We start from the raw sequence: 72089 nt of genomic DNA on the forward strand, positions 1-72089 counted from the left end.
CATTCAGTAGGATGCATTTTTGTTTTATTGATGGTTTCCTTTGCTATGAAAAAATCTTTTTGGTTTGATATAACCCATATGTTTACCTTTTCTTTTGCTTCCCTTGCCCAAGGGGATATAGCAGTAAAAATATCATTAAGGGTAATGTCTGCAAATTTACTTCCAATATTTTCTTCTAGGAGTTTTATGGTTTTCAGATCTTACTTTTAAGTCTTTAATCCATTTTGAATTTGAAAATTTGAATGTCAACTATAATTTTATGTATGCTCAAGGGATGTGGAGTATAGCATAGGAAATACAGTCAACAGAATTATAACAGCTATGTATGATGTCAGAGGGATAGTAGACTGGGGGAGGTTATCACTTTGTGGGTGGTATAAATGTCTAACTATTACATTGTTTTGTTTACCTGAAACTAGTACAAAAAAAAAAAAAAAAAGTCGCTCCAGTTCCGTATAGTTTTCTCTCTGAATATCTAGAGTGGTCTGTGATTTTAAAACAAGACTAAATCATATATCACAAAAATTAATAGAGGTTAATCAAATTATCTAAAATTATTGCCATACCTAGCTGACAAATATTAATATAAATCGTTGAAAGTGATTCTCTGAAAGAAGGGAATTTAGGAGAAGGGACATTTAATATTTTTGTAGTGCATTTAAATATTTCATTTCCATTGTGTCCAAGTATTATGCTTGCAAACTTAAAGAAAGTCATTCAAGAACGATATAAGTGGAATGAGGGAAGAGCAGGAGATCTTGAAGAAGAGGGAGGGTGGGAAACAAGTAATAAATAGAATAAAAGGAAGAAAATAGGAAAAGTCTAAAGAAACTTTTGATGCTGGTTGTTAGGAGGTTAATAGTAGCTTCCAAAGAATAGATTTTGAACTCAAGTTGGAGGACTATTACAGTACAGCAAGATGCCAAGAAGTAAGAGAGAGAGAAACACATATACTGTTTATGTTTAAGCTACATGTTCATTTCTTTTTTGAAAAGGTAGAGAGAAGTAATACAATATATAATGGCTAACTGGATCAAAGGGAATTTAGTAGTTATTTTGTTTAGAATAGTTCATTATTTTATTGAAAATAGGATCAAAGACTGAGGGTTCGAAGAGTGATTGATGGCAGGAGAGAGAGCTAAGACATTTGATAATGTTTTCTTCTGGAGGGTATGGAGAAGGTTGGATTTGAAAGCACCAGTATTTTAAAAAATGATGCTATTAAACTGTTTCCCCTCCTGGGAAAAGTTTAGGTGTCTGTTATAAAAGGACACCTTTTCCTTTGGGCAAAATAACTAAAGCAAAACTGAGAGATAGGATTTCTAAACCAGGCATCTGAATCTATGGAGGATGGTTCTTGTGTCGTTTTATACATATAACCTTGGAAAAATCCTTTAGTGCTCTCTGTGTTACTTACCTCATCAGTAATATAAATATAGTAGGGATTTGGGGAAGCTTAGTGAGATAATGTCTCTAATGTGGATTTAGAAATAAATTAAAGAAATTAATTTCTGGCGTGTACAGTCACTGCCGAGTGTGATAAAGTGAACATTTGCAGCAGGTGCCATGTCAGAGGGTCTTTCAGGAAAACATGTTCACATCTTTAAATTTATGAATAAGCCAACATAAAACTCTGGTTATGGTTTTTAAGTAAACTCAAAATTTGCTGTTTAAACATTGTTAGCAAACTCAAAATCCCTCCATGGAAATAATGTGGGATTCATTTATTTTTATTAATACAAATCTCAAGTCCCATCCTGTAAACCAGTCTAAATAATGAAAACTTTTACAGTTTCCACACTTATTATTCTGAAATCTCATCTAACTTAGAAATAAGTAGTGAGAAAGGAATTTTTATGTGTAGTGTTTCAGAGTAGAGATTTTTATCTGGAGGGGGCCATTTCGCACAAGATAACTTGTTTTACCCCTCAAAAATCTTCATCCAACAATAAATATCTTCAAACTCTCTTCTGTAACCCTTTGGCCTTAAAAACATCTTTTAATTAGAATGGTACTTGGTCAATTAAATTTTATTTTATTTTTAATCAGAAAAATCTTCCTTCTGTGATATCAATATTCAAGTCTAATTTTTTTTGCACTTCTATGTCTCTGGTTTCCCATTCTCTCATTGACTCACCACTACCCATTCCCATGGCAAAGCAAATAAATATGTCCCTTATCAGAGAACATTTTTAGATAGAAAGGATAATCAGAAAATAAAGAAGTTAGCAAACAAAGCTCTGACAAGTAGTGGAGTAAGATATGGTAGGACCAGATAACAGCAGTATAGGAGAGACAGTGTGGTATTCAGTAAACAATATTTCATTTTCTTTCTGGGCTCAAAGGAAAACTATATACCTCTGGTACCTTGTGTCTGTGGGATCATGAAATAACTTCTGAGCAATGGAAACTGAGACAGCACTGTAACCAGTTCTAGGCTATGCTCATAAAATATATAGAATGTGTGAGCCCCTTTTTTCTGTTTCCATAACAAACTTAATGGTCTTTTGTTGAAAATAATGAGCCCAAAATGGAAGAAGCCCAGGTCTATGAGAAAATGAATGTATATTTTAACTATAGCCCTCTTCCGCCACTAAGTTGGATTTGATGTTATTGAGCATTGGATTTTCATTATGGTCAGCTACAAAGATTTCAGTTACTTGTTCCCATGAATAGCCGAGATACAAATAGGCTTTTGAAGACATAATTTAGCAAGGGGTGAAGCTTACCTGGTCTTTTGACTCTGAGATCCACATTTCAATCTACTTTTTTTTAAGAATTTTTCTTTGGTTATTCCTAAAAGGGAATAACTTAATTCCATTAAACATGGCATTTAATTAAGATATGGTTGAATTTTAGATCAACGACTTAACTTTAGGATCAATATATTGTGTAACAAGATATAGAAGACAATCCATAAACCATATCAAATCAGTAATACGTTACAATAGATTTCCCTTAACTCTTTAACCATATGAGTATTCTCTATGAAACTGTAATGGGATTCGAATAGCACAGCTTTAACCAGAATATTTCTCCATTCCTTCACATGTGTAATTCTTAAGTTAACACTAGGATAAGTATATTGTATTCTGATATTGCTATCATTTGAGAGTTTTAAAAAGTCTATATTTCTGTAGGAAGGTGGGAAGTTCTCTCCTAAGTATTGTTCTTAGTGTCAATATCCCAGGGAATGATTCAACAGGAAGCCAGAATTTGCAAGGCAGAAATAGGGTAGCAAGAGAGAAAAAAATCTGGTGTTTCTTTCTCTCTCTCTCTCTCTCTCTCTCTCTCTCTCTCTCATTCTCTCTCTCTCTCTCATTCTCTCTTTATCTCTCTCTCTCAGTCAAGCTTCTCAATATGAAATGGAAAAATGCTTGAAAAAACAGAAAAATTCTCAATGGTGGGAAATTTCAATGCCCTTTGTAAGATGGTTGTCAAGTAAAAATGAGGCAGAATTGTATCTGTGTAGGCTGAGTAAGCTATTGAATTTGAATATGAAATTTCTTGTGTGCTACATACCTAGTCTGTTTTTGTCCCTAGTCTGCTTTTCCTTTTTTTTTTTTTTTTTTTCTCTTGCGATTGAGGAGATTCCAAATGGATGCCATAGGAAAGAAACTCTTCAGGAGAGAATCATTATTTTGAAAACGTGACTATAAAACCATTTATGCTTATTACCCAACAGATAGGTACTTAAACACTAAGAGTAGACATTTGTGGGGTTAAAATGCTACAATATATCACCCCATTCCTCAGATGAGTTTTAAATATTTTAGTTTATCTTAACTATATTATTGAGAATACATTTTTTTCCTTGCATTTGTACTTGACAAAGTTATTAAAGGTGGAAAAATGACCCTTCCGTCCATAATGTTTGTGGCATTAGGAATGAGCCAGATTTCACAAGCCAAAATTAATTCACAGAGACCAGACTCAGGTCAATCAGATCTCACCACCTGATGATTTTACTATCTTGGAAGATTACTGTCTGTTTTGCATTAATAAATTATGATAATTTGTTTCATCTGTGCAGTGATCAGTAGTGAAATTTAATTTCTTGGTCAATTTCATAAGTATTTTTTGTTTGTGTGTGTGTTTGGTTTGTTTTTTTTTTTCCCCCAGAGAATAGAAAAAAATATCAGAATATTAATGTAAATGGTTTCAAGTATCCTATGGTCAAGACTAAAGATTTTCAAGTATGGCTTTTGTGGGAGATTGTGGGAAAAAAAAACCAAAAAACTCAGCCAGAAAGATGTTTGCAAACAGGCAAACAAAGAAACAAAAATAGTTTCTGTAACAGCTAATAAAAAGGGATTTTGAAAACATAGAAACACAGTCTGAAAAGGTAGGTCTTCCCAGGGATTTTCAGACAAGAAATTGTCCAAATGAAACAAGAGAACTAAGGTGGAAAGGTTTATGAGCTTTCCACCCTATAGAATTATTGTGTAGAAATCCAGAAAGAACAGTAAATTCCAAGATTACTGTCAGGAAAATAAGTGAAGGAAGTGAAAAATGTAATGAAGGAATTTCCTGCAATTTTTAATACCTTAGAAGAAAAGAAAAAGGGATCTCTATATAGACAAGACTCTAATACATTGACAGTATATTCATAAGCAAAACTTAAGTTTACAGAAATAATATATAATCTGGCTGAGGACTGACAGAGAAGAGAAATGACTTTCTGTGTTTCTCTTAGTCTCAAGGAGGAAAAGAGAATGTCTGCTCCTATTCTGGCGACATCAGATGTGGGCTGGTGTGAAATCAGTCCAGTTAGAGTTCTGACTTACAATGGGACAAAGAATAGGTAAACAGACAGAGAGATGAATGGATAGGCTACAATACCCTGACTATCTATAAACTTAAAAAATCAAGGGACACCTGGTTTGCATACCACCAAAGTCTCCATGCCCATGTCATCAAGGTTCACACCATTTATTCGTCAGTGGGTGACAGTTCCAAATTGTTATAGCCTCAGTGTCTGTACATCAAATCATAATCCATTGGGTTTTTGTCAGAAATCAGTTTGTTTTCAGTTTTCTTAAGATTTGAGTTCATTTTATTCACTTAAACAAAATTCCCATTGGGTCAGTTCACAGTGACTTGGAAAGGTGGTTATCTGTGTTATCTTCAATTTGGGTATCGCTGTATATCTGTAAACTTTGTGGAACTTTTGAAAAAACCTGGGTTCCCACCAAGACTCAAGATCGAACTCAAGATGCATTCTGGAACGCTACATGTGAATTTCAGAACAATTGAAACTGAGATGTAATGAGGTCTAAAAATAAGTAATATTTTAGTATCACATACAGTCTCTGGAAAAGTTCATATTTGATAGGGAGAATACTATTCTGTATACAATAATATGAATGACTAAATTTCCCACAATTTAAACTGTCGTTTTATAATATGAAAAGTTAGGCAGCATAGTCCTAATAGTCGCCATGTGTCTTTGGATGAAGTTTTGAGCAAACATTTTGTATTTATCATTATAGTATGATTTATACTGTTATGAATAAAAGTAGGGTCTCTCAAAAGGAAAAATCATTCCCATTATCTTTTTTTTTTTTTTTTTTTTTTTTTTGAGAAAACGTTACTTTTCTATCAGGAGCAATAACTTGGAAGGCCTGCAGAGGGCAGTAGAGAAAATTAGTTTCTTTGAATCTTAACATTATTTGACCTGGACTTTATATTGGAAGGTTTCTCAACGTTGATACTATGGGCATTTGGGGTCAAATAAATCTACACTTAGGGGGCTTTCCTGTGCATTTTAGTATGTTTGGCAGCATCCCTGACCCCTATCCATAGAAGTCATTAGTACCCTCCCACCCCTACTTCCACTAGTTATTTGTGACAACCTAAAGTGTCTCTGAACATTACTAAATACCCTCTGGGGGGCAAAAATCACCTCCAGTTGAGAACCACACTGTAGAAGTTTAGCTAGGTTGAAGATCACTCTTGGAGGCTGATAGGAGTCTTAGCCACAAGACAGTTAAAGGGTTGGGGAAAAATTGACCCTAATGGATGTCACAGTCTGAAGATGAATAAATTATTCTGTACCACTGCTAATTCAATTAAAAATTACTCTTTGTGATGATTTCCTTTTTACTATGGTTTTACACTTTTTGTTAAAATGTCCCAGATTTACATTACATGTAATCACAGAAAAGGAAGGAGCACAAATTTAACTTTGAGTGGGAGATTTTAGGTAAAGATTCTCTAAGTCAAGGTGGTGATGGCAGTGGCAATTGTAATGGGATTTTTTAAAAAAGTGAGTCTCAGAGATACAGAGCCCAGTTTCTCTAAAAAAAATACTACCTCTCATCTCAATATTAGAAAACCAGTGTTTGAATTTATGTGTTTTGTTAACATGAAATATATTACCTATCAGTATTTGATAGGACATGTCTAATAATAATTTAGCATTTTGAAGATGAGAAATTAAAGTGTCTAGATCCCCAAAAATAGAGTACCTGGCACTGTTCTTATTTGTGTCATGAATGAAAGTAGACATTCAATTTCTCCTGATTTTTAAATAATTCTAAAGAGTTATACATAGAAAAAAAGCTCCACTGTTTTTCTCTTTGCAAGCTATTAATAGTGAAACTATAAGTGGGCAGATGAGTGGAAGGTATGTGTCAATGTAGTACTTTACCATACAGAGAACATACAATGAGAAAAACTCCAGTCTATTTTTATCAAGGAAAGCTCATGTAAATTGCATAGAAGTCTGTTTAAAAGTGACTTTAAAACACAAAATTTAAGGTACATAGAAACAAAATCTTAGATATTGAGCTGGACAAGTATAAAAGATGCAATTATATGTAGTTTATGTGATGTCAATATAAAGTAAAAAAAAAAACTTTCAGAGAATATTTTTAAAAGTGTTTTAGAAGGAAATTGTCATTAATTAAGATTGTAAACTCATTCTATTTGGGATCATACTTTACCTTACAAGTTTTTTTGTTTTGTTTTGTTTTTGTTTGTTTTTTTGTTTGTTGTTTTTATCTTCCACAAAACTCAAAGTTACTGGATGATTGATTAACTATAAAATACTCCCTAAGAACATTCCAATGGACTGCCAAGAGGGGAAAAAAAAGACCTAAAATATATTCTTAACAGGTATATCAGCATCCTGCAAGATTATTTGTATTTTTACTCAACAAATCAAAGAGAGGTGAACTTTGGAAACAGAGGAAGAAAACTGAAATATTTAAAAGATTTTGAAGGACATTATTTCCTGTATGAGCACTGTTAGTGAACTCTGAGGTTAAGAAAGTTCAGTGAAGTCTTAGACTGTGTGATACTAGGAACCTATATAATTTTATTGATATTTATAAAATCATAAAAATGTGTGGAAAATGTATTTCATCATATTATCTTCTCATTTTTCTCATCTCCTAATTATTTCCTCATTTTCCTAATCATAATGAGTAAAATCTTTAGTAGCTGAAGTCTAATCAGTTATTTTTAAGTTGAAAAGGAAGGAGATTAAGTGTGACAATGAAGCAGTTATATATTCATGGCTCATTCACCTTTGAAAAAAGTCACATAGTCCTTTTCTTTTCTGGATTATGTCATACACTTGCTGCAGGTAACTTTGAGTTATATCTTTAAGGTCATACAGTTTTATACTAATGTATCATCTGGGTTTTTTCCTGCTGAAATTAATCCATATGGAAAATGATATCTATTTTTATTTTTAATTTATAAGAAGCAGAAACAATCACAATATCAAATAAGATAAAGACCATTTGCAATAAATATATACTAGAATGATATAAAATATCTCCACATGTTGTATTGACTTACACACATTGAATTCGAAATAAAATCATGTAATGTCTTATGTGTTGATTTTAGCCAAAGTTGTTTGTGCATGTACATGTATACTACCAATTTAAATATGTCATATATCAAATATATATACATGTATATACTGTATATCAAAGCTAAATGGATTGTTTTTGAAAAAACGTTCTTGTTAAACCAATCAGCTTCTCTAAATCAATACTGATTTGGTTACATGAAGTTGCTTGAGAAGGGCTAAAAATAATTCCTCAAGTTTAAACATGTGAAAAGTAAATGACAATTGGACATTCTATATCTGCTTAATGTGTATTTCCTTTGTTCTCCTGAGACTTTCTTATGAGAGTAAGGCAGTTTTATTTTACAACTTTCAAAAACTGAAATAAGTAACTTGCTGTGGAGAAATTTTTGCCTACATGATTTTCTCTATTTTTAAGTGACTTGAACAATATGCCTTGCTGCCCAAAAGAATGTTTATATTTAAAGTTTTATGTATATATTATTCATATGTAAAATGTTTATGTGGATAGGTCTTGGTCCATTTTCTCTGCAATGTGGTGTATTCTATCTATATGTAAACTTGAACTTTCTGTGTTTGTTTTTTTTCCAGAAAGTTATCAAATTATATTTTAAAACATTTCTGTACCATTGTGTGGTTATCTCCTCTATCGTCTACAAATTTATATATGTATAAATGTGTATACACACACACACACACACACACACACACACACACGGGGTGCCAAAAAATGTATACACATTTTAAGAAAGGAAAAAAACTGTATTAAAATTGCAATACTCAATATATACCAATAACAAAAGATGAATACAAGTCACGTTTGACTTCTGCAATTACAAGAGGTGCTCAAAGTGGTTAGCATCAGAATAATTTTAATACAGTTTTTTCTTTTCTTAAAATGTGTATACATTTTTTGCAACCTCTGTGTGTGTGTGTGTGTGTGTGTGTGTGTGTGTATAAAATTAGGTAGTTTCTACAGCTAACACTCTTCCCCTCAATTTTTCTTTTTTTGGTCACATTGATTATTATAGCTTTACGTATACATAATTTCAGTATACATACAAATATATGCATATACAATAATCTATTTTCATACATACTGTGTGTCCTTCATGTTATTTCTTTACCGCTTACAACAACAATTTCCACTTAGAGTAAGGTCCTTTCCTTCTGGGGAGGTGAATATTTCCTGCTAATTTTTTGCTTCTGACAGTCTGATCCCAGATCTTACTACATAAACCCTCCAAATAATTATAGCTTTTCATACCAGTGTGGTTGAATTGACTGTTTGTAAATATTTGTAAATGTTTACACATAGTTTAGAAAAAGCCAAATCTCTCAATTTCACATTTTCATATGAGATGCATTTCATTTAATTTTGATACTGATTTTCTCCTATATGATTTCCAAGAGGAATAGTAAAATGATTTAGACTGATTTCCCACCATATGTCCGCTAAATTATTCGGGAAGAATTTCTGATAGAGCAAATGTAGGGAATAGTATATAGGAAAGATTAGAATCTGGAATATTTAGTTTCTTCAAGTTTTTCCCTGCTTAGTCATATCTATTACACTGGATTTGCATATTTCAAAGATATGTGCACACCTGTTTAAAGATAGTTTTCTTAAATTGAAGGCATACTTTGTAAATCTGTGAATAATGGAGATTAAAAATTAAAGAAAAGAAGTCAGGAGAAGGTAGAATTAAGGAAAAGTAGAGGAACTACAAAGATAAAATAGGTCATGAATATGATGGGATGGATTAATAGTAATAGTTGATTTATATTTGTCCTCTTTAAGCTCACAGTTTGGTAGGTATCATAACCTTTTTTATGGATAAGAGTAAAATGAATTAGAAAGGTCAAGTAAAATTCCCAAGTTCATTAAGTTACAAAGTGACAGAGTTTAATTTAAACGTAGTTGACTCCGGAGTTCAAGTTCCTACTTATCTGTGAGAATGTAACATGAAAAACTGGGACTCTTGCTTGGGAAAAGGTGGTCAGAAGTAGACTGCTAACACTGCTGCTGTACGGTCTTCAAAGGAACGTGGAGGTACTGGACTTAGTAATGTATCTTGAACAATTTTCCAAATTATTTTAAGTATGGTTGTTCTACTGATTCCCTTTTTGTTCCTCACACTTCCATATTTGTCCTTAAAACAACGCTTTATTAACACCATAAATCTGACTTTCTATTTTTGATAACCTTAGATTCAACTGAAAATATGTGCACAGCAGTACTCTTAAATGTAGCATCTGAAAATGTAGGTACTTAGCTGTGATAACGTATATATTCCTTATAATAAACCCATTCTATCCCATTTTCTAAGATAAGTTATTTATTTATTTTTTTTCCAGTCTGGGAGTCACACCTATGTGTAATTTAAAATCCCAGATAAATGAAGCAAATCTTCATTGGATGCGACTATTTAAAGTAATTTCCATTAACAGTTTTTAGTTATATTTGATTTTTTTCTTTTCATTCTTCTTAGTTTCAAACATTTTTCTTTATGTATGACTTTTACTTACTTTTAGTTTCTAATGTCTGTATATTTATGGATATACTCTTATGACAGGCCAACGTCATTTATAGTTATAAGCATTAACATATGGAAAAATGAGCATTCTCATCATTATATTGTAAATTTAAGATCATTTCTCTCTCTTATATTAATTTTTGCTCCAAAACACACGTTAGAGCTGATGGTCTAGCTAGGTCTTATTTTCAGGGAAATACGGTAGATGATGTGTTACAGAATTGTATACTTGAAACCTATGTAGTTTTACTATGCATTGCCACCCCGATAAATTTAATAAAAAGATAAACAGCAAAAAAATAATAAAGTAAACCCTGATCCCCACAGCTGATTCCTCCAGCTCAGGTCTGAGGCAGTGTTTCAGCATGGAGTAAAGAATGCTGTAGCTATGGTACATACAAATAGAAGACTTGTCAACTAACTTGTCATTCATCCAGTCATTTTCCATGAATGCTGAATTCACTTTTGAAATAGGGAGTGCTATATAAGGTGGACAGATATATAGCCCTAGAAGATGATTCTCTATAAGTTCATGATATGCTTGGAAATTTTATTTTTCCAACGTTTCGGGTTTAGTCCCACAGTAAATGACCATTTACTACTCTCCTGATTAAGTTTATGCTCAAGCCAAAAAACGCAAGACGCAAGAGAGATATGAGTTTAATGTAACGACAAGAAACAAGGTATAGGAGTTGTAAAAAATGACTATCTGTCTCTAACTCGTAGAATTGGAGTTGTCCCAAGGCTAGAAGACAACAAAGAACTAATTTACAGCAAAGCCAATTTAGGACAGCTGGAACAAAGAAGTCCCTGCCTACTGTGATAGCCCATGGTCTAAATGCTCTAATTCTGGTTAAAATAATAAGGAGGAGGAGGAGGAGGAGGAGGAGGAGGAGGAGGAGGAGGAGGAGGAGGAGGAGGAGGAGGAGGAGGAAGAGAAATAAAAATAAAAAATCTTGAACCACATTGTAGAGAAACAATCACTTGCCATAGACTTTGCATCTCTGAAATTCCCTATACATTGTTCAGCATATTGGAATATGCAGTGAACACCAATTGAAAATGATATCTTAAAGCCACTGCTAAATGATGCAAAAAGAACCAGACAACCCAACTGTGCCAACTGTGTCTGACTCTGTTAAACTTCTGGATTCACAACTATTTGAGCATCAAGCTCAGAATCAGTGAAAAACTTGTGTGAGATTCTGCTTCCGACACTACTTTCAGTTAGTACTACTGTGCAGATGGTACATTTAAAGTATATTTTTATAACCAATACTTACTTAAAATTCTGCGTATGAGAAGCCAATTTTCTAATCAGCTCTTTTTAAAAGTGAAACGTGGTTAGAGTATTTAAAATAATTGTAAGTAATTATTCCCACATTTATCAAAATAAATACATCAATTGTAAGAGACAATTCATTAACATAACCCCATATTTCATTCTTTTTAATCAGTGTAGCACATATTTCAAGTTAAGGATATCAGTAACAAATGACAGAAATAATTTCATTAATTTATTACACCTCAAGTATTTACCTTTTTTTATGAAAATGTGACTTTGAAAGAATTTATAGCATAGAGGTTAAATTCTAACAGAGCTTGTGTTAAGTTTGTCGTGAAAAATAGTAATCACAGCATGAGTACTAAGGCAGAATTAGGATTTTCAAGAACCAATTGAAAGCATCATCTCAGTTTTGTATAGAATTTTCATAAAATAAAATCAGTTTAATACAATCTCTGAAATTATGAAAGGTACACTGCATGCCAAGGTTGTTATGAGTGTATTTTATTATTTTATGGAACGTGACCCATGCTTGTACAAAAGCACTTAGCATAGTAAGTGGTCAACATTAAGAGTGTGTGTATCCTGAATGTTTTCACTTTTATAAACTCTGACCTTGCACTTTGATATAACAATTTCCAGTTTTAGATTTCTCTACATGACATTTACAGATGAAATTGAATCATTAATCACTCTAAGCACTTTCTTACATGATCTTTGTAACAAACTTACTTTGAATTTATACAGCATAGCTTTTTAAATGCAAATGAAGCTTCCCAGTTTCCTAAAATGTCTTTCCTCTCAACGGAAGGGATTAGATGTTGGCATTCTCAGCTGCAAGCTCCCGACAAGCCTATTAGAACTCTGTCCTTGCCTCAGTTACAGCCTCTACAAGTAAGAGATTGTAAATTCTAACTACTCATTTTCCCATTTCACTGTCCATAGGAGCTAGTGAAAGATGGAACTTTTCAATTCTACCCTTTTTTGTCAGTTAAAATAATAGCCAAATTTGTTCCCACCACACACACAATATAATTGAAATATAGGCAATGATACCAAGAAACACTGAGTATTTTTATATAAGAATCAAATCAGTTTCTGGTTTTGCCCTCCCACCAAATAAAAGGCTTTATGGTTTTTTGTTACTTGCATGGGAACCGTTCAGAGAGCACGGCCAAGTAAAAGGGTACTCTTCTGTTTCCCACTAGTCCTCTGTCATGGTCTATCCATTGGCTGCAGTGTTGCCATGACATCTTCTTTGATCATACTTTAAGGACACATAAACTGAAAGGAAGAAGATGAAAAAGATATAAACATTTTTCTCAAAGATGTTTATCCTAGTATGTACACAAAAGGCAAAACGTGTAAAACATGGCATTTTAATGAAAATATATGTGGTGACGACAAATATGCAGTTATGAAAAGTACAAATATATGAAGATGATTTTGCTAATCACTTTCCTCATTTTTAGCTTTCATATCATATTTAAAGTTTTGCATTGTTATGAAGGATATGATTCCAACATTTTGGAGGAAAACAAGTAAGAAGGAGGGTTCCTGGGACAAAGGAGAGGGTTTTATATCCTTTAGGAACCAGAAATAGCAAGTAAGCAGAAAGTTACCCAAAAGTCAGATTTTAGCAAAGGAAACACTCAGTGTTGTTTACTATATTCTCTTGTGTCTACAAAGACTCCTGCAATTAACATTTAACAAAACTAATTTATTCAGAGAACTGAAGCTCCTAAGGACACATTTGGTCATCAACAGATTACATTTACTCTAATAGGTTTAGGGAAAGATAAATAAAGCTTGGGAAAAGCAGCATGAGCACCGGATAAACCCACTGGTAGTAGATCTTGGGATTTCTCACAGTGGTAGTAGTTCATAATGCTCGGTTAAGTGTCTGAAGATTAAAAGGATGACATGCATTTTCAGAATTTGTGAGCAAAAAAAAAATCAAGTGACTTAATTAGATTACATTAATGTGTATTATATTTGCATAAATTGTTGTAAACTGTAATGGAGTAAAAATAGCTAAATATTTTTCAGGACAAATTATTTAATACATATCCTGTTTAGATCTAAAAAGCATACTTCTTCACATTCTTCAAAAATTTAAGATCTAGAATCATGTGTAATAACTTTAGACAAACTTGATAGGTATTTGTTCTAACTTTATACCTGATTAGAAATTTTTCTACATGTCTTACATTAAGTTGTATAATCTTGTACTTCAAACGTCTAGTAAAAGATAGCCAAATTATTTTATAAACTGTTACTTCTTTTTATTAATTTGAAGTCAGCCTTGCTGACTCAATATTAATTATTTTCTCTGCCTTTATGTATCCACTCAATTTCTTACCAAAAGTTGCATAGCTTTAAGTAATTGATACAAACTTATAAGCTAGCCCCCAAATCTTCTCAAATTAAATACATTATTTTTCCCACAGCACACTGATTTTAGTTATTTCATAATTCTATTCAGTTCCCTTTATATTTCTCTAGTTTATAAAACTGAGTTTCCTTGAAAATAAGACCTAGCCATACAATCAACTCTAATGCATCTTTTGGAGCAAAAATAATATAAGACCCGGTCTTTTTTCCTATAAGACTGGGTATAATATAGTATAATATAATATAATATAATATAATATAATATAATATAATATAATATAATATAATACTGGCCTTTATATTAATTTTTGCTCCAAAAGATGCATTAGAGCTGATTGTCCAGCTAGGTCTTATTTTCAGGGAAACACAGAATTGACTCTTAAGTGTTGTCCTAAAAATGGACATAGCAAAATGCAGTGATCTAGTACTTTTCCTCTAAAAATAATAGTTGAGTATTTCTCTAAGTGCTGTTCCACAGGGTTATGTTTCACAGGTAACTTTTGGATGTGTTTGCGGGAAAACAGTTCTATTAAATAAATATGGTAAATACAGTATTTTTAGACATTTCTACTAAACGGAACTTCTAAAAAAATATTAATTACCTATACTGTATCTAAGCAGTCAAAATCATAGAAACAGAAGATAGAATGGTGGTTACCAGGAAGTGGGAGGAGAGAGAGGAGGGTATTTATTTAATGGGTATGGAGTTTCAAATTGCAAGATGAAAAAGTGCTGGAGATTTGTTTCACAAGTGTGAATATACTTAACACTACTGAACAGTACACATAATAACAACAAAGATGGTAAATTTTATATTATGTGTTTTTTACCACACACACTCAAAAAAAAACCTGTTACATATTTCCCTATATGGCTTGAATTACTGCCCAAACCAATTTGATAATACCTATTTTTTTGTTTTCATGTGGGTTTTTTTTGTTTGTTTCTTTTTGAGGTACTTATATTTGTACCTTAGAGCATTCGAGCGTGCAACGTATTTTGATAAAATACTTCTGCATCTTTATTGTTGAAAATTAAGATGGTAAGAATTTAAATTTACCCTTGTGAGAGTCAAATTTCTGTTTCTCTAACCTATCATTCTCTATTATGGAAAGAAGACTTTTAACTGAATTCTTCACTTAAGAACCCACTTATGTTTGTGCTATCAGGAAGGTATGAGAACTTTCCTACTATATCTTCTTGATTTTTCAAAAAAGGTATTAAAATCTGTAATCAGGTCTCTTTTATGCATAAACACCTATACTTTCTTTTTTCCATGTTTAATATTGGTATAAAATATTAAATTTCATATTTGTCTTTTTCTCTTTAAAACAGGAGAGTTATTCTTTTTTTAAGTCTATCAGAATCCATTACGATAGTGTTTATTTTCCTTTACAGAGTTTTCCCTCTGTAGTTCTTGCTTAGAATATTTGCAACTTCTGCAATTTTGATTTGGTTATTTCTAGTTGTTAGTAAAAGGGTACAATGCTCTATTTATAGGGAAGATTGTATTTGTATTCATTCTAATGAAAAATGCTCCATCCCTCATTATATTAGCTTTCTATCTGAATAGGGAAAATTGTAAACTAATCTAGGCTGATTTTTGCTTTTGGCTTCTGCTAGTCATTAAGTGTTGTATTTATTCTTACCAACCTCAACAAACAGAGAACAATCACAATAAGTAAATAAGACTGCATTTACAATCTTGTGCTTTATTCAATTTATAAGACATGGAAACATAGATATTTGAAAAGTGGAGAAAACTCATTTTGCAAAGGTCCATTTAAAATTGAACTCAACTTTCATAGACTGGTGAATGTGAAAAAAGTCTGTTATAAAACAGCAAATCAGTCTTCCTTTTTTTCTGATAAAAATTTTAAACACAATATTATAAAAACTTTAATTTATTATGTTTTCTGTATATATTAATTATATATTCAGAGTCATGCAATGTGGAAGTCACAAATTTATAACATAATTGTTCATCATTTCGACATGTAAGGGACAACTTTTTCAGCTGTCGTGCTCTGCTTGGAGCAATGCTAGTTTCCCTCTCATGTTCAGCTGTCATGACAGCAATTAACTAGATGAAACTCCACCCACCTCCGTCCACCAAAGCTTATCATTCTCCAATTTTCCTCAGTTACCTTTATTAAACAAGACCAGGTTTCTTTTCCATGTTTGCTCTTTGTGCTTGAAGCATTGCTGATCCTCACTTTTGTATGTTGTAAGCAGCAACTGCAAAAGATACCTGTAAAATTAATCAATCTGTCAATAAATACCCACTGAATGATTGGTCTGTTGCTTGAACTCTGCTAAAAATATGATTAAAAACATCCTCCTATATCAACATCACTAGGAATAATATTATGTAAAAGATACAGCTAAGCATTTTTTGTGACCAATGAGTGTGACCCAAAACATAACAGAGAAAATGATTATTTGAATTTCTTGAAATCCCTGTGGAAAAGAAAAAAAACACATCTAATTTGTCCTTCACCTAATAACTAAATTCAAATGAATAACTGTAACAGGACAGAGTTGAGGTGATTAATTGTTTAATTGAATAAGGTAAAATCAGAATTTAAATGAGAAGTAAGTGCAGGTAGATTCTATTTTACACACACACTCACACACATGCACACACACACACAAATCATGACTGAGCATATACTGTGGCAATGTTTATATTATGGTTATCTACTGCTATGAAACAAATCAACTAACCAACCCTCTTAGGCTTAAATATATATTTAAATATTTATATATTTAATTATATATATATATATATATATATATATATATATATATATACCCACAAACCTGCCATTTGAGCAGTGATCATCTGGATAGCTCTTTCATTCTCCGCCCAGAATTTGCTAGAACAACTCAACTGGGGCTAGAGAAGGCACTTTCTAGATGGTTCACACACAAAGGTAGCAAGTTGTTGGGTGGCTATTTCTCTCCACAGGGACTTCTCCATGGGGTCACTTGCTCCTCCTCACAGCTCAGTTTCATGAGAAAGCATCCAAGAGGACAGAACATGGAAAATGGCAATTCTTTAAGGTCTGAACTCATAAACTGGCCTAGGGTCACCAATGCTTTGTTCTATTCAAAGTCTGAGTGCAAAGGAAGGGAAGATAGACTTCACTCTCAATGAGATGGGTATGAAAACAAGAATGAGGCCAAGTTGTAAAACTCCCACTTTAATTTTCTCATCAAAAAATATCTTTGACAACCACATTAAGTTCTAGTATAGTAGTGATCATTCTTTATCAACAAATATAAAACATGTTGTTGAGACATGTGCCAATCCAATAGGGATCGGTCCCCAACAATTAAGTGGGAGACACTCAATTCTGCTTGCTTGACCAGCTACTTTGCCAGTGGATGAATACTGACCCAAAATAAATTAATCAGATTCTGTCTTCTGGAAATTTGGGATTGGGTCTGAGAGACAGTCAATCATCTTTGAAAGTGGATTGATTTCAGATTATGTAAACAGGAATTTTGCAGAGACTATTTCAGGCTGTGTGCACACAGAAAAATTGAAATCGACTGAAAGAGAAAGAAAGCAATGAATCAAATAGGATATAATAAAGAAAGAAAAAGAAAATGAGAAACAGAAGTTTTCCAGATACTTGATTGCTGACCATTTCCAAATTTTATTCCCTATATCATTTATAAATAAATTCATATTTATTTAATTTATCCCCTGGGCCAGGTCCTGAAGATACCATGGCAAACAAAAAAGACAATGTCCCCACCTCCAAGAAATCTGCATGATAATGCAGTAGATAAGCAATAAGATACATTTATAAACGAACATGTACTTTCAGATAGACACAAGACTTTGGATTCAAGGTAAAATTTTTGGATAGTGTTTTCAGGAATGACCATTAACTTCATGGTTAGCAACATATTCTACATGGATGTACTGCTCACTAAATAGTCATAATTTTTTATTATAACTTCTTAATAAAATTGGCCATAACTCTACACGATGAAGATCAGAAGTAATCACACTGATTAAATTATAATTTTCAAGCTTTTAATCCCAAACATACCCTACTATGTATACCATAGGAGTGTACTTTTCTTTCCCCCTTTTTGTTAATTAAAAAGATACTGTCAAGGCAAAAAAAAAAATGACTTTTTAAAAACTAGGGTGTGCAGATCACAGGCCATCTGTGTTTACTAATTGGTTTCACCCAAAGATAAAGCGAGCCTTCTCACAACTTCATGCCTGAAAGTAGTTTCACAGTGTGAAGAAAGGTGCCTGGTATTAGGCTCCTACTCTCACAAAAATTGGGAGAAAAGGGTGTCGGCTTCTTTGTGATTGCATTTCAAAAGGATGGCTTCTAGGTCCCTGAGATAAACATCCCTGCCTTGTAAAACTGGCAAGAAGCTTTTTAAAAGGTTTACATCTCAAAGGGGAGAGAAAAAATTACTAGTTTTCTAAAGTAAAAATGCTCAAAGCAAAGGAAGGCCAGAGGACTTTGTGTTTAGGTCATGTGGATTCTGTAAGAGTGGAAGCTGGGAGTGAAGTCAGAGACCTAGAGGCTGGAAGAAGCTTGTCTAAATTTTGATCAAGCTCAGGGAAATGTTAAGGCCACTTTGGTCAGTTCTTTACCATAAAATGAGAATAGTTAGGGCTTCATGAATAGGATAGATGGATGGATGGATAGATGCTAGGTAGATAAATAGTATTATAGTATTTATTAGTATTATAGTCACATTTATTATAGTATATATTATGATTATAGGTATTATAGCTGTACATATATATTTTATATACAGTACAAATAGTATTTTATAGTATTATCTATGTAATCTAATGGATTATATATGTATATACATACGAGTATATACTCACAGTTGATAAGATTAGAATAGGACTATTATCCCAAAGATCCCACATAAGTATGACAGAGGAACAAACTATATGTAGCGATGTATATTCATAACACTAATACATGTAATATATATTCACAATACTAATCATTTGCTAGTTGTAAGTATTTTAAAAAGTTTGATTATTTTAAAACTCACCATAATCTTACAAACTAAATTATTAGACTAATTTGAAATAAACTGTGGAATAGAGTGGTTAATGTAATAGCCATGAACAGGTAGCAAAGAAATGATAGAAATAGATTTTCATAACAAAATTATTTTACTCTGAAGTGGATGACCATAAAGAGGTATCAGAAAATGAATTTTGCTCATATTAAATATAGGATCAGAAGAATACATTTAGATATTTGAAAAAAAATCTAAAAATCACATTTATTTGAAAAATATATAATTTATTTCTAAAATTTTAAGTAGAGCTTTATTACATTACATGTATAATTTACAATGTGGGTTTCAGTTGCTGACTAAATCCTAGATTCAAGTGTCATTGTGATGAAGAGCCCATGCTCGCGTATGGGAAAATCATCTGTGTTGACAGAAAAAGAAATTACAAAAAACAAAACAAAAACAAACAACCTTCATTTATAGAATGGCTTACATAAGATAGAATAAGGCCTACTACATAGTAAATACCATAATATTTGAAAGTATTGCTATGTAGTTATGAGTTATAATTTTGTTTGCTTCTATTTTATTAAATGAAAGGAATGGTTCTTCTATCCTATTAGAGAATCACTCATGGCCGTGATAAAACTGAATACGCTCCATCTGAAAAGAAGAAAAGACACATTAGATATAATTTAACAAAAATCAGCTGGCTTTGAATAAGTATAGATTATTTCATGCAATAAAAAATGTTTTATTCAGAATCATTCATAAATGGCTAACTTATTTAATCCAAAGGTTACCATTTACTGCATCACTTGAAAACATTATTAAAACATCACGGATTTAATTGTCATTGAAGTGTTTTTCATCTTCATAATTCATGGTGTTGAGAATATGCAGTATTTTGTTATTATAATTAATAATAACTAGTATTGATTTAACATATTCAATGTAGTAGTCACACTGCTAAATACTTCATATATATCATTTTATTTAATCCTTACAAGAACTATCAATGATGTCTATATGCAATGCTGGTCCTCTGCATACGGTTAAATAACTGCCCCGGAGTAATAAAAGCAGTGAGTTGTAAGGTGGAATTTAAAAGAAAGCTTAATTTTAAAACACATATTATGTTTGGGAAAACTCTAATAAGTTGTATAGCCTCAAAGAAGAAAAAAGGAGAAAAAAAAACACAAAGCAAAACATATTTGTGGAATGGTGATTATTTAATACAAATTAAGATTGCTAGAACTGCCTATTAAAACACTTAGAACTAAAATGGATAAGACAGATTAAAGTACTAATTTATTAGCTGAGTTTACAGAATATCTTCTGATTCTTCATTGCTTTTTCATGGTTAGCCCTTTCAATACTGCCTTATTTTAATATAAGACCGGTAATAATATAATATAATATAATATAATATAATATAATATAATATAATACAATACGATATAAAAAATAAAATACTGGGTATAATATAATATAATATAATACCAGGTCTTGTATTAATTTTTGCTCCAAAAGACACATTAGAGCTGATGGTCCAGCTAGATCTTATTTTTGGGGAAACACGGTACTATGTTATTTTATGTTTCTTTCTAGTCTTGGTAAGATCAAAAAGAAGTCTTACTAAAGTGAATTACATAAAATATTATTCACTGTTTCTCATTTTATGAGCATGCTGCCCAGCTCTTTTTTGTTCTCAGTGTTCACCAGGTATCTTAGAGTACACTGGGTCCCATCAGTATCCCAGGTCAGGCTATATGGAAACCAGTTCCTCAGGCATCCCAGCAAAACCTGGAATATTGGGCACATGCTCCACTCTTTCTTTCTTGTGGAAGAGTCCTCTGATCTGATCAGCCAGTACTGGCTGGATGTTCCACAGGTCCTCTGGAGTAGCAGCATGTTGCCCAGCTCTTTTATGTTCTTAGTAGTCCCCAGGCATTTTGGATATGCCAGTTTTATCAGTCCTTAGAGACTTGTGATACAGAAGCCAGTACTTCAGGTAGGCAATCACCCCAAAAGTCAGAATATTGGACATATGGGATCAGACAATTATGTTTGCAAACTCATCCTAGAAATAGTGCTGCATACCTCATTGCTGAATATCACTACAGCCACCTTCAAGCATTCCCCTTGGGAAGCTATGCACCGACACCAGCACCTAGTCCACCCTTCAAAGCAATTTTGGAACTCTTTTTCTGGAATGGCCATCAGAGCTGTCATCCTATTACCCTTCATGTCCTGAAAGTCATTAAAATGTCTTCCTTTCAATATTTCCTTGATCTTTGGGTAAAAAATAAATAAATTATAGGGAGCCAGATCAGGTGAGTAGCAAGGGTATTCCAATAAAGTTATTTATTTACTGGCTAAAAACTCCTTCACAGACAGTGCCGTATGAGCTGGTGCATGGTTGTGATGCAAGAGCCATTGAATTGTTGGCAAAAAGTTCAGGTTGTCTAACTTTTTCATGCAGCATTTTCAGCCCTTCCAAATAATAAACTTGGTTAACTGTTTGTCCAGTTGGTCCAAATTCATAATGAATAATCCCTCTGATATCAAAAAAGGTTAGCAACATTGTTGCAACAAAGTTCATGAACTTAATTGTCGAGCCTTGTATAGTGCAGTGCTGCCCCCCCAATCCCCAAGAAGCCAGGAGTGAGGAGTTTCCTCTCGCACTGTGCTAGAGGGAGGGACTGTTGTGAGATTATGTCCCAGATTATCCTGCCAGCTTCAGTGTAGCTTGTTTCAAACTCACTGGGCATGCAAGAACCTTTCAACTGGAATCTAGATTTCTGGCAAAGAAAATTGGTCTGTATATTATTGAGTCAGTATCTCCATGACAGGAAGGAGGATCTGCAGCTTCCTTTTCTACCATCTTCCTGTCATAAGCCTCTCATCCTTCAAATTTTTGATTAACTACTCAAAATATTTTGACAGTTTTTTGTTTGTTTGTTTGTTTGTTATGCACATTTAATGTAATTGACCTGTGTAACAGAGTTGGTTTGTATTTTGGGTGAATTTACATTATAATGAATATATTTATATATAAACTCATTTGCTCAATATTTCCTCTTAATTGATCTGTAGTCCTTTGTGAATATGACATGTACTATTATTGCGTTTTTAAGTTTCTTTCATCATTTGATCTTTTTTATGCTAGTGCTTAACTTTCAAATTATTTTGTGGTGGTATAATACATTTAATATTTGTATAGCGTTAATCCCTTGTCTTTTTAATTTTCCATTACATTTTCTTGTTTATCTACATTTTTACAACTGACCTGAGATAACCAAATACTCAACTTACATTCTCTTTACATTTTGCACAGAATCTCAATACTACTAATTCACAAACACAAATGCTTCTCAGATTAGTATAGCTTTATCTTATCTGAGTTTGACATTATCTATGGGAATCAGCCAAAAAATCCTCCTATTTCTTTCCCAGTTGGAATATCTCTACTGAAACAGAATGTTTCCATCCATGGAAGATATATCTTTTTTTGGATTTCTTAATAGTATATTTAGGAGAATATTTCTTGGATTGTCTAGTATGCGACAGATTTTTTAGTGGTTGCTTTCTAGTAATGTATTTTCGTGTATGTGTGTGTGTGTGTGTGTGTGTGTGTGTGTGTGTGAAGTGTTGAAGATTTTTTAAACAAAACTTTCAGTAAGTCTGAAAAATGATTGGACTTTGACCATGGAGCAGTTGAAATAAATACAAGTAAGATATGATTTCTGTCAGTGGAATTATTCTATACAGGGTCCTGACAGTACAAGGAAACAAAGTATTATTGGCAGGTAGTATTAAATATACAAATTTCATATAAGTGGAATCTTACATAGTAATATTGGTATTTTGTAATAAATCATTACCTCTGACAAGTTCGTAATGTTATTAACTTTTAGAGCACATCACAAAATATGAAGCCAGGAGAGTTGAGTACAAGAAAAAGATGCCTAGAAATTCTAGCGATATGGCATCTGCTGAAATTTCTACCTAAATGTAGTGGCATGATGGCACAGTTAAGTGTAAGTGATATTAAAGGTAGTTTTGCAGTGACATAAAAGAGACAACACTTATAAAGAATAGAATTTAGAAAACAAAATGGAAAATAAAAACATCCCTACCTTATGCTAATAGTTATAAACAAAAGCATTTTTATTTGTTTTCACTTTTAAAATACCTTTTCGTGTTGTAATAATATGTTAAAAGATCATTTAAGTTGTAAATTTTGTAACTTACTTATTCTTGCCTTAAAAATATACCCTGGAAATTATCCTACCACACAATAAGTATTTACAAACAAGATAAATTAGCTACAATTTATATGGACATCTCAAAGTGCACTGGTTATAAGAATATTATTCTGATAAAGGAATATTAAAATATCATATTTAAGGTAGACAAACAGTGGCATAGCTTTATTTTGAGTGTAATTTGAAATTGTGAGCCAAAAATATGTCCTCAGTGGTGCCTATAATTTAATTGAGGTACAATCTAAATACTATTAAATGCATATTGTTATATTTATGAAATATTTTTAAACTGATATATAAAGTTCTCATAGGCAAATAATACAGAAAGGTGAATTAGTATTGCATATGGTTTCTAAGTATATGTAATCTTTAAGTCAGAATATATTGGTTTAACATATAGCCCCTAATACTGTCTACCTATATGACTCAGTTCCCACATCTGTAAAATCAGAGAAATGGTATTCTACTGTGTTTCCCCAAAAATAAGACCTAGTTGGGCAATCAGCTCTAATGCTAATTAATATAAGACCCAGTCTTATTTTACTATAATATAAGACCAGGTCATATAATATAGTATAATATAATACTGGGTCTTATATTAATTTTTGCTCCAAAAGACTCATTAGAGCTGATTGTCTGGCTAGGTCTGATTTTCGGGGAAACAGGGTAACATATACAGTTATGTTGAGTATTAAACTTTATAAATAAAATATTATTAATATTAACTACACTTAATGTTTAAATTGGACTGTCTGTTTATAACCAGGCTTTTAATGGCTTAATTCCTTCCACTTTTCATTTCAGTTTTCTTTAAGAGGCATGGGAACCATCTAAATGGAGTCCAGAATTCAGAATAGATGGGCACAATTAAGGGCCCATCTATACTGGAGCATGCCAAAAACCACATTTAGTTTACACTGTCAAATGCAAAGTCTGAAGATCATTTGATATGCACTTGGTTGAATTTGATTAATTAAAATATGGTCTACTTTTCGTTATAAAAATATATGTATATAAATGCATATACAAATGATGTTTTCAGAACAAATATGATGCTAGATAGAATATTAGTTTGGTTAGTCAACTTATTTGATATGGAAACTTGTACATATTGCACATGGTCAAAATGAAGTGAAAACACCTTGCTATCAATAAATAATTCAAACTCTAAACTTACGTATGTGGAATAAAAATCAGGTGTTTCCTTTTTCTCAGAAAACTTTCAGAGATTCTATGGATTCCCCATGTTTTTAGTCTGAAAGTAACTAAGCGATCTAAACCAATGCTCTTTTCATAGAGTTAGATTAAAACAAACACAAAAACTGATTGACAAAAGCAAATTAATTAAGGGCCTCATATGTCTCTGGCGCTGGTATAAAAATGTTGAAATTGCATTTCTAAATGGTTTCGAGATGAAGAACTCTGTAAAATTCATTAACTGGATCCTTCACTACATGTATTAGTTGATTTCTTGATTTTTTTCATTTCAATATGAAAATTAATTAAATAGATGAAAACTAATTTTATTAACTTATATTCATATAAGCTCCCATGTCTAATGCCATGTTCTACTGTCTTCTATCTTAATCATCAGTACGATTTGAAACTTGGAAGGCCTTGGCTTTTGGCAATATGAACCTGAGAAAATATGAATAAACTAAATAAAAGTATGAATGAACTAAATAAAAATATGAATAAACTAAACATAGGGAAATGGTTTTGATGTTCATAATGATATGCATAGCCAGATATAACTAAGCATATTACATACTATATATAATTGATTGCATTTTATTAATTCTAAGGTGGACATTTTTTCACACTTTAAAACTTTAAATCTTACAACTGATATGATTAGAAGATATCAGGAACTTTTTTTTAATTAAAGTTTATTGGGGTGACAATTAGTAAAGTTACATAGATTTCAGGTGTACAATTCTGCAATACATTATCTATAGCTCACATTGTGTGTTCACCACCCAGAGTCAGTTCTCTTTCCATCACCATATATTAGACCCGTTTACCCTCTTCTAGAACACTGTCCCCCCCTCCTCCTTTGCCCTCTGGTAACCACTAAACTATTGTCTATGTCTATTTGTTGTTGTTCCTTCATTTGTTTGTCTTGTTTTATTGTTTTCAGTTTTATATACCACATATCAGTGAAATCATATTGTTCTGTGCTTTTTCAGTCTGACTTATTTCGCTTAGCATTATACTCTCAAGATCCATCTGTGTTGTCACAAATGGTACTATTTCATCTTTTCTTACAGCCAAATAGTATTCCATTGTGTATATATACCACTTCTTTATCCATTCATTCATCGAAAGACATTTTGGTTATTTCCATGTCTTGGCCACTGTAAATAAAGCTGCAGTGAACATTGGAGCACACATGTACTTATGGATACATGTTTTCACATTTTTTGGGTAGATACCCAGAAGAGGGATTGCTGGGTCATATGGTAATTCCATTCTTAATTTTTTGAGGAACCTCTACACTGCCTTCCATAGTGGCTGCACCAATCTGCATTCCCACCAACTATGTATGAGGGTTCCTTTTTCTCCACAGACTCTCCAACACTTGTTACTATTTGTCTCATTGATGATAGCCATTCTAAGTGGGGTGAGGTGATATCTCATTGTGGTTTTTATTTGCATTTATCTGATGATTAGTGATGTTGAGCATTTTTTCATATGTCTATTTGCCATTTGTATGTCCTCTTTGGAGAAATGTCTCTTCAGTTCCTCTGCCCATTTTTCAATTGGGTTGTTTGTTTTTGTTGTTGTTGTTGAGTTGTACTAGTTCCTTCTATATTTTGGATATTAGCCCTAATTGGAGGCGCTGTTTGCCAAAATCTTCTTCCATTCAGTTGGTTGCCTCATTATTTTGTCGATGGTTTGTTTTGCTGTGCAGAAGCTTTTAAGTTTGATATAGTTCTATTCATTTATTGTAGCTTTCACTTCCCTTGCCTTTGGAGACAAATTGTAAAATGCTCTTTGAATCCAAGGTCCTTAAGTTTAGTACCTATGTTTTCTTCTATGCAGTTTATTGTTTCAGGTCTTATGCTTAGTTCCTTGATCCATTTTGAATTAATTTTGGTACATGGTGACGGATAGCAGTCCAGTTCCATTCTTTTGCACATGTCTTTCCAATTCTCCCAGCACCATTTATTGAAAAGGCTGTCTTTTCTCCATTGAATGTTTTTTGCTTCTTTGTAAAAAATTATCTGCCCATATTTATGTGGGAATATCGGGACTGTTTTAATTGACATATGTATGTTTTTTAAAGATTTTATTGGGGAAGGGGAACAGGACTTTATTGGAGAACAGTGTGTACTTCCAGGACTTTTTTCCAAGTCAAGTTGTTGTCCTTTCAATCTTAGTTGTGGAGGGTGCCATTCAGCTTCAAGTTGTTGTCATTTAGATCTTAGTTGTGGAGGGTGCCGTTCAGCTTCCAGTTGTTGTCCTTTTTTAGTCTTAGTCGTGGAGGGCACAGCTTAGCTCCAGGTCCAGTTGCTGTTGCTAGTTGCAGGGGGCACAGCCCACCATCCCTTGCAGGAGTCAAACCGGCAACCTTGTGGTTGAGAGGACACGCTGCAACCAACTGAGCCATCTGGGAGCTCAGTGGCAGCTCAGCTCAATGTGCCGTGTTCAATCTTAGTTGTAAGGGGCGGAGCCCACCATCCCTTGTGGGACTCAAGGAGTTGAACCAGCAACCGTGTGATTGAGAGCCCACTGGCCCATGTGGGAATCGATCTGGCAGCCTTCGTAGTTAGGAGCATGGAGCTCCAACTGTCTGAGCCACCGGGCCGGCCCCAACATATTTTTAATTGTAAGCTTTTTAGCATGATATAAAGTAATAATACATTTCATGTTTTATCTCATCTTTCATTTTTCAAGTTCTGGCAGGATTCTCCTTTTATAGATAATAAAACCTTGTTTATATTTCAGATGTGCGTTTATTTTATACTGGCAGTAATGAATAGGAAGATGGGTACTTTGTGAGAGCAAAGCTTGGTAGACTCATCCTGTCTCAGAAGAGAGGTCAAGGAAAGTGACTGGTTGTTGCCAGGACCATACTGTGCATGCAAGGTTCATGTTGATGACAATCATGGAATATTTGATAGAAAATGGAAGAGGGAAATGTGGCTATCAGTGACTCTAATTTTTGTCATTTTTTTCAATAAAATTCCATTCATTTTCAAATTTGTCCTAATATGAAAGATCAGACTGAGAAAGGATCTCAGTTAATAAGATAACTAATTAAAAAGTAATAATTTTGATGACGAGGTGATGATGATGATTATCTGTTGATCTACCGATCTATGGTATGATTAGTAGAAAGATGCTTATATGCCTCTGTTCATGAAGTTATCTTGGTCTATATAGAAAATAAATCTTCTCTCCCTATCTAGATAGCATTGGGAAAGGGAGCTTTCTATCATCTCCTTCCCTACCCTTGTCTCTGTAGCAGAGTGGATGCTTTAGTGTCGAACATCAACAGGGCCATGATTTATTAGAGGTGTAAAGGACTCAGTTAATTAGATATCATTGATCATTTAAAACACAACATTCTGTTTCTCTCTCCTTCTTCTTGCTCTTCTTGCTTCATGGTTTAATAGGAATCAGGACTTTTCTTTTCCAAGGTAGAGTCATATTCTCTCTGTTCATTCTTCTCTCACACAGGAATAGGCAGATTGTTGCCCAAGTCATGAGCTAGGCAATCAAGGCAAAATACAAACTAAACATGACAGAGCATGTATATCCCTCTCTACTGATAAGCCGGAGTGTGAGTCAAGCCCACACCCTCATACTAGGGCCATGTGAACAGACCTGGAATTTGTTCTGAAGACCCAGTTATCTTATTTATTTACTTATTTTTTTCTATACACAGCAGAGGGTGTAGATCTCAAGCCTAAAATTGCATGGTATCATTAAAGTACAGTTTAGCGTTTGTCCTAAATCATATTCTCCAATATATGTATTTATTCATGAACGTTGTCTTTATATCTTCAGAAGTGAAAGAAAAGGGGTGCGAATACCACCAAAAATATCAGCAAGTATCATTATGAATTGCTTATTTCGTTTCTGTACCATAATAAGTCCTTTAGATGCTTTGTCTTGGTTAATCCACTCAACATCTCTATAAATTATCCTCTATGTTTACCCTCATTGATTAGATGAGATTAACGGAGCCCCTACATGGTTAAATAATTCACTTTGCTCTGACAGGTGGCAAATGGCACAGTCAGATGTCAAACCACAGTCATTCTGATGCTAGAACTTAAGTTCTCACACAATGTTGAACACAGGCCAGTGTTTTTAGCTTCTATGACTCCAAGAAAGCAGCTGCTAAGTGAAGATCATAGAAATTCCTCACTGTGATTCAAAAGACACAACTGCTGTTCCCGTGGTTGTTTCCTTGCTTGCATGTGGAGCCACAGACACCAGCACAGATCTGAGAACATTTGCTTTTGATTGTGACCATCATCTCCATGGGTGGACTGTGGATATGGACCATGAGGCAGCAGATAACAAACATGACTGGGGGGACAGGTGTATTTCCAGTTTGGTCAGGAGGCATCACAGGCTCAAAGAAGCCCAGACTCAAAGAGATGGATAGCAGATTGCTTCTGTACAGCCCAGCTAGCGGGGCTTCTTCTATCTTAACTTTAGGGCCTGGCAGCCCACACTCGTTTCCCTGGATACAGGAGCTTCCCTGCTTAGAGAGATTGAATCATTGAGTATGCCTGGATTTGTTCAGACAAACTCCAAAGGACAAATGCTCCCTGAATATCAGGAGAGGTCCTATTTTTAAGAAAATAAGCACAACTGGGTTGATTTTTAAAACATTATATATAGCCACATTAGGTCTAGTTTCATTTATTTTATAACAATCTTAAATTCAATCTTAGGAAAATTGTAGCAGAAGTGAGTGCGGTAGCACCTCTTTTAGCTAAAAAATGAGTATTTAAAACCGATCTTGTCTAATAAATAATTTTATGATGTTTACTATATATAAGGAATCACCCGAAAATATGAACACATCATATTTGTGTATCTTACTAAAGAATGGATGCAAATATGGAAATCAAGGAGTGTTGCAATTGTTATTTTCAGGGAATCAAACTGGACATCATGTCTTTGCATTGTTTCCATCACTTAGAGCACCTAGAACAATGTCTTGCATATAAATATTTCAGTATTCTTTGAGATGAAGTTGCTTTCTATTACTCCTCAATGAACAAGGCAATGTAAAGAATGAACCAGGCCTCATTTTTACCATTTTAACTTAAGCAGTGTACAAAATGTTGGAAGCAAAAGCTTCATCTGGTACGCTGCTGTGACTTCTTAGGGAATCTGATCTGGTGGTGGGGATGAGGGTATTAGAAACTTCTAGAAAAATAAAATATTTAGGTGGTTGACAACACTGCTTCTAATATTCCTTTGTTAGGAGCAGTTCAACAGACTACACCGTGGTGAAAAGAGTATCTGGGAACCCATATCCACTTTTTAAGGAAATAAAGCTGAAAACTTTATCCACACAAATATATGTATGGCCACTTTATTCATAATTACCAGCACTTGGAAGAAACCAAAATGTTCTTCAAAAGGTGAATGGATAATTAAACTATACTGCATCTATACATGGAATATTATTTAGCGCTAAAAAGAAATACTGTATTTCCCTGAAAATAAGAACTTGCCGGACAATCAACTCTCATTCATCTTGTGGAACAAAAACTAATATAAGACCCAGTCTTATTTTACTATAAGACCAGGTATAATATAATATGATATGATATAATGTAATACCGGGTTTTATTTTACTATAATATAAGATCGGGTATAATGTAATATAATATAATATAATATAATGTAATGTAATGTAATGTAATGTAATGTAATGTAATGTAATGTAATGTAATATAATATAATACTGGCTCTTATATTAATTTTTCCTCCAAAAGACTCATTAGCGCTGATTGTCTGGCTAGGTCTTATTTTCAGGGAAACACAGCAAACTATCAAGCCTCGAAAAGATATGGAAGAAGCTTAAATGCACATTATGAAGTACAAAAGTCCAATCTGAAAAGGCTACTTTTTTTCTGATTCCAACTATGATATTCTGGAAAAGGCAAAAGTATGGTGACGATAAAAAGATCAGTAGTTGCTCGTTTGTGGAGAGGAAGGGATGAATATATAGAGTTCAGGGGTTTAGGGCATTGTAACCTTACTGTATGATTCTGTCATGGTGGATGCATGTCATGGTACATTTGTTAAAACCCATCAAAGGTAAAGCACCAGGAGTGAACCTTAAGGTGAACTGGGACTTTGGTGATAATGATGTGTCCGTGTTAGTTCATCGGTTGTAAAATTTGTACCCCTCTGGTGTGGGACGCTGATGGTGGGGAAATCTATGAATATGTGTGATCAAGGGACACATGGAAACTCAGTTTTACTGTGAACGTAAAATTGATCTAATTTTTTTTAAGTGGACTGATATGTTTTAACTGGCTAAATACAAAATTTAATGGTTTATGTTTAGAAATGTGTAACATATATTATTCATATTTAAGTTACAATGCATGCATCTTACCATCCACATAGTAGATAATTTTAAAGGAAAATATCATTGATGGAAACATGAATTACAATACTCAAAAATGTTTACTATAAAGTCCTCAACAATCTAATGTTACATTAAAGAAAAATCAACAATATTTGTATGCCAAAAAGCAAAATTAATGATAACTGAAAACAACAACCAAGGTCAAACAACCAATGGTGGAGATGTTATTAAAAAAAACAAAACAAAAAAAAAGAAACAACTTTCCTAAAATTACTGGAATTTTTTATTATTTTTTATGTATGAATAGTGAAAGCTTTGCAACGTTACGAATCATTGAGTAGCCCACCCATACTTTAATATGTTTTATAATATGATCACTTTAGTTTATGAATCTTAAATTTCAGTGACCCTAGTAGATACCAGTTTATCATCTATGGAAGTGAATATTATTGTTTGGAACCTGTATCACGCCTGAGAGAAACTGACACGATTAAGGTTACTTGTTGCTGGGAATGTTAGCAACTTCTCCTCTTTGACTATTGTGGCAAGTTTGTAGTTCATAGACAGATATGCAGCTCAGAATAACTCAGAGCATTTTCAAAATAAATGTGTGTGCCCAGTATCTCCACATATAATATGTATGCAATACTTCTAGCATGTGGAATCAGCATATGTGTTTTGGAAAAAACAAAAGCACACCTGCTATCTGATTCTGAAACACATGCCTTTTTAATACACATGACAAGAAATAGCTACTCTACACACATTTATAAATTGAAACACTGATTTCTGTATAAAGAAGTAAATACATTTTATATTATCATAAAATATTAGAAAATTTAGAAATATAAGAAATATTCTAGTATGGTATCTCTTTTGTTATTAAAACTCCACATTTCTATCACCCAAATACAAATAGACCATCATTTTTTAATCTCAAAATATATGACAGATAAACAAAGTGTTATTTCTGTAGCCTTGAAAGTGAACCACTTGTCTATCAATTGGGATATAAAGAGAGATTTGATAATTTAAGAGATAAAGCCAAGGCATGTGAAATTAAACAAATTTAAATACAATTATACTGACGTTTTACAGATGATTTTGTGCCTGACTTACACTGATATTGTTGGAATAAGTACTGACCCTTCACCTTCTCAAGTACTTAACAGTAAACAATGTGACTCTATGTTATTTTACGTTGAACCAATTTCTGGGTACCTCTCAGGGTGAGGATCTTTATTACATAGGCTCATTGTTGGAGAAACTGATGTTGGAAGGTTTTGCTGCTTGAACATAAGAATGTAAATGATACAGGGCCTAATGCCAAAGCTTAGAATTTTATTCCCAAAGATACTTATACTGAATCTGGGAGAGACTCTAAAAATGCAACAGTAGCCTTTAAATCACCTTTTATCCCTCCCACTAAAATCAGGAAGTAGTCAATTAACTGAACCTTACAATTGAATGTTAAAGCCTTGGCTCACAGAAATATCCAAATATCTGTGCTGCATATAATTGAATAATCATAAGTATTAGTCCTAAATCTTAAAAACAGATCATTTCTAAATAAAGTGTATCTGCTAAATTGTTTCCATCAATTTCCTTATAAATACAACTCATGGGGATCATTCATGTCCTTATGGTATTCACTAGTCTTTGTATATATTGTGTTTTTATTTGGAAAGTGAGTATACAAATCTGATTTTAATATAGTATGGAATGAAATATGAGCCAAAATTCTGTGGTTTTTGTATTGCCATATTTCAATAGTATTTAATCCTGGGTAAAATTCGATAAAAATCGTTTTGTCAAATTGTGATTTCTTTTAAACTAGTCCCAAACCAAAAACATTACACACACACACACACACACACACACACACACACACTATTTGACAATTTTTGACTTACAAAAATGCAGTTTATATGTGTATGTATTTATAAACAAGTTAACTTTTTAAATGTAAACCTTTTAGGAATAAAATCACAAATTGTACAAGCAACTTTATTTACTGTCCATTTTCAAATGTAGTAACCAATGTATCTATTGTATCCTTTAGTACATAAAAAAATGACTGAAAATCTTAAAAATATTATTATGTAACATGAATATCAAATTATACGATAAGCTCTACTGTAGATATCAGTCATATGTTTAAAAAATGATGATTAAAATCTCATGCTCATTTTATAATTTGCAGTTGTGAGAAGGCAGCTTCTGTTTGAATTTCTATTACACTTAGAAAATATAAAATTCAAGATAAAATGTATAGTTATGCTCAAGTTTTCTTCCAAATGACAACAGCTGCTTTTAACGTGTGCTCTTGTCAGAAAGAAAACCCTGAGTTATATTGTTTGGAACTCTTAAGTCTAAATTGGGACTATGTTGAAAGGGAAAATTAAAATTCAATTATTTATGAGTAAACCTGCATACATAGCCTTGATGCACAAAAGCAAGCTCTGAAAATGTTCAGAGTGAGTTCCTTAAATTTCCATGCAAAGCTCTGAGCAGATGTTTCCATGAAATCTTTTCTCTGTGGTAAATTTTATTTCCTTCATTATCTGACAATTTTAGACAACTTTCTCATAAAACTTATAAAGACGTTAGGACTTGAAGGTATTCATTTAACAACAACATATCCTGTAGAGTCTTTGAAGTCCATAAACATAAAATTTATAATTTTTATGGACATATTTAACAAATTGCAACAATAGATTATGTTTTTGTTTTGTTTTTTTGACGAAATAAACTGTCAAGGAGAAATCATAATTATAGTCCTACAGTAGGGAAAATTAGTTAATTGCAATTCTTCTTAAACCATGCCTTTAACCATTGTCATTTGTGAATACTTGTGTATCTACTAGCGTATGAATCCTGATGTAATTTTTAAATTTAATATGTGGGTTTATGAGAAACAATAGTGTCCATTATGATGATTATGATGACAAATAGTTTAAAAATAAATTTTGCAGTAAAATAATTCACATGAAATTGTAAAAGAAGATAGCAAATGTATAATGTAAATTCAATGTTTTCACCTGTGATCTAACATTTTAAAATTAGAAATTTAAAATTCATCTAATTCAAACTTGTCACATTTTGATGCAATAACAAATGCAGCTTGGAGTGAGTAATTGGCATGCTTATGTTCCCTCAGGTACTTATTACTGTTTACATGTCACTGGAGTAGCATTCAATGCAGACATAGATTTAATGCGTTCATAAGAATGAAAACGTATTGAAATTCTTGTATCTCAAAGTCATTGAAGACATTGAATACTTTTACAGCATTCTACTCTTTCTTTCTAGTGCCTGTGACAACTGAATAGAACTTAAAAAGAACACAGTCGGTTGGCCAGTGGACCCTGGTTTATTGCTAATGGTCCAGCAGTGAATGAAATATCTATTGGTCATTAAGAAGAATGTGGGCTCTGGAATTCCACTACTTGTCTTCAAATCTCACCCCTCTACCCTCTAGCATGAGATAGTACATGTGTGGTTAAAATCTTGGATGCCAGCTCCAGACTGCCTAGACGTAAATACCAGCTTCACGATGTTTTTTTTTAGCTATGTAGCCTTGAGCAAGTTACAAAATTTTATGTGTCTTAGTTTCCTCCTTTAACAAAACGGAAATATAGTAGGACTCACTTCATGTGGACTGTTGTTCAGATAAACTGTGTTAATGTACCTAAAGCCTTTGGAATAATATCTGACCTCCCCCCACTCCCCAACTGTTGACAGCTATATATTGGTGACAATAATATCCGTAAGATGTGTAAGGCATTTAGTATAGTGTCTGACAAGCATTAAGTGCTCATAAAATATTAGCTCTGGTTACTTTATTTGGTAAAGAAATAACTACCTATCATGCATCAGTAAGTTTGTGTATCCTTGGGCTACAATAACAAACCAAATGTTCCTGCTTTTCTGCTAACATGCATCAGGGAAGATAGAAATTACTCAGAAAGTATAATTTAAAAGCAAGAAAGAGGTAAATTAAAGTATGATAGGGGCTACAGTGGAAAAACGTGCAAAATAGGGCAAGGGGGTTGAGAGAGTCAGGGATAGTACAGGTTGCAATTTTTACCAAAAGAGGCCTAGTGACGTGGTAACATTTGTGCAAAGATTTAAATGTGAACCATACAGATATTTGGGGAGAAAGCATTTAAGACAGAGCAAACAATGTGTGTCAAAGCTTTGTGGCAGAAAGGGCCTGCTACGCTCAGTGCCTGGAACAAAGGCCGTCGTGGTTGAAGTACAGTGAGCAAGATCGGAACTATCAAAAAACTGGATCAAAAGCTCTCACTGAGGGAAATCAGGTAGGGCTTATAGGGGCCCTTTGGGTTTGGCTGTTGTGAAGTGGGAATCACTGCATAGTTTTGAATAGAGTAGTGATATGATCTGAATTACATTTTAAACGGACACATAGGATTGCTATATTAAGAGATTCTCAGGAGTCAAGGGTAGACAGAGAGAGATTTATTAGGAGGCTGTTTCAGTATTGGAGATATTGGTTGCTCCAGACATGGAGGTGTTAGAATAGGGAAGCTGGAAAAAATTTAGTAATATTCTGGATATATTTTGAAGGTAGAAACCACAGGATTCTCTAATAGATTTGATGTAGGAAAATAAGGGATGTCAAGAATAATTCTGTTTTTTTGTGTGTTTTTTTGTCTAGCAGCTGTATTGGTGCAGTTGTGATTGATTAAGAAGGAAAAGGATGACAGAAGAGCAGGTTTATAGGGGGAGACCAAAAATTCAATTTTAGACTTGAAAAGATTGAAATGTCTCTTAGACATCCAAATAGCATTGTCACAAAAGCAGTATAATATACCTATGAGTCTGGAGTTCCCGAGAGAGCTCTGAGCTGGAAATTTTAACAGATAATAAAATCAGGAGAGTAGACAAGATTGGAAAATCTTGTAGCTATTGAAACGAGGGAGTTCAAAGTCTGAGGCCCTAGACACTTTAAATTGAAGGGATTAGGGAGAAAAAAAGAACCATCAGGAAAGAGCGAGAATGAAGCGTCAGTAAAGTAGGAGGGAAACTGAGTTTTGTGGGGTCATGAAAGCTGAGGTAACTATGTGCTTGGAGGAGTATAAAAGGATCTGCGTCCAATCCTGCTCATAAAGGTGAGCAATGATTAAATTGAGCACTGAAATTTAAAAACATGTTTAACAATATGGTAGATATAAAGTGACTTTAACAAAAACATTAAATGGAGTGTTTTTAACAAGACTGCAAAGTGAATAAAGACGGCACTTTTGAGGTGGTCTGCTATAAAGAGGAGTAAAGTAGTGGAGTAGTAGCTGATGGGGGAAAATGTGTAAAAGATGGGAAAAATAATGGGATATTATTATTCTGAAAGGAATGATCAAGTTGAGAGTGTAGATGAATTACTGACAGATGTCATTAAGTAGGTGGAAGGAGATAGGATCTCATGTATAAATGGAAAGTGTCTTTAGATAAGAGAAGGTGGGAAGATAGAGCTTATGGATAAAGGTATCCGTAGGTGGATGAATGCAGTGTTGATGATTTCTAGGTTTCTTCAAATTACCTCCATTTTCTCATTGAGGCAATAATGTCATTACCTGACAATGCAGATCAGCTATGGAGTTATTGGAGGTTTCAGGAAAAAGGAAAACATGTAAAATACTCATCTGAAGGAGAAAGCAAATGAATAAGTCGTATAGAGTACACCCATCTGGTAGCAGCAAAGCCCTGTTTGTTTCTCAATCACATCCCAGGGAAAGAGTGTGGTCCAGAGGAGACAGCACATTACATCTAACCATTGCTGTGATTTTACAATACCGTGGGCAGTAGGGAAGGTGAGTCAAGGTTTACAGGCAGGGCAATTATACTGCTTGACAATGAAATATAGAGTGGGCAGGAGGGGACTCTGGACTGGAAGAGGTTTGGAGGACGAAAACCTGGTAGTGTCAGTGGTCTAGGGGAAGTGGGAGGATTGCTGAATTCAGAGCACCTGAAGGTTGGAGCTGAAACAATAAAATGGTATTGGTCAGATAAAGGAACACATGATATTGACATTTATGGGGTGTATGTAAAATACATGAAATAACAAGGTCTTGGTAATAACTATGAGCATGAGAGGATGAAGTATGGCGGGACACAAGATCATAGGAGAAAGACTTTCAAGGAACTGAAAGAACAGGAATTGGAAGAATAATTTATATTTTTCTTGAAAACACAAGGACTTAAAAAAAGTAGTATCGAAGAGAGCCAGAAACTGAAATCTTCTTAGTAGTATTGCTCTTCACTATTTCAAAAACTTTCTTTGAATCTTGAATCTGGAAGAAGTGACCATAATTTCTGATTTATGCTTATATTCCCAAACAATAGTAATCAGATTTAAATACAACAGAACTGTTAAGACAAAGTATACTATATACACTCTATTGATATTTCGTTAGTTATTAGAAATACTAGGGAAATTCTTACTAGAAAGAAAAATCTACTAAAGTCTGTGCTTGCTGAAAAATAAATCTAAGAAACATATTTTCATCTAAAATTGAATTTATGATTATTAACCATATCTTTTTCTTTGAAGTAATACAGTTTCGTAAAAGAAACATTATTCTGTTCTATTGAAATGGACAATTAAAGCATAAAAATAACTCAAATAAGCTTTGATAACTTCAGATAAAATTCATTACAAGCTACACTAAAGAATTACATCAAATAGTAAAGCTGCATATGAAAGTACTGTAGTTTCATTTTGTATAACATTTGTATAAAGAATGGCTTCATTTTGTATAACATTTGTAATAGATTTATACCGATTTGAGTATAGGACTCACCAAATTCTTCTTGGATGTTTCAGCATCAGATAATCCTGAAACTCTGAAGCATACATTTCAAAAACCTTCTTCATTTAACACATGTACATGTTATTTTAGAGATGAAAATATTTGTGAAGTGACAGTCATGACTGAAATATTTGGGATATGTGGTATTTCCCCCCTCACCTTTGGTAAATCTTTTAAACTCTGTCATGCTACTATTGCAGTATTTTGACCAAAAGAAACTTAAAAACCACTGTCCTTATATGGTGTATATAAAATGTAACATATGAATTCTATTTTATTGTTTTATTTGCATCATAAACTACAGAAAATCTCAGTGCCACAATTAACTCATTACAGACACATGGATTTTAATGAAATGTCATTCCTTGCTGTCCAATTACTGCCTTCTTTCCTGAGACCCAACATGGGTTGAACCTATATTTGCTGAACATTGGAGGAAAAAAGACTCTTCTCAGTGATTGTTTCTGATAGGATTTTTTCCTCCTAAATTTATCATAATCCTTATAATGGCTTACTGGTCCATTCAAAGATCTGGCCCCCACTACCTGTCTCATATCATGACCTATATATGCTTCTTTCTTTTCTTTCTCTGCCCCAGGCACACTCATCTCTTGAACACACCACAACCTTTCAAATATTTGTTCATATGTCACTCCTTGAGTGAGACAATTGGCCACAATTTTTGTGACATTACAAAATGTCTGCCCAGCATTTTTTAATCTCTTCTGCTGCTTTATTTTTCTACTTAGTGCCTATCAATAGCAACTTACTACAAACATAATTTATCTTTTTTCTTTCTTTTTTAAATTTTTCTGTCTCCTCCACTAGAAGGTAGGTTCCATGAGATAAAACTATTTTTCCTTTATGACCATCAATTACCCAGATTTTACAACAGTGTCTATTACGTAACATGTTGAATTGCTGAATAAAAATTTATAATCAGTCTGAAGCTTATTTCAGAATCATATTCTTTTGAAAGATCTTAGAAGTCATTTAATCCTATCTTTAAACTTTTAAAAATGAGGTACCCTCGGTCCAGGGTATTGAAGGAATTCCCCATGGTCAACCAGAAAGTTAATTACACAGCAATATTCGACAGCAGCTATATTCCCTTCAGGTACAACTGACTTCATGCCCTCTTCTGCTTCATTGTTAAACTCTTTTTTTTTATTTATTAAAGTTTATTGGGGTGACAATTGTTAGTAAAGTTACATAGATTTCAGGTGTACAATTCTGTATTACATCATCTATAAATCCCACTGTGTGTTCACCACCCAGAGTCAGTTCTCCTTCCATCACCATATATTTGATCCCCTTTACCCTCGTCAACCACCCTCCTCCCCCCTTACCCTTTGGTAACCACTAAACTATTGTCTGTGTCTATGAGTTTTTGTTTCCCATTTGCTTGTCATGTTCTTTTGTTGTTTTTGGTTTATATACCACATATCAGTGAAATCATATGGTTCTCTGCTTTTTCTGACTTATTTCCATTATAATCTCACGATACATCTATGTGGTCACAAATGGCCCTATTTCATCTTTTCTTACTGTTGAATAGTATTCCATTGTGTATATATACCACAACTTCTTTACCCATTCATCTATTGAAGGATATTTTGGTTGTTTCCATGTCTTGGCCACCATAAATAAAGGTGCAATGAACATTGGAGCTCACATGTCTTTATGGATAAATGTTTTCAGATTTTTTTGGGTAGATTCCCAGGAGAGGGATTGTTGGGTCATATGGTAATTCTATTTGTAAGTTTTTGAGGAACCTCCACACTGCCTTCCATAGCAGCTGCACCAATCTGCAGTCCCACCAACAGTGTAAGAGGGTTCCTTTTTCTCCACAGCCTCTCCAAAACAGCATGGTGCTGGCAGAAAAACAGACACATAGACCAATGGAATAGAATTGAGAACTCATAAATAAGCCCACATAAGTATGGACAGATAATTTTTGATAAAGAAGCAAAAAACATACAAACGAGAAAAGACAGCCTCTTCAATAAATGGTGCTGGAAGAATTGGAAAGCCACGTGCAAAAGAATGAAACTGGACTTCTATCTGTCACCATGTACAAAAATTAATGCAAAATGGATCAAAGACTTAAGCATAAGACCTGAAACAATAAACTGAGTAGAAGAAAACATAGGTACTACACTTATGGACCTTGGGTTCAAAGAGCGTTTTATGAATTTGACTCCAAAGGCAAGGGAAGTAAAAGCTAAAATAAATGAATGGGACTATATCAAACTTAAAAGCTTCTGAACAGCAAAAGAAACCATTGACAAAATGAAAAGGCAACCAAATGAATGGGAGAAGATTTTTGCAAACAGTGAGCTAATATCCAAAGTATACAAGGAACTCGTGCAATTCAACAGCAAAAAAACAAACAACCCAATTGAAAAATGGGCAGAGGACCTGAAGAAACATTTCTCCAAAGAGGACATACAAATGGCAAATAGACATATGAAAAAACACTCAACATCACTAATCATCAGAGAAATGCAAATAAAAACTACAATTGGTATCACCTCACCCCAGTTAGAATGGCTATCATTGTTAAACTTTGATAGACTTTCACCAATTGCAGAATCCATTCTCCTAAATACAGCTGTTGTTTTGGGAAAGGATATAAGTCGATCAAGATAAATTTGAGTATGGCTGTTGGGCAAGCATAGACAAAATTATTCTGTCTCACTGGATATTTATGAAGCAGCTTATAGATTAGGTTGCTACTGGTCGCCCTCCTCCAACTCTGAGAGGAATTGCTCTGACATCTCAGATGGCAAAGCAGAGAGACAAAGATACTGAGTCCTTTGAGATAGCAATGAGCCAGTAGAATCACCAAACCTTGACTTTTGCCCTCTACTTGAACTTCCACATATATGAGCTAATATTTTTTTACAGAGAAAATAAATTATTTTCTCTACTATTGCCACTTTTCTATTCTCCCTTCCCCAATTCAGATTCTAGAAATGTCAGAAACCATGCAGGATGAAAAATGTAACTACTAATCAGGAAAAGAAGAAAAACCTACTGCCATCCAACCCCTGACTGCTGGTGGTTCACCTACAGTAGACGGGACCGGAGAAGGGGAAGGGACTCACTCCTGTTCACCGTGTGTGTGTGTGTGTGTGTGTGTGTGTGTGTGTGTGTTCATTGATTTAATTGACCTGGATATATTAGTTATCAAAGTGGGTTTCTTGTATCTTACTCTTAGATTATCTAAGAATAATGAGAGAACTCACAGGAACTCTCTAGATTAGCAGCCAGGCATTGAAATCAGAGTCCCAAGAATGCGAACGTGCTAAGAAATCCAGGAATCAAAGACTGAGGTATATGAAAGCAATACTACTACCAAATATACTATTTGAAGTAACAGTAAATACACTTGCTATGTGAATGTTCAATGTATAAGTATTTACATAAGTTTTCTTAGGATAAAAGGAAAAAAATGTTCAGTGGCAAAAATACACTTGAAAATATTCTCTTTGATTCTTCCCACATCCTAGAAGCCCACCCGTCATCAGCAGCAAGCTTTACAAAACACGCTGTCATCTGAAAGTCTCTGAGCATTCAATGAGTATAGAAACCTCCTATCGTTAATACAATATTTTCTAAATGTTCTGATCAAAATACATTTTCCCCCCAGGGAATACTTACTATCTTTAAGGTCATCAGTAGACCTTAGAAGAGGATTTGTAAAAATTATAGGCAATTTCTCCACTCACTGTTGGCACGTACTAATTTTTTTGGGGATTACTCGATATTTGATTACAGATTCCGTTCTCTGAACTCAGGTCATGTTTATGAACTCATCGTATGTGGAAATCTGTACCTCATTACTTTTGACTTATCAGTGTCCTCATTCAGTGCTTTGCTCTGGTCTCTCCTTTTTTTTTTTTTTTTTTTTCCTTTGGAGTCACCAGTATTTGGTAACAACAACAACAAAAATCTTCGATTTCTGTCTCAGATCTCATGTCATCCTCCCTGTTAGTCTAACTCTAGGGATGCAATTTTGGCAGTCTATTGTCTATTTCTTTTTACCCCTTATCCCTCAATATGTTACTTTGAGGCAGAATAAAGAGTTGCCATTCTTCCGTACCTTGGCAGAATACATTGCTGTATGCCTCTAAAGCTCTTTCTCAAGGAGCTAGTTATAATGTAAAGCCTATTATCTATCCTGGCGATATGTAAATTCAGACACAGAAAATTGACAACAACCCCAAAATAATCTCTCTTCCTCTCTCTCTCTCTCTCTCTCTCTCTCTCTCTCTCTCTCTCTCTCCTCTCTGCCTCTCTCCCTCTCCCTCTCCCTACACACACACACACACACACACACACACATTATGTCTTTGGGATCATATAGATATAAATTTCTATAATCATATATAAACCTCAATATCATCAAGAAATAAATTTGTAAGTAATATTATAGTTTTAACTTGTTGCCAAGTAGTTTGGTCCCCTTTGACCCATTTTTAATTTTCTTATAAATTCTCCTATCTCTTGTTTTTTCTTCATTTGTTTTAATAATATTCCTTAGTCTTTATTGTTAATATTTAATAATTTTGTTTTATAAGGGTTGCAAAAAATGTAGTGACTTTCCATTTACTCTTTACTCAGTTTCCCCTTAAATTTGCATCTTATATAACCATGGTACACTTATCAAACTTAGAAGTTAACATCAGTACAATACTGTGACCTAAACTACAGCTTTAATTCAGATTTTACCAGTGTTTCCATTAATTTCTTTTTTTTTCCTGTTCTAGAATTTACTGTATGATACCATGTTGCATTTTTTCTTAACTATTTTCTAGTTGTGAGTTCTCAATGTTTATTTTTTCATAAGCTCAACACTTTTGAAGTATATTTGTCAGGTATTTTATAGAATTCCCCTCAGTTTGGATTTGTCTGCTCTTTTCTCATGATTAACTGGATTTATGGATTTGGGGAAAAAAATACTACAGAAGTAAACTACCCTTCTCATTGCATCATGCCCTTTCCTTGTTTTAACCCTAGCTTACCTCTGCTTTACTCCCACAACCCTGATTTCTTGTTACAACAATATCAACATATTCCAACTTAAAGTGGTTTATGTTTTATGATGAAGGTTTGTTCATAGACCTGGAATTAGTATATTCTACCATGTAATAACATCATGATGCGTAATTAACAAGCATGATTTGAGACAATGTAGAATACAACAATATCATGATATCTAATGGTATTTTCTAAGGATTCATATAATCACCGGTATAATAATGTATCTAAGACCTAGTTTCTCCTTTTCCCATTACAGAATATGGTGCAAATTTTATAGAAAAACTTCAAAAAAATTGTGTTTAATTATGCACCCAAATGATTGACATAAAATGGTAAATTTCTTTGACAACCTTGACAACTCTTAGTTAATATAAAAGTTTTCTAATAGAAAAATGAACTCAATGCCACATATTTTAATAATTACTTCACAGAAATTTAGACCTAAATAAGAAAATCTATTATCAAGAGGATGTAATGGAAAAGTGCTAATATTCCAGCTTTGAAAGATCCTCTAAAAGACTTTTTGTTGTTGTTTTGTTTTGTTTTGTTTTTAATATTATGCTGTATTGAATTTGATTGAAAGTTAAGAGCTACTTCTCATTAAGTCAAATTAGATATAATGGGGAAGTACTTATCCATCTTTACTCACTATTTATTTATTTATTTATTTATTATCATTCTCACACACACATAGACACACTTTTTTTGACTTGTAAGAAAGACATTTTGAAAATATATTACGTTATGGTAATATGTCATACATGTTCATCACTTTAGTTAAAGATGAAATACTTAATCATGTCACCTTTCGTAATGTGGGAGATGGTTTATTTTAATACATAAGTACGGAACAAAAATAATGTAATTTTTATAAAATCTGGATACAATTCTCTAACTCGTATATAAAAAGAATTATGAGTTTTAAGACAAACCAATATTACTCTTTTGAAAAGGTAATTTATATATATATATATTTTTTTTTTCTAAAATAAAATGTCCATATTTATTCTGCAATTCACATATTTAATATAAATATTAGATTTAGATTTTGGTAATCTTGTAGATGTCATTTTAGGCTTTTTAAATAGTTTTCTTAATGAAGCTTCATGTGGAATGGACTCATTTATTTCTCAAATTGAGAAATGTTAAATATTTTTGTTTTTATAGATAACTTGAAACTTCAAATTGCTTGATTGTGATGATGGCAAATATAATTCTTCTAAATACAAGTTAATTTGTGCCTATTCATTAACTTTTTCACTTAGAGATTGTGCTTACCATTACAAAATACCCCATCATGTGCTATTGTTGTTGTGGCAGTTGCAATGCAAGAAAAAGAAGAAAACAGTGGCAGCAAAAGGGGAAAAGGATGAATGTGGAAGAGAGCGAAAGAGAAGGGCTGTATTATAGAAAAGTGGGGAAAATATATGATTTGGTTAAAATGTGAAACTCAATTCATAACCTAAAATAATAGCTCTTTATTCATATACTAGTAGAGGTTTCCAATCAACTGTTATAGGTAAGACAGAAATATCTAAATGTAAATGATACACTCTATAAACGCAATGATAATGACAATGGTATACCCGTTAACTACATTTATAATTTTAGAAAGGCTTTCTTTCTTATTGAAATAATAATTGACATATTATATTGGTTTCAATATAATGGTTCGACACATGTGTGCATTGCAAAATGATCACCAGAATGAGTCTAGTTAACTTCCATCACCATACAGTTACAAATTATTTTTCTTGTGATGAGAACTTTTAACATCTACTGTCTTTGCAACTTTCAAATATAAAATACAATATTACTATAGATTAATTACTTCCATAAGACTTATTAATTTTATATATCATTTCTCCAAGACTTATTACATTACTTCCCCAAGACTTATTAATTTTATAACTGGAAGTTTGTACCTTTCAACCACCTTTGCCCATTTTGCTATTAGGATAGGATAGGATGGGATAGGATAGGATAGGATAGGATAGGATAGGATAGGATAGGATAAGATGAAACCGAATAGAGCAAAAAGGGTAGTCTCACTATATACTACTTATTATTGTTGAGATATATACATATATCATGTCTTTACTTCCTTTTTTATCTCCAATTCTTTATCACACTTTAAATTTTAAAATCAACATCAAACAAAAATTGGCAGTTACCTTGTCAAAAAGGTGAATGGAGATGCATAATATATGTTCATGGGAATACCTGATCTACTGCACACTAAATGGTTGCTAAATGCTCCTACGTAACTACTTCACTTTCCTCAATAGAATATTAACCAATAGTAGATAAGTGGAAAGAAAATACTTACCAATTTAGGCCTGTTCTTTATTGTTTATTTATTTTTTTTTTTGGTCAGAGAGCATGAAAATGAAAATTTGATAGGCTTATTTGAATAATCTATTAAAATATGACTACATGTGCTTTAAACAAGCATATCATTATTCAAGAAATCTATTCAGAATGTTTTTCATGTAGCGTTAACATTAAAAAAAAATACACGGATGTCATCAAAATGGCGGCATGAGGTGAGCCTCTGTAAAGCTCCCCTGGAATTTACAACTAATTGAACAACAATAACTCCACAAAGGACTCCCTGCACAGCAGACAGGCAAGACAAAGAGGCCCAATACCAAAGTCACCTAAAGGTGGGGGAATCACGCGAGCAGGGGGAGGAGGAAGGAAGGGAGAAGTGCGGAGATGGAGCCACGCGGGTGCAGGACGCAGACCTAGCTCAGTGCTCCGAGCTCGCTGCTTCCTTGAACTACCGCAGCTGCGGGACAGGGAAGAACTCGGACTGCTAGGGCTCCGCTTATGGCCCACAGGGCTGAAGGGGCAGCATATAACACAGCTGAACCCAAAGCTCACGGCAGAGACCTCAGAGAAAAGACTGAGGGAAGAAGGCTGAAAACAGTGGTTTAAGCCCTCACTGCTGAGCAGAGAACAGAAGCCTTAGGCACTGAGACTAGCCGCTCCCTCCCTACCCTCCCACACCTTCCCCGCCCCCACCTGCCCGGTGCTAGAAGCAGAACAGTAGCAGTGTCAGATCAAAAGAACAGAATATTTGCTGTTCTGAGAACTGTGGACTGCAGACACAGATTCACAGCCCAACTAGTTCCAGCAAAGAAGAGGGAGCTGTGGAAACAGGACCGGCTGTGGTGGTGGTCGCCTCCATTGCTCTGAGCCACCTCTCACAACTCACCCCGCCCCTCACCCCACCTATCTGGGCAGATCCCTGCAGGAATAAACAGAACTGCTGAAACATATGACTCTGAATCTAGTGCAGGAAGAGCTTTGGAAATTCAAAAGCTCTCCGCATACCCACACGGACACTGAGCCCTGTGACCCAGGCGAACTATTAAAAGAGTAGAAGCCCATCTCCCAGGGAATCCCCACATTGTGTGAGAAGCTGGAGTAGTGCAGACAAAACATAGCACTACCGTGTGAGAGAGAAAAAAAAGACTGCAGTCGGAGACAAAATAAAACATTCTACCAACAAGCACTGGAAAACAAAAGAAAGACCGCTTCCTATCAACCTGTTGCAGAAGCCACTCCTGTAGATGTCTAGGAAGAGAAATAATAAATCATTAATTGCCATGAATAACCAAGGCAATAAGACAGCTGAGAAAAAAAGTGAAAAGTCTCCAGAAAAGGAACTTAAAGATATGGAAATATGTGACTTAAATGACAGAGAATTCAAGACTGCAGTTCTGAAAAATATCAATGAGATGCAAGAAAACACAGAAAGGCAGTTTAATGAACTCACAAACACAATCAAAGAACAACATGAGCATTTTATGGAACAGATTGAAATTTTAAAAAATAACCAAATAGAATTTCTGGAGATTAAGAACTCAATAAAATAAATTAAGAATGAAATAATCAGCTTGGTAGTAGAGTTGACCAGATGGAGGAAAGAATCAGTGACATCAAAGATAGAAACCTGGAAATTACACAGATGGAAGAAGAAAGAGACATGAGACTTAAAAGAAATGAAGGAACTCTACAAGAACTTTCTGACTCCATCAGAGAGAGCAATATAAGAATAATGGGCATACCAGAAGGAGAAGAAAGAGAGAAGGGAACAGAGAATATATTCAAACAAATTGTTGATGAGAACTTCCCAAACTTGTGGACAGAACTGGATCCTCGAATCCAAAAAGCAAATAGAACACCTAATTACCTCAATCCCAACAGGCCTTCTCCAAGGCACATTGTATTGAAGCTGTCAAAAATCAACAACAAAGAAAGAATCCTCAAGGCAGCCAGGGAAAAGAAAACGGTAACCTACAAAGGAAAGCCCATTAGATTATCATCAGATTTTTCAGCAGAAACTCTACAAGCCAGGAGGGAATGGAACCAAATATTCAAAATATTGAAATAGACAAATTATGAGCGAAGAATAATATATTCAGCAAAGATATCCTTTAGATATGAAGGAGGAATAAAGACCTTTCTAGACATACAGAAGATGAGGGAATTTTCTAATACACGACCTGCACTACAAGAAATACTAAAAGAGGCTATTTGACCACCATCAACAGGGACGATTTATGGTAACCAAAACATAAAAAGGGGGAGAGTAAAGGCCTGAACCGGAATATGGGAATGGAGAAAGTAGGTGTGCTGCAGAAAATGGTATAGTCTTAATATCAAACTTTCTTTTACATAAACTTAAGGGTAATCACTCAAACAAATCCAGAACTGAAATATATACTGTAATAAAAGAAGAAACAGAGGGAAACATCATAGAATACCACCACACAGAAATAATAGACAACAACAAAAAGGCAAGAAACAATGGACACACAGCCTTACCAGAAAACTAAAGATAGAATGACAGGAAATCCTCACATATCAATAATCATCCTACATGTAAATGGACTGAGTAGCAGATAGGATCAAAAAACTAAACACAACCATATGCTGTCTCCAAGAGACACATCTCAGCTACAAGGACAAGCATAGACTCAAAGTGAAAGTGTTGAAATTGACACTCCAAGCAAATGGTACCCAGAGAAAATAAAGTGTAGCCATAATGATATCAGATGAAACAGACTTCAGGGTGAAAAAGGTAACAAGAGACAAAGATTGGACATTTCATAATGGTAAAGGGGACTATACAACAAGAAGACATAACAGTCTTCGATATTTATGCCCCCAATCAGGGAGCACCGAAATATACGAAGCAACTGCTAACAGAACTAAAGGGAGAAATTGACCAAAACACAATTATACTAGGGGACTTAAATACATCATTGACAGCTATGGATAGATCATCCAAACAGAAAATAAATAACGAAATAGTAGCCCTAAATGGCACATTAGATGAAATGGACATAATTGACATATGTAGAGCACTTCTTCTGCAAATATCAGACTATACATTCTTTTCTAGTGTACATGGAACATTCTCACAGATAGACCACATATTGGGACATAAAATCAGCCTCAGCAAATTTAAGAAGATTGAAATCATACCAAGCATATTCTCTGATCGCAAGGCTTTGACATTGGATATCAACTGAAGAAAGAAAGCAGGAAAAACCACAAATACATGGAGATTAAACAACATACTTTTAAAGAATGACTGGGTCAAAGAAGAAATTAGAGAAGAGATCAAAACATACATAGAAACAAATGACAATGAAAATACATCCTACCCAAATTTTTGGGATGCAGCAAAAGCAGTTTTAAGAATGAAATTTATGTAATTACAGGCCTCAAGAAACAAAAAAAAAACAAGAAAAATCCCTAATAAATAACCTCATGTTATACCTTAAAGAACTAGAAAAAGAAGAACAAGTGAAACCCAAGGTCAGCAGAAGAAAGGAAATAATAAAAATCAGAACAGAACTAAATGAAATAGAGAACAAAAAGACAATAGAAAAAATTAATGTGACAAAGAGCTGGTTCTTTGAAAAGATTAACAAAATTGACAAACCCTTGGCTAGACTCACTAAGATAAAAAGAGAAGACACTAATTAACAAAATCAGAAACGAAAAAGGTGAAGTTATCACGGACACCACAGAAATACAAAGGATCATCCAAGAATACTATGAAGGACTATATGCCACCAAATTCAATAACCTGGAAGAAATGGACAAGTTCTTAGAAACATATAGCCTTCCAAGGCTGAACCATGAAGAACTGGAAAATCTAAACAGACCGATCACCAGTAACAAAATTGAATCAGTCATCCAAAACCTTCCCAAAAGCAAAAGTCCGGGACCAGATGGCTTCACTAGTGAATTCTACCAAACCTTCAAAGAGGATCTAATACCAATCCTGCTCAAACTCTTCCAAAAAATTGAAGAAGAGATGGGACTCCCTAACTCATTTTATGAGGCCAACATTACCCTGATACCAAAACCTGGTAAGGACAACACAAAAAAAGAAAACTACAGACCAATATCTCTCATGTATACAGATGTAAAAACCCTAAACAAAATTCTAGCAAATTGAATACAACAATGCATTAAAAAGATTATTCATCACAACCAAGTGGGATTCATCTCCGGGGCACAAGAATGGTTTAACATCTGCAAATCCATCAATGTGATACATCACATAAACAAAATAAAGGACAAAAATCATATGATTATATCAATTGATGCAGAAAAAGCATTTGACAAGATACAATATCCATTTATGATTAAAACACTTAATAAAATAGGTATAGAAGGAAAATACCTTAACATAATAAAGGCCATATATGACAAGCCCTCAGCTAATCTCATAATTAATGGTGAAAAACTGAAGCCCTTTGCTCTACATTCAGGAACACGACAGGGCTGTCCCCTATCACTTCTGCTTTTCAACATAGTTTTGGACGTCCTTGCCAGAGCAATCAGGCAAGAGAAAGAAATAAAAGGCATCCAAATGGGGAATGAAGAAGTTAAATTATTACTGTTTGCAGATGACATGATGCTTTATATAGAAAACCCTAAAGACTCCACCAAAAAGCTGTTAGAAACAATCAACGAATACAGTAAAGTTGCTGGCTACAAAATCAACGTACAAAAGTCCATTGCATTCCTATAACTAACAATGAAATCTTAGAAAAAGAAATACGAAAACAATTCCTTTTGCAATTGCAGCAAAAAGAATAAAATACCTAGGAATAAACTTAACCAAGGATGTGAAAGACCTATATGCTGAAAACTATAAGACATTTTTGAAAGAAATTGAAGAATGAAAGTGAATATAATTCTCTGACAAAATTAACTCAGTGTTCTTAAATGGTTAATATATTCTATGTTTCTGGCTTTCTGGAAATTGATGACTTCATGTTTTGCTTTCTCTCATTTCTGAGCATAACTATTGTCTGAAAGCAGTTCTGTTACTGCTTAATTTTACATCTGAGTTCAAGATAGAATTCTTTCTATCAACTTTTTACTACAATAGACACTTTTTATTGATCAATTACTTTAACAGAAATAAACCTGTCTCCTTAGCAATAAAAAGAATAGCAAAATAGTATACCAATAGAACTAAATAGAAAATTCAATCAGATGCCACATTAATGAAACTACAAGGACAGGTTCCTTTCCTATAGCCAAGGACCTACAATGCAAATTATATAAAATACTAGATGTCAGGCTCTTGACTTTGCCATTATTGTTTTCTGTGAGTGTGATTAATAAGATATACTTTTGGCCAATGTAATCAGTACATACCATGTTTGTTTTAATTCTATTTACTTGTCAATTTCAATGAGAAATTAATAATTTATGTTTATAATCATTAAGTGTGTAAATAATTTAGCACAGTGAAACAGACGATGTATACAATTTAAATTAAATTCAATGAAGGCTCTTTTGCAGTCACATATTGGAAAAAGTTAAATGTTTCCTTTCAGTTCTAATGCAACCCAATACTGCTTAAAATAGAAAACCTGGGCTCTTTACAGGTGAAGAAAATGATTCCCTAAGTTTGATATGGAAAATGAATTTTTTCTCTTCATATGTGTGTATATAGTGACAGTGGGAAACCTCTTATAATTCCTGTAAACAAGAAGAATCTCAAAGCATTTCAGGTGATTTGGATCATAAAACATTGTAATCTTTACAAAGCTTTCTTCCTATGTTTATTTCTACAATTAATTATTTCTCCACTGCTGTCCTTGCTAATCCACTGTACTGCTCTATAGCTGATGCCCTCTTCAGACAAAGGTCTCTTTTATCTTTTTTTTGCCAATGTCACAGTTTCAAATAAGCACAAGTGCTTTCATCTTCAAAGTACTTTTCAAGTATAAAGCAACCTTCTAGCAACCAGGAGAAGGAAATTAACATTGTCTCCATTTTACAGATAGGAAAATTAAAGAACAGCAGCAAATAACAAAAAACAAACAAACAAACAAAAGTTGAGTGCTGATGCCAAGGTGCATGACACAGAAATATATTTAAAAGACAATGTTTCTCCATTCAGTTTCCTAGGATGTCTAAATGTCTGTGTGGCTGTTTGGCAATCTCACATAGATTACTCTTGAATATCCTTACAAGGATAAATATCATATATTAACCTATGGTAATCAGAAGAATGCATGCTTTTTTCCATGTACCCTTATATATATTCCTTCAGAGAACCTTCTCTAATTAAGACCTGAGTATTTAGTATTTAATCTATATGGGCACATAAATGTTTTGAGACAAATTAACACATACTAATATGCATCATGTGCCACATAGCATATGTTTTCTTTCTTATACTTTTCTATGTAATTACATATGTTCCCTTAGACTCCTTGACAGAAGAAGCTGTCTTCCACTGTTTTATTCCAGTGCACCCACATAGAAATATAGGTTTAACCATGGCACTTACAGTAGTAGATGATGGCTGGAGACGCTACAAGGCCAGTAGGGTTCAATAACTCACAGGCCATTGAGTTTTAATAGCTCAGTATTAAGTGAAATGAAGGATCTATTTACTGCCAGGAAAACTCTTGAATTTGAAACAATCATATCTAGAAGTGTTGTTTCCCAAGTTAAAATACTAAGGATCTAGACAGAGAAAGAATCAGCATGCTAAAGAGGATGGAACATGTCTGAGGATTGTCATGGCATTAGATGTATCAAACATCTGACATCAACTAGATGAAAGCTGTGAGGGAAAATGAGATGAGAACAGTTAAGTTTTCTATTGGGAAAAGGCTAAAAAGTGTAACTCACTAAACTAGAGAATACAAAATAGAGTTAGGAGAAAGGATGTTTGCCTTAATTTTAGACATATTCAAGAAACAGGTAAAAAAAAAATATATATATATATGTATATATTATATATATATTATATATATAATATGTATATATATTTTTTCAGCAGAAAAGGCAAGGTTAAGGCTCTGTTTGAAATCTGTTATGAAAAATATATTTGGAAGTCATTATCCTAAAGAGGATGAGGTGATATCAGAAAATATGATTATGTGATTATGTATGTAAAACATGTAAAGTTATAAAAGAAGGCTAAGACTGAAACTGGAGAAATTGCAATATCCAAGATAAAGGCCAACAATAGAAACCTTCAAAGGACATTGAAAAAGAAATCAAAGAGTTTGGAGAAGAGTGAGGAAAAAATTTTTTGTATCACAGAAATCAAGAAATTGGTGTTTGAGAAACAAATTTGCCCAAAATGTCCAATGTCAACTTGGAAGGAGACACAGCAACTCGTCAGAGTCAATTTGATTTTGCTTTGCAACTAGCAGTGCAGTTTGTGGGCAAGTTTAGTTAAAGCTCAATGGCAGTGATTTCAAATGACCTATCGTGTATCAAAATCATTGGAAAGCTAAAATTCTTAATACTATGCCATTGTTGTAGCAATGAAAAGGTAGTGTTATGAACAGGATGTGAACAGGATGTGTGTGTCCCCTAAAATTCATATGATGGTAACCTATCCCCCAATGTGATAGCATTAGTAGGTGGGGCCTTTGAGAGGTGGTTAGGTCATGTGGGTGGAACCCTCTTGAATAAAATTAGTCCTTACAAAAAAAGACCCCAGAGAACGCTGACTCCTTCCTCACCAGATACCAAATCTGCCAGTGTCTTGATCTTAGACTTTTCAGCCTCCGGTACTGTGAGAAATAAATGTTTGTTGTTTAAGCCGCTCAGGTTATGGTATTTTTGTTATAGAAGCCTGAACGAACTAAGACAGATAAAAAAAAAAAAAAAAAATAGATGGGTGGTACAGAGAACCTAGGACTAAATCCTGTTCAAAGCCCCATGATCAAGAGTAGGAAAACATTTCTCAAACATAACACATTTACAAAGCATAAAGTGAAAAATTGATATGTTAAAATTAAACAGTTACATATTTGAGAAGTACTATGAGTAAAGGAAAATGACCAGCCTCATCCTTGAAGAAGACACAAGTAAGGCAGATGCTTAACAAATGGTTTGTATATAAAGAGCCTGTATAGAAAAATAATAAATATAATTAACAACAACAAAAATACATTTGAAGTCAATTTGCAATTGAAGAAGTGCCATAAGCATATTCAAATATGCCAACTTTTAAATGTTTTATATCCATTAAGTGACAAATTTAAATATCCCAAAATAGCAAATATTTAGAAGATGCAGTTAAATGGAAATTTACACATTATTGCAGAAAATCTGAATTGGCTAATAAAATTAAAAAGCATTTGTCAATATCTAGTAAATTTGAAATACATAGTATATTCTACAAGATAAATTTCACTCCTAAATATTTACTTTGGAGAAAATATTGTACTTGCACCAAAGGAAATAGGCTGAAATTTTTCTCAGCTGTCTTATGTCTTATATTAAAACGTGGAAGCAAGCAAAAAAATTCTTCAGGAAAACAGTAAAGAAATGTTAGCATGATTTCAATGAATTACTACTATAAGGTTTTATAAAGAAGGAATTAATTGCAAGAACATCAAATTGAGGGAAAACAGTGACTTGCAGGAAAAAAATGCACTAAGATAATATATATGCACAATTGTTTACTGCAAGAGGTTACTATGTATTGTTTTAAGATACATGTGGAATAAAAGTAGAGATACGAATGACAACAAAAGTCAAATGCAGAATACAGGCTATGTGCAATGTGAAGAGAGAAACACATAATTGGAAAGAGAAACACAGTGGGTTCAGATATATTTATAACATTTCATGTCTTAGCTTGATTTTGGGGTGAATATGAGGTGTCATCAAAAAATATGGTGAACCATTTAAATTTAAAAAAGTAATTACAGTAAAAGACACATTGCCTTTACGCCCCCTCAAAATACTCCCCCTCACCTCGAACACACTTATCCCGTTGTTCTTGCCACTTTCTGAAGCAGTTCTGGAAGTCCACTTTCGTGAGTGTCTTTAGTTGTGCTGTCATGCTGCCTCCATGTCCTGAATCATTTTGACTTTGGGGAAGAGCCAGAAGTCACACAGTGCCAGGTCCAGTGAATAAGGTGGATGAGGACACACTGTAATATATTTATTAGACAGGAATTGCCATACCAGAGCCATGTGTGACACGGAGCGTTGTCATGATGGAGGATGAAGTATAGATACTCAGGAAAGAGGACTTCCAGAACTGCTTCAGAAAGTGGCAAGAATGATGGGATAAGTGTGTTCGAAATGAGGGAGGGTATTTTAAGGGGGATTAATGGCAATGTGTCTTTTACTTAATATATATATATATATATATATATATATATATATATATATATATTAAAATATATATATATTTTTTTATTTTTTTTATTTTTTTTTAATTTAAGCATTCACTATATCTTCTGATCACACCTCTTATGTGCTCAATACACACACACATACAATAAAACAACATACATATATATTTGTTGTTTTGTAACTGAAAATATAATAAAATTAAAATTAAACTAAATTTTTTAAAGTAGGTGAAAATTTTAAAAATGGGTGAAGGAGGTCAAGAGGTACAAAGTTTTGTCTATAAAATAAGTGATCAGATGTAATATAACATGGTGATAATATTTAATAATACTGCATTGCATATTTGAAAGTTGCTAAGAGAGTAGATGTTAAAAGTTCTCACTGCAATAAAAACTTTGTAACTGTGTAAGGTGGCATGTTAACTAGCCTTACTATTCTATGGTGATCATTTTGCCATGCATAAAAATATTGAATCATTATGTCGTACACCTGAAACTAATATGAAGTTGTATGTCAATTGTACCTCAGTTAAAAGCAATACAAAGTAAAAGGGATAAAAAATGGAAACTCTGGCATCAGGCAGCCTATGTGGCATCCCTGTATTGATATTTTTAATTTTTTTGTGACCTTAAGCTATTCACTTACCCACTCTGGGCATCGAGGTTCTTACTTTTAAATTGAGCTATCAATAGGAGATACTTAATCAGTTTGCAGTGAGGATTGGAAAAGCTACTATGTATCAAATGCTGAGATCAGTATTTAGCATATAGTAATATAAACTATTTTTTAATGGACAGAGAAAGCAAAAAGAAAGGTAAGAAGTTTACCATGAATGTGGTTTATACACCTGAGGAAAAGAGAGGTCAATATGGAAGTAAAGGGATACCAAAAGGCTTAAAAATTAATTTTTCCACACTCAACATACAGAGGATGCCAAAAAAATGTATACACATTTTAACAAAGGAAAACTGTATTAAAAATGTAATACTCAAGGTCTACCGGTAACAAAAGGTGAATACAAGTCGCGTTTGACTTCTGCAATTACAAGAGGTGCTCAAAGTGGTTACCATCAGCATTCAGAAACTTCTGATTATGGCGAACTACTGCTTGAGCGATGTTGACCAGTGTCCACTTGTATACATTATTTTGACACCCCTGGTATATTCAGACATTAAGCTAAGTACAAAACATGAAATGGTAAATATTAGAACTTTTTCTAAATAAACATAACTTTTTATAGGATGTTTCAATCTAGGGTCCATTATTGGGATTCAGGAATTTTTGACCCCGTATTATTGAATACAAAACAAAACAAAACAAAAAACAGAAAACTGTGGTATCATATGAAAATGCTCAGAATCTGAACATAGTCAGGTATTACATAAGAAACGTCCAAACCTGTAAAGAATTTTTGTAAGAGCTTATTTGAGCCAAACTGAGTATATATACCAGGGAGCAAGATCTCACATGCTCTGGAAAATAACAGTTCTGCAGCTTCTTTTACGCATTCGAAATTAAGGCGAGAATTTAAAGATTACATGGAGGTGGGAGAAGCAAATCAGGGATTGGATTACAGGATAGTTAACAAGATAATGTGGTCCTTTGAGGTGATTAAGATTTATTTCAAAGGTGTGTTAACCTAGATGCACAAGAATGAGCAGGGCCGGCTTAAAACTTTTCACTACAGAAGTTATAGGCCTGGGGTGTGACTCCCCACTATGACTCGCACACTTACAAATTTATGAACAGATCACCCTTTGAGGAACTTTCCATAGAACTCCCTTTTTTAATCCATATAGGGACCCTTACAACTTAATATACATGGGAACAGCTTTGATATAAGTAAATGATTGTGTTAGAGTATGATAGATACTGTGGTAAAAATAATGTAGAGTGATGATACAGAGAGATATGTCTCTTCTGAGCCTTAAGAGGCATCCACAATGGAAACTGTGCTGGAACTGAAATATGTAGGAGTTAACCAGTGCTGTGCTATTTACAAAAAACGGTCAAGATGAAGGAATGCTGACAGTAACCAGTCCACAGTATGTCATAACCCAACACCAGTCTACAGTCTAGACTCCTTTCTCCAATGTTCAGTGCAGATTAGTGCTGGGATATGACATACTGTGAACTGGTTACTGTCAGTGTTCCTTCCAGATCTCTTTAGAAATCTTGTAACCCGAGAAGTACAAGCAACTAACCTGTAAGCCATTCACTGGAGGGACATCCCTAGGGTAAAACAACAAAACCAGGTGACTTAATCTACTTTTCCAGCCCATTAGATTTCCAGGTAAATAGGCTAAAGGCATTCACAAAGAGCAAAATGACTTATCTATTGAACATCTTTAAATAAATGACTATTTATAGTATATGAACCTATAATCTATGAGGCATACCTTCCAAGGGTCACATCAGCTACTCACCTCTCTATAGTATAAGATGTTTTGTAATTTAAATGTCTCCCTTCCTAAGTGAGATACCTCCAGGACCCTCGCTTAGAGACCTCATCCATTGTTCTGTGTCAGAGAGGTGCATACCTTGTAGATGTCCATGATATCCCAGCCTTCTCCCTACTGGGTCAGAAGCTCTGGATGTTCAATATCCTTAAAATTATTCATAAGTGTGGTCAGATGAATCAGTTGGTTAGAGCATGAGCTCTGAACAACAGGGTTGCTGGTTTGATTCCCACATGGGCCAGTAAGCTCTGCCCTCCACAGCTAGAGTGAAGACAACAAGCTGCCACTGAGCTGCCAGAGGGGCAGCCGGATGGCTCAGTTGGTTAGAGTACAAGCTCTTGACAACAGCATTGCTGGTTCAATTCCCACATGGGATGGTGGGCTGCGCGCCCTGCAACTAAGATTGAAAAGGGCTCCTGGACTTGGAGCTGAGCTGCGCCCTCTGCAATTAGATTGAAGGACAATGACTTGGAGCTGATGGGTCCTGGAAAAACACACTGTTCCCCAATATTCCCCAATTTTAAAAAAAGGAAAAGACAAAATTAACAAAGCAATTAAAAAAATTATTAGTGAATCTTGGAAATGAGTAAGATCTTTGATTGATACGCATCTGATTTGATGATTTGATCCTTTGTGTCACTCACAGAGACTTTAAGCTCCCACCCCACAAGCACAGGCCTGTTGCCTTCAGGTAAAACAAATGCTGAAGTATCAGCTTCTTGGATGATCGGGCTGTCATGGAATTTTTTTATTGAAATTGCATTCTCCCTTGACTTCTCCCCATTCCCTGTTCTGCTTCTTCCACTCCCTCATCAGGTTCTTTTGGTAACACTTCCTTAATTAGTTACTTGCATATGAATCTTTGTCTCAGCATCTGTTTTTTGCAAACATGATGTTCTATGGTTTATACAATATATAGAGAGATATACATGACTTTAATACATACAAAAATGGAAGCCATTGAAGGGTTTGGAATAAAAATTTCAAAAATTATGAGAAAAAGTTGACAGAAGTAAGCTATGACACTGGTCATTGAAGAATAAATTACTGTTTTTCATTTTATTATTGACTTCTGTCCTTTATTTTATATCAATTCTTCATTTTACACATTATAGTGTTCCTGAGGCTCAATGACATACATAGTGAATTTTTGAACAAGTCAGCTTTTACAAGGAGCAACACTTTAAATCTGTTGAAATCAAACAAAAATGTGTGTTATGATCAATAAACATTTTGCTGGATAGCATTCTATACATGCCGATACATAAATTAAATTTTAAATCCTGTGAAGCATCAATTAATTGAAAAGGCAATTTTGCCAGGGAAAATGAGAAAAGTAGAACCAATAAAGTGCAATAAGGATTGTTAGAACATTGGTTCATTGCTCCAAATACTTGAGAGACCTCTCAGTCTTAATTGAGTCAGAATAACTTCCCAATTCAAGTTGACCCAGTATCTTGTTCAGTATTTCTGGTAAAGGGACAGCAGTGGATGTGAAAAAGAAAGCAGACAGGATAGAAACAATAATATATCCTGAAATTAGTTAATGATATTCATTAATTAATATTATGAAATTTTAAAATCTGATATTTATAATCAATGAAATGAGAATTAAAAAAAATAATTTCAATCCAAGTTGTAAAGACTGATGAACTCTCTCCTATATAGTAGATCTATAAGAGCATTTTAATTTTTAGATAATAAATGATTGGCTAGAATCCTCTAGCAAAAAAGACAAATTTTGTTATGTATTAGTTGTTTAATGCCATAGTTAATATACTTAAGTCTTGTATATCTCTGATAAGAACCGACACAAGGAAATTTAGTTAAATTTAACAGAAGGCTTTGTGTTAAAAATCATGTGAAAACATCTGCCCATTGGAATAATAAAGATGGAATTTTTAAAAATTGGAATAAAATGAGACTTATAATTTATGAGAAGGCAATAATAGCTTATGGAAGAGCAAGGCATATAAATTCATTCTGCCTGGATTTGATTCTTAGCTCTGATATGTATTAGCAGTACGATTTTGGGTAAGGCACTTAACTATCTTGTCCTTTTTCCATTCTTCTAATCAGAGGTGATAATAGTACCTACCTCATACTGTGGTTGAGGATATTATATGTAAAACACTTAGAATATTGTACCGATTATTTGTAAGCCATTTACAGAGTAAGTTAAAGTAAGCTGTAAAGCTGTTACAGAGTAAGTACCATTTAAATGCTGTACTCTATTATTATGATGATTATTAATTAATACTTAGGCCTGAATAATAACTAAGGAATAAAACAAGGTACAAAACAGTATTTGTAAATGTTAAACTTAAAGATGTTTAAATAACACATAGACAAAATATGCTAATACTTAATTTAGGAAACTAAAAATGTCAAATCTTTCACGTCGACTTCTTATTAAGCAAATAAATGCACTTGTAAATATCTGAATTTTCTTCCTTGGATTTGTTCTCCTTTGTCACTGGCATTTTTAAATGCTTATGTAGGAATATTGCTTCAAAATATGTTTACGGGATAATATGTCTGCCTAAGCAAAATAACTTAATATGTATGAGAAATATAAAAATTTTAACATATAATGTTAATTACTGCATTAATTAAACTACTAATTATTGAAATTCTATTATTTTTTTCTAACCCTATAATGCTCATAGGTAATACAGAAATGAATATGACAAACTTCCTACTGTGATGTAAGCTCACCATCTGTTAGTGGAGACGTGTTTTAGGTCCGACATATTCTGATAGGGTTAGGGTAGCATTTTGTTCAGGGAAACAAAGAGATGAAACCTTTCACGTTGCAGATGGAATCAGGTATGGCTTTCCAGAACTGAAAATTATTACACAAAATTTAAATTAATGTCTTCTCATTGATTGCTGTCTACTATAAAATTAAACCACGCAATATTCAAGAGCCTCATAAAACACACACATCATGTTTGTTGTAGGTGTCCTTATGTAGGAGCATCAAGACAATTTTGAACCAAATATAAATTATCTGAAAGCAAATTGGCCTTGATTTAATGTCAGAATCCATCCTATATTACTTACTAAAACGAAAGGTTCAATAGTCTACTGATATTTCTAAATGTAAACTTGTGCAGAGTACCCAACCTCTCTGAGTTTTCACATTTGTGAAATAGTGATAGTTAAATAAACATAACTGCTAAGATTTTATCACAAGCTACAATGTCTAGAACATAGTAGACATTCACTATATGGTAGCTAGTGTCTGTGTTGTTATATTCTTATTGTTAGGAGCACATGAAACTTAAGTTAATGTCAATAACAGGGCGAAAATTGTTTTCTCCTTTATCATAATGTTATTTTCTAGAATGAATGGCAATCCAGCACAAAACAATGCCCTTCAGAATACCTTCTTTTTACAGAAATGATCAATGAGTACAAATTTTCTGAGTCTGGTCAGAAACTTAAAACTATGATTTTTTTTGCTTTTGGGTATGCTCATGAAACCCTTGGAGAACTTTGGGAATGTTATTTGCAATCAACTCAAATGAATAAATTCACATATTATTACAGTCTTTGCACAAAATTTCATGGAGCCAAGGTTAAGAAACATAAATACACAAAAACACACGACACAAACGTATGTATTTATACACAGGGTGCCAAAAAAGGTATACACATTTTAAGAAAGGAAAAAACTCTATTAAAATTGTAATAATATATACAAATGACAAAAGATGAATACAAGTCATGTGTATACATTTTTTGGCACTCCAGTGTGTGTGTGTGTGTGTGTGTGTGTGTGCACGCGCGTGCGTGTGTATACCTTCAATTCACATTAGCCAAAAATAATTAAATGTCATGTCAAATTGTTGATCAGAACTCTCTTCATCTGTTTTACTTCAACACTTAAAATCAGTTCTATCTTTATGTGGCTTTCTTAGCTATAGAAAACATACAATCACTTTTGCACTTTTAGCAATGGCATGTTTTTTGATAAGTCAGAGAAAAATCATGTAGTATAAATGTCCCTTTATTGAGCTCACATATTTGAAACTGATTGCCTTTTCTTAAGGTTAGGAAGTCGCAGGGAGAATATAACTGGCAATCTATTATTTTAAATCTAGCATTCTCAAATAACTAAAACTTTGAGGTATATCCTTGGAACACAGTGGATATTAAACAGGGAGAACATCTATGATAGAAAAATGGTAAAGATTCAATGTTGACACTGGCCTCTGAGCAATTTTGTCCTAAGCATGTTTCTCCTTGTGTGGAGAGGGAAGATTTAAGAGCAATTAATAAGTCAACTTGACTCAGACATCCTGGAAGTGTGAATTGGTATAGCAAACATAGGTAACCAAAAATAAGTAACGAAGTCCAGTTCTTAAAGTTGGAATTTTAATTTCTTGGTTTCAACCCTCTTTATAATGCTTAATGGTCACAGTCTCTCTCATTAAACCACCTCATTTAGCTTTCATTTTCTAATGAACCATACATAAGTTTAATTTTGACTGATTTAATTGAGCAGCAACTGTCTTCCTTATCCTAGTATTTCGATGGGGAAAAGAGGTGTCGAGGGCCATGCTGAGAATTGTCTAATTAGACCTTTTAGAATCAAACAGTATACCTCTTTTGTACATCAGATAGGGCAATTTGAGCTAATTTCTATATTTAGGTTCTAAAGAATAGCCTTTCTTCAAAATGTCCATTATCCATTTATAAACTTGTATTTAGTGGCATTAAAAATTTTGTGGTATGAGGAGTGATGGAAAGTCTTCATATAGATTTTTTTTATCTATATTTTACCCACCAAATTTATGAAAATTTCAAAAACAGGAAAATGGATGGGAAACAAACAAACAAACATAAAAAACTTTAATATAAGCACACACATAACTAATTTAAAAAGTAGGAAATCATTTGAGCCCACTAGTAATAAAAATGCAAATTAAACAAGGTACAATATTTTTCCTATAAAATTGAAAACAACCCACAAAAGAGGAAGAGACTGTGGTTCATTTACTTACTCATTAGATTTGCATTGAGTACATACAGAAAACACCATTTCTTATTTAGAGGTATATCTATAACCATGACAAATACTTGCTTTCATAAACTTTGTATTCTAGTAAGAGAATACAGAAAATAAGTACCTAAACAAACCATAAAATGCATTCATACATATATGAATTATATGAAGAACTGGCTAGGACTCAACCTGGAATACCTTTTTTCTACTTAAATTCAGAAATTTCCATCAATACCCTCAAGTCAATTGAAGTACACATTTCACAGTTGGGCAGAACATATAGGAAACATTTTGTAGGAACAATGGTGGGAAATACTGCATCTTCAGCAGTCGAAACTGTCTACATAGTTTCAGCAATTAAAAATTACTATAGAGGAAATACTAACTTCTTTGAACTTAAGGATTTTTAAATTAATCTTGATTCTTTAACACTTGTTCAAAAACTTTATTTTAACTCTAAATTACATAGACTTTCTAGCTTGACTAACATTTTAATAAATTAAAGTTCTAAAAAATAAAGTTTTTCTTTTTGTTTGTTTTTTAAACACTGGGATCATCATGATACGAAGGAAACATATTGCAGTACCAGGGATAAGTAAATTAATAGAATATTATAACCTTGTTCTTTAAAGTTTTCCAAAAGATTTATAAGGAAAAGGAGTACTTTGAATGTGCGCTCCCTTAAAAATGAAGACATCTATTTGAAGACGGTGAGAGGAACACACATAATTTACTTTTTCTTCTGAAAAGCCATTGAAATAAGAATATAGAATTTGAAATGCAAATATATTCACATAAATACTGATGACTCTGTGAAATATTATAATGATTCTCTCCAAGAGTAAAGGCAGTTGGAATAACACTGATATTACAGAAAAATACCTCACAACTATAAAAGCCATGGGTCAGAAACCCATAGAATATTGCAGAGTGAACCACTGTTCATTGCAGAGCCCTTACTGCTTTCTTACTGAAAATATCAAAGCAAGTTGAGTCAGAAATTCAAGTGATTAACTTAAAAAGTGGTCTTCAAAATGGTAATACTGTTTGCTCATTTTATACTACTTTCTTCATCCTTACTTGTCCAGTGGCATAATATTGCTGTAATCTGAAGACAAATAAAGATCCTTTATGCAATATTTCTTAGAAGAGCTGGGGCCGCCTGAGTGAGAACTGGCATCACCGAAGACTGGCTATGTTCGGCTTTTGCTGGGATGGAGATGTGAGAAATAATGCGTACCTTCCTACTTATCATCTGTTTATCATAAATTTTATGTTACCATTCAAAATATAACAACTACATGCAAAAAGACCACAATAGATCCTAATTCAATAGAGAGGCTAGTAAAAGCAGAGGAAACCCACTGATAAAAGCCAACCCCTAATTGTATTTATAAATAACCATGAATGGAGCCAAGAAAAAATAGTTATAGGATGTAAAGAAAACCTTTGGTAAATGCTGTGAAAAAAGGACAAATGAGTAAAAATGACTTCACTAAATTCATAAATCTATCATTGAAATAAAAATAAAACAAATGACAGGAAGAAATGGTACTATTGAAAATTTCCCAGGATGATTTTCTTAAAAAGACAAGAAAATGAAAATAGTAATGGCCATGTAAATAAATCCAGGAGGACCGACATACAACATACAGGTGATTGAGGAATTAAAAACAGGGGGTGAGGGTGGGGGGAAGTATGCAGTAAGAAATAATTTAAAAATTAATAAAACTTTACCAGAACTTTAGAAAGACAGAGCCAATCATGTGTTGGATAGTATGGATAAGTCGTGTTCCACCTAGATACAATACATGGAATTTCTGAGTACAAGACTAAGAGAACATCCTGGAAATTATCCTGGGACAGTGTACAAAGCAACATAAATCAGGTTTATATCAGACTTCTCATCAGAAGCACTAAAACCAAATCAAGCAAAGTCTTCAATGATCTAAGAAAAAAGTTTTGAATATAGAATACTGCAATCTAGAAATAGGAATATAGCAATCAATGTCACAACAAAAGAGTCATTTGAGGCAGGCAAGGACTCAAACATGCATTTCTCTCACACATGTATTTTGAAAGAATTAGTTTAGGATAAATCCCAACAAAATGAGAAGATAAAAAGAAACAAATAGACACAGAGAGAAAGTGATAAGAGCTAATCGATCAATCTGACTAGGCAATGCAAGCAAGCTGAGCTGTAGGATAAAAAAGACAGGAGTTCAAATCAGGATGGGGAGCCTGTAAGCTGTGAAAAAAATAAAATAAAGGATAAAATATATTTCAGGTAGTAACACAATTAGAAAATGGATAATCTGAGGATAAAGGGATATAAAAGCAAATAAGCATGTTGCAATTTGCTAACCTCTCCTTTGAGGCAGACAAATGACTCTTTTGTTGTGACACTGATTGCTATATTTTTATTTCTAGATTGCAGTATTCTATATTCAAACCTGTTAAATAATTTCTCCATTTCCTTTCATAACATGCTAGTTTTAGTGACACAGGCCATAGAACATTTATTTTCATACATATTCAGATACACCTTTTGATTCTTCTGGAACTATTATTTATATAACTATACACTTATAAAATCTGACCATTGGTTTTTAATTTTTGAAATCAATAAAATTAATTATTAGCATCAAAATATTGAAATGGTATAAATTACAGGTATAATAAGTAATTGATATGTCATTGATATTAGCTATGTAAATTAATATTATATTGAGCATTATTTTGAGGTAGCCGGTGAAGGATGGAGTGAGAGAAAAATTAAGGGGCACTAAGTCTCTTCAAGTATCAAGGTATACTGTGTAATGTTTATAATTAAGGAAACAGAGACTAAATATATAGTATTTATTAACAATTTTTAAAATATATATAGTATTTTTAAATACATAGTGTTTATTAAAAATTCAAAGGAACACTGACTGTGATATTTAGTGTCAGTTCTTTTTGAATGAAGCCTGTTTAGGAAAAGTAATATACTCAATGTATAGCCTCTTAATAATTAACCATGGGAACATGGGGCCAAAATTCCCAGGTGATGAGTTAAATGGATATTTTATATTATATTACATAGACATATGAAAGACTAATTTTTCTATTTTTATTGATATTAAATATAGAATATTCGACTTCCAGGTGATAATACTGCTTTGGAAGATGACCTTAGACCCAGGCCTGTGATATTTTTCCAGAAAGCACTACTTCTGGCCAAATGAGTCAAATGCCACAGCAAAGGAGCTTTATTCATTTAGAGTAGTTCATGCTAGTGTTACTGCTGTACCTTAGTACATGTATGCAACCATATGACCATATATATTATATGCACAAGTGACCAAGATAATTGATGAAAACAAAAAATACACCATGAATATAAAATGTGATATATGGTGTGATCGAAAAATATGGTGAATATTTAAATTTAAAAAAAAAAAAAAAAGAATATCACAGTAAAAGACAAATCCCCTTCAGAATACTCCCCCTCGCTTTGAGCACAATTATCCCATCATTCTTGCCACTTTCTGAAGCAGTTCTGGAAGTCCTCTTTTATGAGTGTCTTTACTTCATCCTCCATCTTGATACCACTCCATATTACTTTTGGTACAGCAATTTCTGTCAAATAAAGACATTATGATGTGTCCTCATCCACTTTATTCACTGGATCTGGCACTATGTGACTTTTGTCTCTTCCCCAAAGTCAAAATGACCGTGAAAGGAATATGTTTTAAATCAATTCAGGACATCAAGGCAGCCACAAGAAGACAGCTAAAGACACTCACAAAAGAGGACTTCCAGAACTGCTTCAGAAAGTGGCAAAAACGATGGGATAAGTGTGTTTCAAGCAAGGGGGAGTATTTTGAGGGAGATTAATGACAATTTGTATTTTACTGCAATTTTTTTAAATTTAATCATTCAATACATTTGTTGATCACACCTCATAATATCTAATATATGTATTATATATAATGTAAAATATATATAAAATATAATGTGATAGTTGTAAATAAATTGTTGTTCCCTCCATAGTGCATGTTCTATAGCTTAATTATTTTCACCCGGTTATCTAATAATAAAGCTTAGAAGAAATAAACTCTATCTAAGAAACCATATACCATGTTTTAGTATTTGGGGGTATAATTACTCTAGTTGTGACCATAACACCCAGCATCATTGTTCTGAGTCACCTTACTATAACGGGGAATACTTTAGGTATAGCATTTTTTGAGGAATTCACATATCTGGGAAATATTCTTTCCCAAGATATCCAAAGCAGAACTCCTTTAAAAACACATACAGAGATTATAAAAGGTAGGTCTATAATTCATATTTCTCTTTCTAATTTTAAAATACCAGTTTAAAACTGTGTTTAAAACACTGATTTTATCATTGTTGCTTTGAAATAGTTAAACGACCTTACATTTTAGCTCTCTGAAACCCAAAAGTGTTTGTGTTATAAGCATTTCTCCTCTATCTATTTGCGCATCTAGGTCTCACTTACAAAGCTGTTCACTTAGAAAGTTTATGCTGGGAAAATATTTTTCTCTGGACTCAGTCACGTTTTCACAGAAGCAAAATAAACAACCAGTTTAACACCTTCCTTAATTATGTCTACAAACACTTTATTACAACAAACACTCACTTTTGTATGTAAAATAAAGATATGCTTTCCAAAAAATATTTGGAAAAGAAAAATGTATTTCTGAGAGAAGCAGAGTGCTTTTTAAAAACTCTTTCCTTTGTTTGTGTTCTATGTTATCAATCCTAATGTTTGTATTTAGCTTCAAAGTGTCTAAGTAGCACAAAGTCTATTTTGGTCTAGTTAGCACCATCTTAATGAAACTCTTGGTAATTAAACTTAGCAAAATGTGTTTTGGGTGTTAAGACTGATAGTGCCGCACATACACCAAGAGAATGTGAACAGTTATTACTCACATATTGAGGATCTCTGGGGAGGAGAAGGGAAGCCCCGAAGCAGGTCTGAAAATGACTTGAGAAAGAGAGGAGACTAGGTTGTTGTGAGGGTCCTGCCTGCACAGGGAATGGGTGGGGGATGAGGGTTGCATGGTTTGAGCTTCCTGGTGCCAGAAAAGGGAGCACTAGAGCTCTCTTACCAGTTTGCATGAATTTTGAACAGAAATGGAAGAGGGAAGGTTGATGCTTTAAAGCTATCACCCATCAGATATCAAAAAATGAAGACGGACTCTTAATTACAGCAGGAGATGAGAAATCTGCATTCTTCCTATAGTCTGGAGACAATGACTCTCTTGATAGCTATCATGCTTCTGATCTAATTGTTATAATTCTGAGTACACAGTTAAGTATACTGAAAAATAGGAATTCATCTTACTACTCAGGAAAGAGAGACATTATTATCATGTCTATCTTATTATATTCTATTCACCATAATTCATTTGTTGTTGTTTGTCTTTGTGCTGGAATGCTTTGCCATACCAGGAAATAATACCAGATATACATAGATTAATGACTATATCTAGGCACCATTTCACTCTATTTCTATAAGGTCATAACTTTATCCAATTGTGGGAGCAGGCTGTTGGTAGATCTTAGAAGAGAACCATTACCAAAATCATACACTTTGTTACTGTACCAAAAATTCCAACATTGGATATTCATATAGTAGATGAATAAATTATTGATCCATCAGAATGTCATATTATAAAATGAATAGACCCTCTAGTTGGCAATTATGTTCATTAATGGTGACTATCATTACATATTATTTTGTTATTTCAGTTCTTTATTGAACTAATGTTATTTTAGTTCAATTGATGTACTACATGCAGTTAATGTAATATTTATAATGGAGTTACATTCATTATGATTTCAGTAAACAGCTAAAAAAATGAGCCTGACCCTCCTTCATTAATTTTACTGCTGCCAGATGCAACAAGGATAACACAATCAGTGCATCTCAATGTGAATTTATTAATGATATTCTTCCTTCAGTGAAGCTGGCTCTGATCAGTGGTTAGGAGTGGTAGAGGTTTGCAGATAAAAAGTTAAATGGGGGAAAAAATTAGTAGTTGCCAAAGAAAAGTGAGTCAATTTCTCTGTACCTCATGGGTTCTCTTTGACTCTAACACTGTGTCTTCAAGAATAGGCAGGTCATTCATTGCAAAGGCAACTTTTCCTCAAGTAACCTTTTAAAATCCCTGTGCATGTCGAATGTAAAACAGTATCAATATTTTTAAGGAGAATTTTCAGCCTAATATTAAAGAATAAGATATTCTGCCAGGCCCTACATTAATTAATACATTGTTTTTGTAGAGCACCAAAGGAAAGGTTAAGAATTCTAAATGACAAACTTCTGTTAAACGGTTTATCAACAAGGAAGGCCTCCTTTTCTATACAAGACAACATTGAGATACTGGGTAATCTGATATTATTTTTTCTGATTTATCAGTGACTTGCTAGTTAAGTTCTCACTTTTTTAATTATTTGAAAAAACATGCAGATTTGAAGATATATGTTCAAAATATAGATCTCACAAGGTTTTGCCAAAAATAGGTTTATCCACAGTCAGGCGCCAGGAACATGAACGTGTTGCTATTTAATTTTTGTGAAATGACTTTACTGTATCTTTTATTCCCAAGATAATTGAGAACAGTGTTATACATTTTATTTTATTTTTTTATATCTTAATTAGGGATGCTAAAAATTGGATATTTTCTGGTCTACAACATATTATATCTTACAAAATACTCAAAAATATGAAGACTGGTGCTTTATTCCTATTGATTGCTAAAACATTTGGTAAATGTACGGATTAGATCTCCCTTCAATGGGATCACTTTCTTAGTGCTCAGTAGTTTGTCTCCAAATAAGAGAAATGTTGTCATATGGCAAATGATAGGATTATCCAAAAGTCCAACAAGAAAAACTGCTAGTAAATAATTATTTATGTGCCTTCTAGTTGATATATTTAAAACTATGATTCTTTCTAAGTGAATAATACTTAATTGTTCACAACTGTTTCTTTAAAATGTATAAAGCAGACATTTTAAATATATTCTTATTTTAATGATTTCTTAATATTACACACTTTCATTTGAGATGTGTCCTTAACACTTGATTATCACAAATTAGTTAACCTATTTATTTTCTTACATACATTAAGTAATTTAGAAACCCTATATTTCTGAATATACAAATGAGTAGCAAATGCCTAACTATCCATCTACTTGCCAGAGTCTGTCTTAAGGCTTTTTGGGTGAGTTCATTTGATCTTTACAAACATCCCATTATGTGGATATTTTTATTATCCTCTCTCAAAATGTATAGGCAAGAACGATAAGTTAGAATTTGGTACTTGAAATGAGTACAAATTATAAAAACCTGTAATGTTGTGTTTGCTGAATGTAGAAGATAGAACAATGCTAGTGAAAAGACAGCCACCTTCCCCAAGTGAAAATTGGTATCTATTTTATGTCAAGGGAAAGCATTTATCAAACTTACTTCTATACCTTGGGTCTCAGAACTTAGGCTGAGGGAGGCTATAGTACTGAAATATATGATACAAAATATTTAAAAAAAGGTTTTGGAATGTTTAGATTTATCATCACTTTCAACAAGGCTTGCAATAGACATACAATGTATGACAATTAAGTTCGCAAACTTGTTTCAACGATGTTGCTAATCTTTTCTCATATCAGAGGGATTATTCATTATGAATTTGTACCAACTGGACAGTTAACCAAGTTTTACTATTTAGAAGTGCTTAAAAGGCTGTGTGAAAAAGTTAGACGAAAACGACCTGAATTTTTTGTCAACAATTCATGGCTCTTGCATCACAGCAATGCACCAGCTCGCAGGGCACTGTCTGTGAGGGTGGTTTTAGCCAGTAAACAAATACCTCTATTGAAACACCCTCTCTACTCACCTGATCTGGCCCCAATTACTTCTTTCTTTTCATGAAGGTAAAGGAAATACTGAAAGGAAGAAGTTTTGATGACATTCATCACATCAAGGGTAATACGACAACAGCTCTGACAGCCATTCCAGAAAAAGACTTCCAATATTGCTTTGAATGGTGGACTAGGCTCTGGCATTGGTGCACATTTTCCCAAGGGGAGTACTTTGAAGGTGACTGTAGTGATATTCAGCAATGAGTTATATAGCACTTTTTCTACGATAAGTTCAGGAACATAATTGTCTGACCTCATATAATCTCAGACTAGAATGATCCATCTGAAATTAAGGATTAAAGAAAATAATGTTTCCTAAAATAGCCAGTCTCTACCTATATATCCTGCCATCTAAATTAACTAAGGTCCCAAAATTGGAGCTTTCCAGTGTTAGAAATCCAAGTTTTGCAAACCAAAATGAAGGTAATAAATGTCTCGATATGATAAATCTTAGCTTTAGGATTTTGTTAAGTATTCTACATTTAAAAAAAGGTTTTACCAAGGAAATGTAGATTTAGGGGATTGCCTTTTACCAAAACATAATTGTTTTAAAATACTTCAAAACAGTGGCCATTAAACTAAACTAAGACAATGGAAGAGTGGAATGAATAAAATAATAAAATAGCAAAGGAAAAACAGAAACAAAACAAGTCTTCAGGCTTAAAAACTATATCTAAAAACTCATTGGCGATAGTTTAAAGTGTTGGAAGGCACTGTAATGGCAAATGAACAAATGCAAGCAAACAAAAACAACAAGAGCAAGATGCTTCCTGTGACTTCAGCACATAAAGCTTTCCCTGGACCCATGAATTTTCATTAGCAGAAATGAACTATGAAATTTGTGTATCCCCTAAAAAAGATCCATCTTAGTTGTTGTCATAAAGGACAATCATTAAGAGAACATCTCAAAAGACAGAACTAAGAAAATAAATCCACTGCCATACCAATGAGTGTTCATAGTTCTTCTCAATCAGGATTTCAAATGTACTTCTGAAGTTTGTAAAGTCTCCATTCTTAACAAGTTATTGCAATTAACATGTCCCATCTTCATCACTGTACAAGGTGTGATCAAACTATATAGTGACTGTTTATATTAAAAAAAAAAAATACAGTAAAAGACACATTGCCATTCATCCCCCTCAAAATACACCCCGTCTCTTCCAACACACATATTCCTTCATTCTTGCCACTTCTCTGATGCAGATCTGGAAGTCTTCTTTTGTGAATGTCTTTAGTTGTGCTGCTGTGGCTGCCTTGATGTCCCGAATTGATTCAAAATGTTTGCCTTTCAGGGTCATTTTGACTTTGGGGAAGAGCCAGAATTAACACAGTGCCAGAGCTGGTGAATAAGGTGGATGAGGTCACACTGTAATGTTTTTATTTGAGAGAAATTGCCGTACCAGAAGCGATGTGTGACACGGAGCCTTTCCATTGTGATCACAAAATATGGTGAATGTTGCGGCTGAGTGCAATCCAACGGAAAGGCAGGGTTCTACAATATGGGAAGCAATGCATCAAACCTTAGTAACAGTGTGACACGCTTCACATTGTTTGTTGCAGTCAGTCTGGAGTGAGCTATGGTTGAGAGAAGGTGTATTTTAAAGTGTGCTGTAAATCATCCTCCATCATGACAATGCTCTGTGTCACACATCACTTCTGGTACATGGCAATTTCTGTCAAATAAAAACATTATGGTGTGTCCTCATTCGCCTCATTCACTGGATCTGGCACCGTGCAACTTCTGGCTCTTCCCCAAAGTCAAAATGATTCAGGACATCGAGGCAGCCACAAAAGAACAATTAAGACACTAATGAAAGAAGACTTCCAGAACTGCTTCAGAAAGTGGCAAGAAAGATTGGTAAGTGTGTTTGAAGCGAGGGGGAGTATTTTGAGGAGTCTAAATGGTAATGTGTCTTTTACTATAATAGTTTTTTTTTAAATTTAAACATTCACCATATTGTTTGATCACACCATATATATATATATATATATATATATATATATATATATATATATACATATATAACCTGATATAGATATTAAATATTAAAATAATATTAAATATTATATATATATTTAAATTCATTAGGAATAATTTTGACAATTGACAATAGATGTATAAGACTTGAATTCACAAAGATATATGTATAGATAGATAGATAGATAGATAGATAGATAGATACATAGATAGATATATCAGGCACACACACATATATAGCATATGAATATATA

This window comes from Rhinolophus sinicus, linkage group LG04 (assembly GCF_036562045.2).
Source record: "Rhinolophus sinicus isolate RSC01 linkage group LG04, ASM3656204v1, whole genome shotgun sequence".
Lineage (NCBI taxonomy): Eukaryota > Metazoa > Chordata > Mammalia > Chiroptera > Rhinolophidae > Rhinolophus > Rhinolophus sinicus.